Source organism: Quercus robur, chromosome 5 (genome assembly GCF_932294415.1).
Source record: "Quercus robur chromosome 5, dhQueRobu3.1, whole genome shotgun sequence".
Taxonomy (NCBI): domain Eukaryota; kingdom Viridiplantae; phylum Streptophyta; class Magnoliopsida; order Fagales; family Fagaceae; genus Quercus; species Quercus robur.
Genome location: NC_065538.1, coordinates 52,687,273 through 52,758,600, shown reverse-complemented (window position 1 = coordinate 52,758,600; position 71,328 = coordinate 52,687,273). Strand labels below are relative to the sequence as shown.

Sequence of the window (71,328 nt, the reverse complement as noted above, 5' to 3'; positions counted from 1 at the left end):
CTTTCAGGGAGACAGCACCAAAAGGAGAGAATTATGAGGAATAAGGAAAGGACCAGCCTTTTGAGTGACTTGCACAGCACAAGCTCTGATGCCTAGGGGAGCAAAAGAGAGAAATTTGTGGTACCTTGGAACCTTACCATGACACTATAAAAGGGGAAGATAGCCAGCATTGAAGGGGCACTGGGGCAGTAGGGAACGATAACAAAATCATTGAGAAAACTCTATCAAAATTTAGAGAAAGTAGTAAAAGAAAGAGAAATACTCCCCGGTATCCCAACACAGCCACTATAAAACATACTCAAATTTAAAGAGATTCAAACTTTGCAAGTCTTGGAGGCTTGAATAGCTATCTAAGTCTGTAATTTTTGAGCTTATTTGAACCTTGTAATACGTCTTAGTGAGCACATTGTAATCCATAATTAAGAAAATAATCAAATATTTCATATTGACTTGAGTATCCCTAACAGTCATTGTGTGTTTTAGATGAGACACATGACGCAAAATTAGATTTTAATTGAATTCCAATTTGAAATTTAATTGGATTTTCTCTTTACTTTACCTATTATTATATATTTTAGATTAACGAATTGTATGTCAATAATTGTGATATATATTATGACTCTAGTCTTATTTTATATATATGTATATAAAAGAAAATTACTTCTGCCATTAGGTTATGACAACTAACCATGTTATTGTTATTATTAATAGCCAGGCTAATGTTTAGATTATTGTAGAGGTTTTTGTTAACAAGTGCACAAATGCATTTATTAAGGAAGAATCTAATGAATCATACTATATTGAAAAGTAGCAAAAAGTAAATAAATAAACAAATATTCAATGCAAAAGAGGAATATTTAGATAAAGTTCATAAGTTTACACAAGTAGCAGTCCGACACTCCAAGAGTGCCTAGTTTAATACATCTCCCTTAAGTAGCTATCGTACGCAAAAGCTGGGCATGTGTTATATTCCAAAATTTTGCTTTGCTAGATGCTTTTCCTTTTAGCTAGTCCATCTATTTTGTTGTTTGCCTCACAAAACAGATGATGAGGATGGACAATCCATTCGCGAGCCTAGAGATTCTTGCAATCACATATCAAGGGAGCAATATCTATTATCTAGTGCATAAACACCATCTTTTGTTAGCTAATGTAAAACAAGACTTGAATAAATTTGAAGATTATTATATTTAAATCTCATATATATTCCATGCTAATCTGTGTCTTGCAAACCATATTTTAGTTATATTGTTGGTTGTAATACCAAATTGTAAAGAGAAACTTCTAATCTACTGTCCATTAGAATTTCTAAGCACACCCTCCCCTGCTTTACCTAAATTACTTGAAGAACTACCATCCGTATTTAAGGATGAGGTCACATATTACTTTATTGGGAGATTCACTTGATTAACTTTGGCTCTTTCATTTCCAAGTTTTATTTATTTATTTTTATAGGATATAAGATATAGTAAATTTCTTTAATTGAATGTTTTGCAATTCTCCAAATATAAGCTAATCGATTACAATTAAAAAAAAAAAAAAAAACTCAATCTTTTGCATGAAGGTAGTTAAAGTATTGTAAAATGTATGGTACATGATTTTAGTATTTAATTTGCTACTGCCAAATAACCCTTTCGAATCACTTGGAATGGACACTACATGCACACATGATTCTTTTGTTTTTGGGAGGATGTAAGGGACAGTCTGGTGACTCTGATCAGTCTGATCCAGCTACCAATGCGAAAATTAGTACAATTATTTTTACCATTTTTTTTTTTTTTTTGTGTGTAGAATCGAAATTAAACTTTATTAGGCTTGTTATTTAATATGTTAGGCTACAATTTGGTGCAAATGAGATTCAGCACAAGAAAAATATTTTGTTGGACTTCTTTGTATCCGATTATATGGTCCAAACCAACCCAAGCCAAACTTAACTTATTATATATAAGTAGCTTTAATTACTTGTGTCCAATCCACCATCCCTAAAAACAAATTTTGACCGTTTGATTTGATTTTAATTAGTAGTATTTTCAAACTTTTCTTGTGGGGGTGTGAAATTGACCGTTTGGAATTTTAGTGGTGTACAAAGAAATCTTCCTCTTGATTTTCCATTATGAGAAGACTAATCATAGCCTTATCCCTTTAATTTTTTTTCATGCAATTCCCCAAATTACCCTCCCCTCCCCTTTAAGGCTTTAACCACACCTTTACTCCCATCAAAAACGACGCCGTCTCGTCCCACATCATGCCACCCTCACTCTCTCTCTCTTTATAAAAAGCCTAAACACGTGTTAGTCCCGTGATTCCGGAACAAAAAGCCTGTTGTGTTGTAGTGGCACTCTCGTAAATTTAGCGAATATCCATGGGCCAATTACAATCATTCCCTCTTATTTAGCTCACCTGCCTCAAAACTCCCTATTTCTCTTTAGTCTTTATTTAACCACTCTCTCTGACCGGACTAAGGAAGAAAAAAAAAAAAAAAAAAAAAAAAAGAAAAAAGCGCCAACCTTGTTTTACTCTGATTTTCCGTTTGGTTCCCGAGAATCATTGGAATTTTCTCTGGGAAAATTTTTCATCAGTGTTATGTGAAGCAGGTTTGTTGGTTTTCTTCTTCATCTTCTTCAAGTTCGAGCTAGTTTAAAATCGTGGAGGAGGAGTGGAAAATGACGTCGGGGACGAGAATGCCGACGTGGAAGGAGAGAGAAAACAACAAGAGGAGAGAGAGGAGGAGGCGAGCGATCGCGGCGAAGATCTACGCAGGTCTGAGAATGTACGGTAACTACAAGCTCCCGAAGCACTGCGACAACAACGAGGTCCTCAAAGCTCTCTGCAACGAGGCCGGTTGGACCGTCGAAGAAGACGGCACCACATACCGAAAGGTACACAAGTTTCTTCTTCTTCCTCTACTTTTTTTTTCTCGGTATGTTTATGCGCGCACGTTAGCAAAGTACTGTAGAGCTCAGATAAACGAGCGCCAGCGTCGGTGGTGTCAGATTACTGATAATCCACCTGATCTAACGTGATCGACGGCTGTGATTGATTGTATGTATGTACTGGCGGTACGATACAGATCTGAGAGAGAGAGAGAGAGAGAGAGAGAGAGAGTCTGTTAGTTTTTCTTCTCTTTCTTTATCGCTAAGCGCAAGAATTTTAAGATTCGATGAACAAACAATACCCTGAGAATCTGAGACAGACCGGGCAGGAACTTTCTCTGAAGGACGAAAATGCCCCCCGGTCAAACAACCGAATATTCAGCGACTACTACTTTTCAAGGGTAGTTTCGTCAGTTTATGACCACAACTATCTCTGCTTTAATGCAACTGAATGTTTCCTCTTTTTTTTTTTTGTAACTTTCCTTTTTTTCCAGTGCCTGTGGCTGTGACTATGTTGGAAGGGTAGTCTCGTCATGTTTGTGTTTTTTTTTTTTTTTTTTCAGTCTGGTCCGGTTTTCCTTTTTCGGATATTAAGAGCTGTTTGGCATACAAATATATGATTTCAGTTTTTAAATAACATTACACACAATTTCACATATTTTTCAATCACAAATAATTTCACGCATTTTTATAAAACAACAAAATATATATTTTCAATCACATGTACCAAAATCCCCCCAGATATCCGAGCACTTTGTGCGGTTCTCGTGAAATTACTTTTCCCTCGGCTACATTAATTTACCGTTAACCTTCCGAATCTGCCACTGCAACTGGGCACGTGCGCAGGGGTATTGCTGTTATTTTAATGCGGTAATGGGTTTTCTCTGTGACCAATCAGGAACGAGGAAATTAGGGATCTAATCTAGCTTTTGTTTAGTGGGTAATTAATTATCCTAGATTCCCGGGGTAATATGTACGAGTAACACTTGATTGTGAGCATGGCATTTGATGGTGTGGGGGGGCCCAGATAGTGTTGTTAATGATAGATTATTAATGAAAAAAAGTTTGTTTACTCTCATTAATTATTGTTAATTAAAGTGAAATTTTCCTTGGATTCCCTTTTTTTTTTAATTAATGAATTGGTGGGTGTTTTTTTTATTTTATTTTTATTTTTATTATTAAGGTTGAGCAACAAGTTACTACAAGTCTACAAGCTAGCTAGCTAGCGTGTCTGATATAAACACACAATTGTGAATTGTTTGACATTAAGAAAAGGATTTGGTCTGGTTGCAATTACATAATTGCCATCGTGCCTTTACTTTTTTTAGGTAGTAAAAGCGTGTCGTGCAGTGGCTGGCGGGGGGTGTTTTTGATTAAGGAACATGGTGATGGATAGCTTGTCTGTTGTAAGCACACAATTGTTGACATTGAGGAAAGATATTTGGTATTGGTTGCAATCTACATTATTGCCATTATGCCTTTAAATACTATTGTTGCAGTTAATGCTCTCTATTCTAATCTTGGGTTGTTTTGACCCTTCTGAACTTGGACTAAACATAGCTTGGTGCAATGTACTGGGAGGAATAATGTTAAATGGTAGAACAATCAGGGTGTGTTAAAGGGTGGTTTAAGTGTTTGGAGAAAACCCCAGAAATTAATTTTTGATTGGAGGCATAGGATGAGCAGAATTATGCTTTTACTGTTTTGAGAGTGATGAAATGATGATACGAGGGTCTTGGTACCAAAATGAGACAGTAGGTGATCACAATGTGATCTTTAAATGTTTCTCTTATTAATATACTTTGTTCAATCACTTGGGGATCCTGCCCTTCTGAATCCTTTAGGCGCATTTTATTGAATAATCCCATTTTGGTTTGTTTTGCATTTTAAGGTGCAAGTCCAGTTTGAAAAAGGAAATTTTGGGTAGTTGGTCTCACCGTATTACTGAAAGTAGGAGTTCATTGTAAGGTGCATTATACTTTCAGTTCTATACTTATACTTTCGGTTCTATACTTAATTAATATAATTTCTTATATATAGAAAAATCTGCATTATACTTTTACTTCCAATTGTGTTGTTACCGTTCATTATAATAGTCCCTGCCCCTTCTGCTTGGAGTAAATAGCTTCAATTAGAAAGATAAGTTTAATCAAAGAAATATATAAAGCAAAGGGTTAATCGAAATTCTATGGGATGTTCAAATGCTTCTAGCCTTCATGATGGTTTAATTTTGACCCAGACAAAGGCTGAGTGATAATTTGATAGTGTTTTTGCCATTGACATGATCATTTCATTTGTAATTTGTTTTGTTGAGGATCAGAACTTTCAATCCATCAACATCTGTTACACAAGCATTAGAAAAGGAAGGGAGAGGGGCATTATTAGAAAATTCTTACACTCATGAGTGGCACAATCAAAGCTATCATGAACCATGTTCAAGTAACTCTCAGCTAAAAGAAAAATAAAAAATCGTGGTGCATAGAAAATATTTTGTTTTTAATTTGCAATTTAGAAGTCATGCTTGGATCTCTGCAACTTCATTTTCATGTCTTTGTGTGTGTGTGTGTGTGTGTGTTTTGTGTGTGTGTGTGTGTGTGTGCGTGTGTTGGGGGCTGGGGGTAAGTTATATTACCAAAATAAGGGAGAAGATTTACAACTAAGTTGAAAACAAGCATTAGGGAGCCCTATTCCTAATGCACCCAATACACCTTTTTATTTTTGATAATCCCCAATACACCTAATCCTTTTGTCAAGGGGTACATTTAAGAGGCAACAATACAGCTAACCTCACAATCTGAGAGGGTAAGAAAAGAACATGACATGCATTTAGGACACGTACACCACAAGACACAAGAGAATCTAGGTAATCTATCTCCAAGATTTTGGCTCTCAGCCTGAGAGCATAGGCAATCTTATACAGAAGGATCATGTGGTAGTATCAAAAGAACCCTTGGTAGGATCTTCTACCACACCCCTCTTCCTCTGTGGATTTGGATTTTTGGAGCTACTCTTCTTTGCTATTGTGGAAAGACAGTAAAGGCTTTCTCTAGAGCCATCTTGAGTGTACAGATTCTCTCATTCATACTTTTGTCCTCTGGACCAAGTCATTTTTCATGTTTTGTAGTTTTAGGTATTACTATTTGTCGTGTATCTTAATTCTCTTTAGCAGACTTTTAAACAATTTTGAATTATTTGCTTTGACAGTCATCAGCAACAATAAGACTTTTTGCTTTTGTGCAGGGATGCAAACCTGTTGATCGAATGGACATTATGGGTGGATCTACTTCTGCAAGTCCATGCTCATCCTACCAACCGAGCCCATGTGCATCTTACAATCCAAGTCCTGGCTCATCTTCCTTCCCAAGCCCAGTCTCTTCACGTTATGCTGCCAATGCCAAGGGTAATGCTGATGCCGATTCGCTCATCCCATGGCTGAAAAATCTTTCATCAAGCTCATCATCAGCATCATCCAAGCTCCCCTACCATCTTAATGTCCATGGAGGTTCCATAAGTGCTCCAGTCACCCCTCCATTGAGCTCCCCAACAGCCCGAACTCCCAGAACCAAAAATGACTGGGATGATCCAACTGTTGCCCCATCATGGGCTGGGCAACACTATTCTTTCCTGCCCTCGTCTACCCCTCCAAGTCCTGGCCGTCAGGGCCTGCCTGATTCACGGTGGCTTGCTGGTATCCAAATTCCCCAAAGCGGGCCATCATCTCCCACATTTAGTCTTGTATCACCAAACCCATTTGGATTTATGGAGGAGGCTTTCTCAGGTGGAGGGTCTCGGATGTGGACTCCTGGGCAGAGTGGCACATGCTCTCCTGCAATACCTGCAGGCATTGATCACACCTCAGACGTTCCAATGTCAGATGGGATTGCTGCTGAATTTGCATTTGGAAGTAATACAACTGGATTGGTGAAGCCCTGGGAAGGAGAAAGGATCCATGAGGAATGTGTATCTGATGATCTTGAACTTACACTTGGGAGCTCTAGAACTAGGTAACTTGGAATAGATTTGTGGCTAAATGGATACAGCTGTGGAATGATCCCTTGTTTACCTCCTTTTTTGTATATTAATGATTGTTTTGGTGGTGCAGGTAGAGAGGCTCAACAGAAGTTGGTAGTGCAAATTATCCATTGGTCTCTTGGTTTGGGTCTTCCTTCTTGTGCAAAATTCAAGTCCCATGTCCCTGGTTGTTTCCATTGGCAAGGCATGCCAGTTAGAAGTACAGTGAGTAGGAGCAGCTTCTTTTCTAGTTTTTCCATCCATTTTCTGTTCCCCCTTCATCCATAAAAATAGAGAACAAAAAATTAAATTATAAATAGTTCATGGTGGTGCTTTGCCCCTTCAGTTCAATTCTTTCTTCTAATTTTCTTTTTTCATTTTTTCTTAGAGAGGAAGTTTCGTTTATGGATTTCTTGTTGGTTGCTGGAGTGATTTCATGTTTGTGATTGAAAGGGATTTTGGATGTCAAGATTAACTGAATGATTATGGAGTTACTAACTACACTAGTGCAATTAATGGCGTGTCCTCTCTCTCTTTCTCTCTCTCTCTCTCTCTCAGCAATGTGAGAATGCTTTGTAATTTTTGTAAGTTGCTTTGATATTTCCTGTCTGTGTGACAGGCTTTGAAAACTGAATAGGACTTGTGAATTATAATCAAACATGACATGATACATCTTGCAATGAATGGAAAATTGTCAACTCTATTTTAGTGGAAAAGGAATCTTGAGGGAAGATAGGTGTTCCCAGATTATTTTGACTGCACTCAGCCAAAAAAAAAAAAAAAGAAATAAAAGAAAGATTAGTTTGACTGTAGTTTTCACTAGATATATAATAATGGAATTTAGTGCATGGATTCCCTTTTTGACATATGGGAGATGATGACTAAAATTGTCTTCGCACAACGGTAGTAACTTGTGAAGGGAACCGGTGGGTCTGCATTTCAGGTCTTTTCATTGACTGGAGGAAAAACTTTCATGAGGGGAATCTCTTTCGACTTGGGTATTGATTTGAAGAACACTTGGGTGATGGAGAGATTTCCTAATGAAATAAGTTAGTTAATCTCCATGAATACATTAAGGTGACTACCTACTCTGAAAAGTGTGTATATCCCAAATAAAATGACATGGATAAGGCAATCTTTCCTTAATTAGGAATATAAATAAAATTCCTTTAAGCTAACGATAACACAATAGAAGTAAAATAACAAAATTTAGGAACAATTTAACACAATAAACTTCTTAGACGTCTCCATTAGAAATACTACATTGTGTCATGCTTCTAGTATTTTGTGTCCTTTTAGCGTAACCAACACAAACGGTTTTTCTATAACACAGCCATGCAATTGCTGCATTTAAAGCTCTAAATCCATGTCAAGAACATTACCCTTGAAATCTATGCCAGACGCATTCCATAACAAGCTCTAAAGCTTCCCAGCCCAAAGACGAGGTCTCCAGTTCTCCTCCACGATCAAAAAGTAAAAGAACCAAGTGTAATTACTGCACCACCATAAAGAACAGGCTCATCATACTAATGGTAATAATTTTCAGGCGTAGAAGAAAGGGTTGGTTCACTTCCATATTCTTTTGTTAATGGGCTATACAAAAAGCCCTCCCTTGGTTCTCCTTGTCTGTGGAGGTGACACATCTTGGTCCAGTAACACACACGAGTAAAAAAGGCTGGGGGTTTAAAAACACTAGTAAAATGCAGAGAGTAAAGAAGCCAAGCCGAATCAAATCATTAAAAGTTTAAGATTGATCCTTTAGTTTTATTACGTACATGAGCTGAGCTTTAGCTCAAAATTACATATTCAAGTTTGATTTTTTTTTTTTTTTGGTCGAATAAACTCGAACTTGTTTACGAATTACTTGATTAATTTATTTTTTTCTCGTATATAGTATATATTATGATTTAATTTTTTTAACCGTTCACAAACATATGCTAATAATTATTAATTAAATTCTAATTAAAATTATATTATTCAAATTAATTAGATAGAAAGATTTTTGTTTATAAACTTGTATAGATTAGATTCACCAACTTTTAATTATTATAAATTATATATAATTTTTACTATAAAATGACCTATTTATATTATCAATAATTTGTTATATTTTGAACTTATTAACAAACTTGCACAATCCAATCTCAACTATTTATAAGTATCCTCTCTCTCTCTCTCTCTCTCTCTCTCTCTCTATATATATATATATATATATATACTATATATAGGTATATTTTAAACATTTATACATATAAAAATATAGCACTATATATAATTTAATCAATCCTCATACTCAAGTTTGTTCACGAGTACATTATTATTTTTGAGTTTGGTTTATTTAATTGTTAATCCTAAATTTAGAATTGAGTTTTCTCATTTGTTAAATAAACTAACATAAATAAGTTTAGTTTTGAATCAAACCCAAATTGTTGATTAATAACTTGATTCATTTACTGTCCTAGTAAAAGAGATTAAGAATATGAAAGTTAGGGTTGTAAATGAACCAAGTTGTTCATAAATAGCTTGGACTTGGTTTGATAAAAAACTCATTTATGTTTGTTTGTTTGTTTATAAACAAGTTAAACTTGAGTCTTAATTTTAGGTTTATTTAATAAACAAATCGAGCCTAAGCAAAAAAAAAAAAAAAAAATTGTTCATGAACATGCTCGTGAACAATAGGGCTTGATAAAAAATAAGCCTAACTTAGGTTGGTTTATGAGCTTGAAAAATAAACTGATATCTTACTAAACTTTTAATTAATTGGGAGTTAGGACCTTATGTCTAAATTAAATAGGCTTAATAATATGCTTAATATAAGTTTGATAATATACTTGTATTGTATCTCGAGCTCAAAAGCTTGATATTGAACTTGAGCTCTGTAACTAATGAATCAAGTTAAACCAAACTGAGTTCAAACTATTGAACTATTTAACAAGCTTAAGCTCAAACATAGTTTCTAGACTTAGTTCAACCTCAAGCCAAACTCAAACATTTTATATTTGTTGACAAATATCGGTTGGTTTACTGCCCTTAAAGTCAATATGGTTTAGCTGCCCTTACACAGTTTCAAGACAATCTTGAATATATTTTTTTAAATTTTATTTATGGAACAAAATAATCTTGAATTGGATCATCAAGAATATATTAAAAATGATGTCATTACGAAGGCTGGTAGGCTTTTCTTTGCGTAATCTATTTTATTTAAAAATGATGTCAAGTGGGGTAGGCTTTGCTGAAATAAATATAATTAAAAAAAAAAAGAAAAAAAAAAAGAAAGAAAGATAGAAAGAAGAAGAAAGTGGGGGCAGGCTTTGGCATCTTCTTAGCCTTTTTATTTCCTTATTATTCTATTTATTGCAGTGAAAATTTAAAATTGTCTGTTCCCTTGTTCCATTCAGTTGTACAAGATCTTCCTATATATGCACAATACCGTCCACAGGTTCAAATGCCGAAAACCCACAATATGGCAATATAGCTCGGTTCAATGGATATTCTTACCCCGATTTCGCGTGCTGCCTTCGTAAAATGAACTAGTAAAGTGCATAGATGCATGTTTTGTTTGCTTCATGGAAATGCTTACCCAAGTATTGTTTGGTAATACTTGGAAAGCTGTATTTTATTGAACATTATTACAGTCATATCAAAAATATACGCTAGATATGTTTCTTGAAAAATGTACCTATGTTTGGATAAAGCAAGATGGGAAAAGTAGAGAGGAAGAGAGAAACGTGTCCAAAATGTACTAAGGGTGTGTTTAGATACCACTTATTTGCTAAAAACTAAAAACTTATTACTGAAAACACTGTAGCAAAATAATTTTTAAATGTGTGAATAATGTTGTGGAACCCAAAAATGCATTGATATGCGCGTTTTTGTGTTTTTGGTTGGATCATGAATAATGCCGTGAGACCCAACCAAAAATGCAAACGCACACTGGCCGCTATGCAAATGCACACTAATTATATTTTGGTTTTCTTCCACTCTCCTTTCCTATTTTCAATTCACTTTAAAAATTAAAAATTAAAAAGGAGGAAGAACAAGGGGAGTGCATTCCCGCAGAAGGCCTCAAATTACCCTAATTATAGGGCGAGAGTTGGAGCCATGAGACACACTAGAACTTAACTAATTTTTATGTTCTTGTAATAAATCACAATCTGTTCAACAATTCAAGTAATTATATACAATTTTAGGCAGACATAAGTTGTTCCACCAAGTACTTGTCATTAATCATACATTGCATTGATGCATGGAACTAGTTTTTTCTCCTCTTTTTTGTAATTTTCACAAATTCTCCATAAACGTTCTATACATCACCTGATTATTGCTTTACATGCGCAAAGAATGGCAGCAAAGAACCTGTACAAACTAAAATGCTTCAGATTGATATTGATCACTGCTGAAAGTTGGTAAAGAAGTTTATCGCCAACTCCATCCAATCACCACTCAAATTTCTGATATATATCGGCAAGAGCATTATAGAGGATGGCAGCTGCAGGAGGCCTTGGCAGGGAGCCAAGAAGTATATCTAATGAGTTCAATGACTGGCTGCCATAGAAACGAGAATTCTCCTTTGTTCGTGTGGTGACAAGACTCCCTTCAAAGGAACAACCAACGAATGCACCTGCATGTTCAAAGACAATCAAATTCTGCAAGTACAAAGAAGGAACTACCTAAAAATATGAAAAGTGGAAACAAAGAGGAACTGTAATTAGCTTTCAACAGATGCATGCACAATTTAGAATGAAATGCACCTTTACTGCAGCTGTATGTATAACAAGCAGCATATCCGCCATCACCAGCTCGTAGATCAGCTTCAGCTGCCCTTCCTACATTTCCCACTGCTGCACTCAAACCAGCTCCAATTGAAAGATGGACATTACCGCTAAATGTCTTGACGGCATCAGTTGTTCTCAACACAATTATGAAGTCTGTCAACTCCCCTCCGGCCTATAAGAAAAAGAAAATGAGGTTTTCAAATTTTACAGAAGAAAAGAGAACTCATACATAATGAGATCAAGGCATAAGAAAGTTTTCCCGCAGATGCATATAGGTGAATGCATACGCGAACGCAGGCTTGAATTTTAAACATGAGATAAATATCTATTTTGGATAAATAGTCAATTGACATATGCACAGAACAAAATTTGAGGCTGTTCAAATTTTTTAATATTGTTTGCCTTGAAGAATCTGGTAAAAGAACATACAATGACAATTTTTTTTATAAGTGAAGAACATACAACGACTATTGCTTGTAACATGTTGATACAGTTTGCTTCCATTTCATATAACTTGGAACAGATAAAAAGAATTTATTTCAAAGTTATTATAGATGAATTAGCTCACCTGAGCCCCCCAACCCATACCAAATGTAGAAATGGCAGATGGAGGAGACCATGAACCATCTTCTCTACGAGCAACCACAAGTCCAGTTCCTATGTTGTAGGTAACCATCACTCCAACTTTCACAACAGTAATTATAGCAAGGCCTTTTGCTTGTCGTAGAATGGCATCTGGAATTTTCTTCTCAGGTACCTGAGCATTTATATAATTTTATGTTGCACCAATTAAAGCACTAAATAAGAACCCAAGAAATTTAGCCAGATAATTGCACTAGAAGCACATTCAGTATATAAAATTAACACAAGAAATTAAGTTTTTTTATATATTCAATAGTTACTTTGGGGGAGGGGGATTTGAACTCAGGATGTTTCCATTAGAAACACGAAGAGGTGTTAGCTAAGCTACAAGGTTTTTGGATAACACAAGAAATTAATGTAGAAACACATATACAAATTCTTCTCTCCATTCTCAGTAATGTGTGAAACTAGACACAAGTTTCATCTGCAGTAATTAAAAGAGAGAAAAACCTTAAAGCAGGTAAGACAGTTGCTTTACTAAAATGCCTTCTTTGAATAAAATACTAAGGAATATATCTAATTCTAAAAGCTAAACCCAAACCCATCAGAAAATTTGTTTCAAGACTTTTATTGAAGGTTTAGGCATCGGCAATTAATTTTTAACTGGTAACTCATACAAGCATCCAATCGGTCTTGAACCCACAACCTAACCCTCCACCTAGCACTTACAACGGAAGGAGGTGTCAGTTGAGTTAGAGTTCATTGGCAAATTACCTCCAAATGTAGCATTGTTTGTTTGGACAGCAACACTGGAGAAAACTTTAACAGTTGATAATCTTGTAAAGCGGAAGAGGATTATTATGGATTAGTGTTGTATGTGTAAATAAAACAGAGTTGTTGCATGTTGACCACATGCTAATTCGCTGCTTAGTGGCAATGGAATTATCAGTTTTTTTCCAAGTGCTATTTGGTGTGAGATGGGGTCAAGCCTAATAAGTCAGTTCTTGCTTCGTTTCAATCATGGCAAAGGAGACCTACCTGTTTCAGAAACAGAGCTCCGAATGTGGTGCCATCATGTTTCATGTGGACTATTTGAAGGGAAAGAAATAGGTGGATGGGACAAGAGCTTGTTATTGATAGAATAAAGTAATCTCGTCCAATCTCTACCTTTGGCTGTTGTTAGATAGTAGTAGTCTATGAACTTGATTTTTTGGACAAATTGCATACTTGATTATTATTTGGGGGATACTTTAGCATACAGCCTATCTACATAAGTTATTTCCTTTGTATTGTCTCTGTTTTAGGTTTTAAATAAAATTATTTCTACTTATAAAAAAAATTAAACTCAAACTCTTACCTTATTATACTTGCGAATTGTGTTTGCTGCCTTATAGATCTCATATTCCATGGACTGTCCCCAAGGAAAATTAACCCAGGATCTCAAAGTACTGAGGTCTGTCAGGTCATGGGTTGGCAACTGAGCAGCACGACTTACTTGGTCCATCAAGTATGGCTGGACAGACTCAATCCGAACACAGCATACATCACAGACCCGTTGGGGGTCTCCAACCCGGAATTTTGTAGGCAGTAAGCTCCTTCCTTTAGTGCATTCACCACAAAATATTCCTCCGCAAAACCGGCAGTGATGCCTGGAGCAGATGATTGGATGAAACCTCACACCACATAGCATACAAGCAGAAGCAGCACTGTCAGGCAACCATTTTGGCGGCTCTGCTTCAAGTATTTCCCTTACATTGCCAAAATTAGCCTCTGTAAGAGTCTGGGCGATCTCATTCCAAGCTTGCTCAAGTATATGGTTTGATACCAAAGAAAATGTACACCTGTGTATATCACCCGAAGCTAAAGCACTTACTTTCCCACGTGCCATGAGTAACATCTCCTCAATCACATCCCACATGGTCAACTGCTTTTCTTCCCCAAGGCACTGGCCCCACCCCATATCACCTTCAGGGAAGTAACCCCCATTCGAGTGAAAACCTTTGGCCCACTCTTCATGATCATTTTCCAACATTGGTGGAACGGAAACAGGTATCCAAACCCCAGTATCTTCAGATAGCGGTGAGTCGTAAAAGAAGTATTTTCCTTGTTTCTGATGGTCAGCTTTAGAGTCTCTTTTCTGATCATTCTCTTCTCTAGAGCCTAGAGGTGAGTCTGTTTCACATTCTCCAGATTCATTCAATCTTTGGCTCTCAGTAACAGCAGTGGACAGCAAATCATTGTGCTCTTTGTGATTGTTGAACTCCCCATCATTCTATTATCAGTATGAACAAAAAGCAAATCAACTATCACTCAACAACGCAGAGATGCAATTTAAAAAAAAAATTCAGCTTTCACAATCTACCTTATCGTATGGGACTCACAAAGCAGCAGTCAACCTAGCAATAATTAAGTGAACAAAAAAAACTAATTTCATTCAATGAAAACCTGATACTCATTGACCCACCAACCCAATATCACCTACAAGGCCCCGATTCTAAATTACCGAAAACCATAATCAGAAAATACAAACAAATCAAAACTATTTAATGAAACAGAAATATAGTCTTAATAATGACCACTAAGAGCTAAGAATCAGAATTCCAATGGGAAATCATAAAACATTAAAAACCCAGAAACCAAACTCAGTTTGAGTCCTAAAATTTAGATTCTTGACCTCCATTTTAGGAGAGAAAGCTAGCTAGGTTTGGCCATATCAAAATAGAAAGAACTAAAAAAAAAATCCAACAATCAGAAAATATTAGCGAACATGAATCATATGGATTATAATCTAAATTAACAGTAATAAATTTAGCAACAAATTACAATAAAAACTCAAAAGTTCAAGCAAATAATCTGTATCGATAATCTTCCCCAAAAACAAAAACCAAAAATTGACAAAATTAAACAAAGAAAAGTAATAGTACCGGCGGAGAATCGGAATCACTGCAATCTAAATCTTGTGCAGAAGATGAACTAGAAACCCTAGGGTACAAATTGTGGGTTTGTTTCTGGTGGGTTTGGAATTGAATCGTAGAAGAATCAAGGTTTTGGTTGTTGTGTTCCATGGTGGATTTAACTTAGGAGTTAGCGAAAATTCTCATCTACAACACACAAACTACATACATGTTTTGTTTTGCACTCCAAAACCCAAAAACACAAGAAAACGTTTGATTAAGGAACAACAATAAAAGAGTTGGCACTTTGGCCAAGCTCTCTCTGGAACGATTTTACGTTTAGCTTACGTGTTCTTCTTTTTGTTTTTGGTTTTTTTTTTTTAATCAATGAAATTGAATCGGTTGGAATTTGGATGGTTTATAGGGGCCGAAAGAGAAGGCCCAATGAAGGAATGGCAAGGCAACTGTTTTTATTATGGGCTGAATGCCCAAATGGATGATTTTCTCTTACTTTTATGGACAACAAAGTGGGCCCACCGTTGTGGTACGATTAAAAATTAAAATTATTTCACTCTTTAATTTATTTTTACTACTATTTATGAGGCTCAATGCACTTTTTGGCACTATTTATAAGTTTCATTATACTATTTCAACTAACTTTTACCTTTATTTACAGTACTTTCAGCAATAATTTTTCAGTCTCAGTAAAATAAGTGGTATTTAAACACATCCTTAATCTAGTCAGTCAATGATTTTGTTGTCTAATAAAAGACTTGGAATTCTCTTTTCATGTAAAACAAAAAACAAAAGAAAGAAAGACTTGGATTTATGGTCAGTTTTAGGTTGGAGCATTTTTCAAAATTTTGGAATAATTTAGCTTGGCCTTAAGTTGGTTTTCCTTTATTTTGGGCTAATTAAGAGTAACTTTACCCCATTGCACACCCTAATGCGATAGTCACTCTACTAATATAAGTGCTTATAGGATGTAAGGGGGTAATGACTGGAGTTCAAGTCTACTGGAAGGAGTTTCACCCACATATACACTTAGATTAAGTTAGAGTAGAATTTCTATCTTGTAAAAAAAAAGGGTAAATTACAAATTTAATACCTATCATTTTCACTAAATGTCAATTTGGTCCCTAATGTTTCAAATGTGTCAATTTAGTCATTAACATTTTGTTATTGGGTCAAATTAGTCCTTACTGTTAAGCGATAGATGGAAAATGTTAACATGGCTAATAGCTAAAATAAAAAATAATTTTATGCCAAATCATAATGTCACGTGTAAGCCTTACTAAGAGAATTTTTTTTTAAAAATAAAAATAAAAATCTAGCTTAATAAAGGTCTCATGTTGGATCAAAATCCCTAAATCAATCACGCCCTATGGCCCCATCCCCAATCTGCTACATGTTTTAGTCCAAAGAGGAGAATGTGAATCTTGAAAACATATTTAGCCAATATGCTCAAACAATGCCAAACAAGCTCACGCTTGGAGAGATCTGGGACATGAAAGAAGGGAATTAAGTTGCAGTTAACTTCTTTGGATGATTATTATCAAAGCCCTTCTATAAAACTCTTTTTATCTCCAACTTAAAATATTTGCTTTTATGAGATTTTTACTCTACAAGGCATAGTTACCTGTGGGTGTGGGTGGGGCTTGCAAGTTTGCAACTAAGCTGGAGTGGATAGCTTTGTATGTCTTGGCTCATGATGAGGATGGTATTGGTATGCTGAATCTATCATGCTCCCAAGCCCAATGAAAAAAACGACACTGTTCTCTACCTTGGTCGGTTGAATTCCTTTGTTAATGACATAAAGCATCCTTTAAACTCCTTTTGACGGGGCTTCCCTTTTGCCTACTTTTGAACTCCTTTTGCAAGGATTTCTCTTTTCTTAGGCATGTGGGATTTTTGAGGCCTCACTGTTTTCTTCTCTCTGGACCAAAACGTGAAACATATTGGGGTTAGGGGTGTGATTGATTTAGGGATTTTGATCCAAATTTGAGACCCCTTAGTTTTTATTTTTATTTTTTAAGTTTAATCCTAGTCAGCAGCACACTTGGTATCTGAGTTAGCATAAAAATTATTTTTTATTTTGGCTATTAGCCACTTCAATATTTCTCATCCATTTTTTAACGGTAAGGACTAATTTGATCCAATAACAAAAGGTTAGGAGCTAAATTGACACATTTGAAATATTGAGGACCAAATTAACATTTAACAAAAAGAATAGGGACTAAATTTGTAGTTTACCAAAAAAAAAAAAAAAAAAAAAAAACTTTTTCAAGTTTTTAGGTGTGAAAAACCTCAACACCTAATTCATATAATATATATTTAATACAAAATAACACACACACACATATATATATATATATATATATATATATTTGGCGTATCTAAGATTTAAATATCCATTCAGTCAACTATAATTAAAATAAAATATCTCATCAAAAAAATAAAATAAAATAAAATATATATCCCTAAAAAAAAAAAAAAAAAAATTAAAATCACGTATATATTTTAGGTGTTAGGTAAAAGGCTGAAAGCACAAACCGTACGTCGCCGTTTAACGTGTTGGACAAAAAGCTCCGTATCAATTCCATTTCCATAGTAATCTAGAAGCTGATAAAAAGGTGTTGGATAGGAGAATGAAAATGAGGATGATTCCTCTTAACTTACTACTTTTACTACACATGAAAAACCAGGTGCGGTAATTGCCTCTTCTTTTAGCCTTTTCACAGTAAAAAAAAAAAAAAAAAAAACATAAGGGAAGAGAAGGTTTCACTTTCGACCTTTCAGTTCCTGGGTGGAGCCAGCCACAATAAGTTGTGACTTGTGAGAATTGTCAGCGACTGAAGATGGGTTTTGGTCTTCGGATCTTGGTTTCAATCCTAGTTGTCTTCCTTCTCCTCCAAACTCTCAACGCCACATCTTCATCAAGCGGTCGAAGGCCACTAGCTCGGAACAAGAACCGTCAGATCCCACCCAACTGCACCCACTTAGTGTCGGAGTCTCAGTGCTCCCACAACCCGCAGTGCCGATGGTGCAAAAGCCAGTCTCTCGACGACTCCTGTTTCGCTAGATCCGAGGCTTGGCGCTTGCCCCTTCAGGTCTTCTCTTGTGACCAATGATTTTTCAAAATCCCAATTCAACGGATTTTTTTTTATAAGGAAAAGCTTTTCTTTTTCTTTTTCTTTTCATGTTAAAGATTGGGTTGGAAATGAAAAAAAAATTTGATCATTTCTTATACTAATTCTGTTTGGTTTGTGAGAGAATGTCACTAAACTCTGACAAAAGAAATTCATTTGGGTTTGGGTTTGGGTTTGGAATGGAATCTCTGATTTTTGTGTAATCCTTTTTTATTATTATTATTATTAATTGAGTCTATTAATCAAATTACTTAAATTTTGCATTTTGAGAACTTCATATTGCATAAAGTCCAGAGTTGTTGTTGTTGATGTGTTTTATGTAAATTGTGTGTTATGGAACCAACACTTCTGTCTATTGAGTGAGAAAAGCCGCATGATACTCCATATTTTTATCGCTGAAGAATTTGTTCAATAAGGTGAAAATGTAGACCGATACTGTTAGACGTAGTAGTGTCTATTGGCTCCGAGCTCTTCCTCACCAGTTGAAACTTGCCATTGCATTTGCTAAGGTCATGCCGTATTCATCTTTTATCAGAAAGAAGCAAAATTTAAACATTGAAGAGTCTAAGGCTGAAGTTGTATATGCCCTGTACTCTCATAAATTTGTGAACACTATATTATCTTGTGTTCGTGATCAGCATACATTCTGATTGGCGTCGACAACAGACAGTTATCACTTTCCCATTGATCATGGTATCACTTCGATTTCTAACCCACTGGATTTGGTTCATGACTACTGTATAAAAAAGTTATTTGAGGTGGAGGAAGATACTAATTTAACATTCACACCAATTCAGGCAATCTGGTTCTTTTTCCATAGGCAGCGGTTATCTGCAGGTGCGTGCTAGCCGATGCCCAAGACAAGGGTTGTACCGGTGGTACCGCAAGTGATGGTGAGTGAACTAGGATGGAACACATGAAAGTCATAATGTATTTCTCTATGATGTGGTTTCCCCATTATTGTAATGGGTACTTCTCATCTGTCTCTCTCTATCGTTGACCATCTAACTTTGAATTTACAGCCACCCTATTAATCATACTGGGAAGAAGAATCGCTTTTGTGCATTAAAGCCTTACTCCACTCCACATTTGTACTAGTCCATGATACTCCTATTTTGTGACTAGAGTATGGTATTACAAGCAACCAAACAGGTCCTTTAGAAATTAAGATCCTATCCAGAGCATCAGCCTCACTTTTCTGGCATAAATTTACCCCAGAATTTCCTCAGGTGTTTCTCATGGCTGAGCCATTCTAGCAGTCTGCTACCTTGTTCTTTGTCAAGTCACTGGTGATGCTACTTAATTCCAACTAAGTTAATTTTTTATACTTAATTTAATATCTTCCTACAAGTTAGAGACTTAAAGTCTTTATTTGGCATTCAAACTAAAAGGGGCAGCACAATTGTGGCTTGGAATCACACATCATGAAGTGTAGGTCACTAGTTAAGATCTCCCCTTCCCCATTCCTTTGGGGCCACAACTTAGGAAAAATAATTCTCCGTGTGGAATTCATCCAATTCCTTAAGTAATGACGAACTTAATCTGACTTCTGTTATACGCCCCTAGTTCTATGCCACAGGGCTAATTGTAGACAATTTCTTGGCATATGCTTTCTAATTCCACATTCTGGCTTTTCTTATGTTGTTTAATGCTACAAATCAGTCTTATATTGGGTTTGGATCTTGATATTTAGCCTCTTCAGGCTAAGGTGTAGCTCATATAGCACACTTACTCACCTTGTAAGAGCAAAGTAGAGGGTGAGGTTGTGGCTTCACAGCTCACAAAGTGATATTAAAATGATGCTATGCAAACAGTTCCATATTGTTAGGAAGTATATAAATTTGATGTTAAATCATCCAAAAATTACATATATAGGGTCAGGTCAGGGATTGTCAAGATTTTAGGCTTTAATGAGACATTACCAAAGTCTTGCCGTACTCAATTCTGCAATGTTCTGATTGGTCATTATCTGTATACAGCAACAATAAAGCAGAAGCACACTTGTGCTATGCTTTAGATAAGGCTTGCATCATAGAGGATTTATTTCATTTGAATCTGTATATAGGGTAAGAACAGTTCCTCAGGAAAGGTTCTCTGAAGTGGTGGAGAGAAGCAGAAAAGCTTCGCCATTATGAGGCTTAAGAGCACATTCCTTTTAGAAATTTGAAATCGTATTCCACCTTGGACTCTTCACAACCAGCATCAGCCGCCGCGGGGGGGGGGGGGGGGGGGGGGGGGGGGAGGGGGGGGGGTTGTTGGTGGGAAGAAGGTATAGAGCTTTATTAGTACAGTATGGAAACAGGAATTTGGTGGGGAGGCATTCACCTGAGAGAGCATTGCCTTTACCGGGCAAATTTCTTGCAGACTCACGTTGAGCGTTATATAAAGGCATCTGATTTCGTGAACTTTTAGTTGCAAAAGTCTCCATGAGGAACTTAGAGACATGGCAATCCAGCGCCTCGCAAAGCCTCTGTTCCTTCTTCTCTAGTGAACTAGGGAGCCCATGAAAAAGAAAACTTGTTACAAGTGCAACCTTACCAAAGTAAGCAAATAGTCGGCTACACTATCACTCTAATTTTCAATTCTGCAACATTGCAAATAGTGAGAGAGCTCAAAATGTTGTATTTTCAGTTTCACCCTCCAAGGAGCGCCATTTGACTAATATGACTAGGTCTATGTCTAATTGTCCACAGATTCCCCAGCCAGTAGCCACATTCATTCTTTCTTGTTAAGTATATCCAATACAAGTAATCATCAGTTTATTTTATTGAAATCTGCCACACTAAGAGAAAGCACAATGCAGCCCTCACTCGTATCTATCCTTATAAGCCAGCTGACAGTTAACTAGCCAAATCCTTGAGAGAGAGAGAGAGAGAGAGAGAGGCTAAATAAACTGATGATCACTAGTATTGGATACGCTTACAGGGAAAAATGAATGTGGCTACTGGCTGGTGAATCCATGGACAATTAGACATAAACCTAATCATACGGCACTCCTTGCAGGGTGACACTGAAAATACAACATTGAGCTCTCCCACTATTTGCAATGTTGCAGATTTGAAAATTAGAGTGAGTGTAACTAACAGTTTGCTTGGTTTGGTACTTCCGCAGGTTGCACTTGTAACAAGTTTTCTTTTTCATGGGCTCCCTAGTTCACTATAGAGAAGGAACAGAGGCTTTGTGAGGATCTGGATTATTGTCGACACAACCTTCTAGTGTTTGGGAATCTTGGATTCAATCAAAGTATCAATTTTTTCAGCAACCTGAGGCCCAAGAAAATAGAATAAGAGAAACAAAAAGCTGTGAAATGTTTTGGAAACATATTTATGTCAAATAGAGGGACATGTAAGTTAGCACTTAGCACAAAGCTTTAACCAAACAGGCAAAATACTTTCTTAGTCATTTGCAAAGAAAACTACATGTCAAATAAGTGCAAGCCCCACACTCACTTGGAAGCCTTATCATTGGGTCAATAGTGCTAATCCAAATTACATTTTTGAAGGATCTAATTATTCTCTCCTTAATTGACATTCAAATGAGAGTGAGAGACACAGATACAAGTGGGTACATTAATCATAAAATAAATGACTAGAGCTTCTTTTCTCATTTCAAATTGAACAACTCTTTGTTCAATAGTACACATAGTAGTATATCATCATTACAAGAAAAAAAGAAACTCAAAAATGAAATAATTAATAAAGAAAAAAAAGAGAAACATTACTTAAAAAGACTAGCAAACCATCAAAGTATTTCATCTCCATTAGCCATAAACTGCTTCACAGCATCCCTCATATCCTCATAGCAATCAGAACTCTCAAAGAACTCAATCAACCTCCCCAACTCCCGATCACCAAGATCATCTGTAAAGGGTCTAATCGGAATTGCATTCTCGGGCTGAAGCGCGGTGGCATTGGGGTTATCATCCACAATCACCACCCTCTTCAAATCCCTCCCCAAGTCAGACAAGTCCTTCACAAACTTCCCATCAACCTCCTTGCAAGAATCCCTGTAGAGCCTGTGAGAGATCACGCAATCCGGGTCAAGGTGATCGAGGACTAGAGAGGCATACTCCTTAAGCCCTGCGGTGAACACCACTACCTCGAACTTCTCAGACAATGCAGCCAATAATCGGTCCACACCAGGCCGTTTCAGCACGTAGAAATTCATGAATTCTCCCTCAATACTCGGCCTCACCACGAAATCGAAACGTTCCGGTGGTGGGTCCGCCTTGGAATGGATCAATGTCTCGTCTAAGTCAAGAAACACCGTTCTCTTAGGCAAGATCATCGGTGGGAGAATGCTGTTTTTCCTGTTGTTGCTGCTGTCGAAAATGAGGGTTCTTTGGACTGTGTTTTCGGTTTCGGGTTCGAAATCGGATTCGTCTTGTGGGATTTTCTTGAGGATCTTGAAACCCTTGTGGCGATTCGGGGTTCCGATGCGGGCTAACTTGGAGAAGAGCCTGATGAGGCGGCGGTGACACGTGAATATAGACTTGTTGATGGATGCTAAAACCGTGGCAGATGCCGCCGCTACATTCTTATTCTCAGGGGTTTTACGGCGGTGCCGCCGGGGAAGGATCCGGCAGTCTTTGATGCACTTTGTTGGTGGGGTCCTCTTGCAGATCTTGGACACCATTATTCTTTGCTTTCAAAGACAGAGACAGAGAGAAAGAGAAGGAGAGAGAGAGCGAGAGAGAGGGGTTGGTGCTTTGGTGGTGCTTTGTGCAAAATGAAGTAAAGGGGGTGGAGGGTTTTAAATTTTGGTTCGGTTGCAACGGTCATGAGTGTGGTTGGTTCGGAACCGAAGCTAGAGTGGTTTAAGATAATAAATAGGGTTGGTTTTCTACTTTGGATTTTGGAATGGTTTTACATGTATTTTTTCATACCTTGGCTTATTACGTTCCAATTATTTGAGGGTCCACCAGTGACTGGGTTCTACCTCTTTGTGAGAGGGTTGGAGTATAGTTCCAGATTATGCAATAACAACCCGAAAGTGAAAATGATTAGTTGGCGGCAATAGCAAGCAGGTTGTTTTATTTAATTTGTTTTTTAACACCATAAAATTATAAATCACTATAAATCATTATAATTACAAAACCTTAATTAAAAAAAAATAGTTTTAAAAACATTTCAAGCCATTTTAAATTTTAAGAATACAGTTGTAAAAGCAACTATTTGAAGTATATATGTAACCTTCTTTTTGGCTCTTTGGGGTAAAAATTTAAAGAGAAATGAGGGTGGAGAATGGAAGGAGGCGAAATTGTCAGGAGTACTAAGTGGTTAAGCAGAAAAGAAAGTGATTTTTGGTAGTTTAATTTAGGGTTGCAAACTAGTGAAAATTTGGTTGAGTGGTTTTTTATGTTAGAACTGGAGGGGAAATAGAGAAGAATGGTTATTATTATTATTATTATTTTGAATTTAGAAGATTGCTTATTTGTGTTAGATGACAAGTATATTTCAGTTGTATCCACCTCTTGTATGTTTCGCACATCACATTTATAGTAATGGTTCAATGTAAAATATGTGGATTGACAGCTCAATAATCATTAATCACTTAAATTTATAACTTAGTAAAATATAAAAAAAAGGCATCTTGAGCATGTTTTTTTAACCACTTTTATATATATATATATATATATATATATATATATATATATGAAATTCTCTATTTTACCCCAAAAAAAATGTTATATATATATATATATTTATTTATATATAAAATTAAAGAGAGGTTTGAAAGAATAACCACTATTGAAGGTATCTCCTACTCCCAATTGCCCACATATCAGTATGCAATGAGCGCATATGAAAATTTCACTACGAGTAGAGGGATTAGACCAATATCAATGTCAATGTGACCCATGGCTTTGACTAGACTAACATAGCTCAAGCGTAGAGAACACATGTGAGTGAACCTAACCATACCCGATTAAGGACAACAACAAAAAAAATGCCAGTAAACTTCCAAAAATATTACCAAAAGTAAGAGCTAAAGATATGGAATGGAGCTGAGACTTGTTTTGGGAAGTAGAAAGCAAGTTAGTACCAGTATTGGAGAGTAGGAAGAAGTGGCATTGATTCTACTATGTAAGTGAGTGTGAGCAATGACAACAACGATTAAGGCTGAGCGTAAACCCAATAAACCCCATCCGAAGAGTCTTGGGCGGGTTAGATGGATTTTCAAGTTTGGTCCAGGCCAAAATCTCAGGTGAACTTCGGGTCTCGAGTCAGAATCGAGTCCAACCCAACCCGCCCATAAAAAATGTTAGAAAGTAGAAACTAAAGTATGATATAATACAGATATTAAAAAATGGAATGTAGACTGTGTAGGAGAGTTCTAGTTAGTCCTATTGGATGATAGAGACTTTTGGTCAATCATATTGGATGTAGATGATCTATAGTCAATTATGTTGAATGGTGGGGATTTCTAGTTGATCCTATTGGATGTAGGAGACTTCTAGCTGATCCTATTGGATGATGGGGGCTTCTGGTAAACCCTATTGGATGTAAAAAGACTTCTAGTCAATCCTATTGAATGATGAACATATCTAGTTGATCTTATCGAGTGGAGAAAACTTAGAGTTGATCATAAACTTATAGTTGATCGTATGATGATGGAGACTTCTAGTCGATTTTTGGGTTCTTAAAAACATACCATTAAATGTAGATTGACGAATGCTAAAAAATTTTAAGGTAAAATTTTACTAAAATTTTATTTTTCATTCCTAAACTTTAAAAAGTTCTTTTTTTCAACCTTAAACTTTGTAAAGAGTTTTTTCGATAGTTTAGAAACAAAAACAGGGAAGAAATTTTTTTTTTTTTCAATAATTTAGGAATGAAAAGCAATTTTTAGTAAAGTTTAAGAACATAAATAAAACATTTTCAATAGTTGAAGGACAAAAAATGAACTTTTCAATAGTTTAGGGATGAAAAATGAACTTTTTAAAATTTAGAGAAGAAAAAAAAAAAAAAAAAAAACTTTCTATAAAGTTTAAGGACCAAAATAGTTTTTTACCCAAAAATTTACCATGTGAATGATTTTTGAAACACAATTTTTAATTATATTTGTGACGTCACAAATATAATTAAAAGGGTCGACCCTTTTAAATTTTTTTTCATATATATATTTTTTAAATCCATGGTGTTGCATAGCAATACCATTGTCTTTCACTAGAAATAATCGTTTATCATGAAATTTTTGCAATGACTTTGCATTCTTCTTTGAGCACATAAGGCACAATGCTAAATTGAATTTTGAAATTTCAACACTTGGGAAAACATAATTTCATGTGTAAAACATTGTTAATATATAAACAATATAACAAATATGCTATCTCATTTTTGGGTTTTCTTACATTAACATTTTTTTTTTCTCTCGATGATTGGATAGCTACCATAGTGTGGATGGATTTGAACTCTTTACGTCTCATATAATATACATGCATTGTCAAATTCTAGCCCCCCCCTGTCAGCAATCTCATTCAAAGAAAATCGAACTTACCAAACTTATTGCCCCTATATTTCAACGAGAAAGAGTATGGCTGAAGCAAAATCAAAACCTCAAATGCTTGCTGCTTCAAATGGCTTATGGGCACCACAAACTCAATGCTCTCCTCTAGTTTCTGCACATTCGTCTCTAGAGCAAGGAGCTTCAGATGTCTCTTCTGTTCTATTATATCGGTTCGGCTAAGCTCTCTTCCTCTCATCTGTAACTTTTTCTCCTTTTAAGTTCCTGGGCACACACTTCAACAGTGCACGTCTCCATGGCCTGTGTGCAAAATGCAAATCCTCAAAAAACTGAGGTCTTCTTTGCTGTTGTGCAGGATGGATTGAATGGACAGATTCTTGATCATCTTCTGAAATTTTAAGAAATACACTTCCTGTGAGTGTGAGATATCTTGGAGGAACGTAATTGGTTGAGTTTGGAGATTATGATAAGGCTTTGTGGGCTGCAGCTTCAAAAATCAGGAACCTATTCATGTGCTGAGACTTGGGAACCAGTTAAGATTCAAGGCTCCAGTTGTAGATAAGTTTGAGTGCAGTAGGAGTTCTTAAGTTTTGAGTGCTTGTAAGGGCTTTTTTTTTTCTTCCCTTGCCTGCTCTATCTTAAGAGCATTAAGAAAATAGTGTAGACGTACAGGCATTTATGGCAATATTATGATGTTACTTGTAATTTCGTGTTAGTGGGATTTGGATACAGGATGAGTTGCTTAGATCTGAATTTGTGAAAGTATTTTTTTTTTCAGTTCATCTCCATTTCTGGTAGAGTAGCAGAAGCCCTGCTGAAAAGGCTACAGCTACAAAGTTCTTGATAAGATTTGAGACATTATTCACATTCATTACCACAGAAGGATGGAAGCATATTTAGCACCTGAAGATTTTGTTAAGGTTAACATGAATAAATATTGCTAGCGTGCTACCTAGTGTTCTTCAATTAGTTCAAGCAATTTTGCGTTAGCTGCAGGCAATCTTATTTCTTAATGACATACAGGTAAATGCCATTCTATGATTGAAAAAGAAAGCCCATACCATCATTTCTACTCCAAATTAGTACATTTTCCATGTTTACCACCATCAATTCCAAATTTCTGATTCTCATATTGCCAGATGTTGTCTGTTTTCGCTTACATTGACAAACCGATAATATAATTGGAATACAGTAGCGAAAGCTAACGCAAACTTTCACCAAATACTATGTCCTCCTATTGGCGCTGATGAAGAAACTTATACCTTACCCATGAAGGCTCCCCCCCACCCCACAAGTTTTTGATTGTTCAAAATGGGTAAAAACCTTTAATTCATGTGTATGCAAGTTTTGGGTACACTAAAAAGTGAGCAGATTTTGCTTGATAGAATACTGAATAAGGATGTCAATTCTAAGCGTGCAAGTGGAAAGAGGGTCAATGGAATTACTAAGTTGATTGTCTATTCAAAATGATGTAACGAAAGTGGAGGAACTTTATTGTATTGGGGTATGTGGGGTTGGATTACTCAGAGAGAGAGAGAGAGAGATGTATTTTTTAAGAGGTCATCAAACATTGATCTTCTCAGAACACCATGATCATTGGTATGCACATATAACTTGTTTTGAGGAGGTATTGGTGCTTGCCCATAATTATGAAAAATGCAAAGGCGAGCCAGACATTGCATGCCCAATGGATTTCTTATCTGCATCACTGCATGTGCTGACATTGGAGCTTTGAGCAGGGGTGAGTGGCTTCATGCTTTTATTGCTAAAAGATAGGATCATAAACGATGGTTAATTTCCTTCAAACGTGTAAGCTTGCCAATGTCATGAAATATTACATCTCATGGCTCATGTTTATGAAGTTCAATCAACAAACCATGGAGACCATGGCTGTATGGTGGACACTTGTTGCATTGGACTATTGAAGGCCAAGGAGCTTGTGAGAGCAATGCTGCAAAGGGAAGCTACTGTGATTTGGTAGTCTATTTCAGCTACTTGTGAAAACCATGGTAAGACAGAATGATGTTATGAATGTGAGGAGAAAATGAAGGCACTTAAGAGTAAAAGAGAAGCCTGAATGTAGCACAATTCAAGTGGTTGTCAAGGTTCATGAGTGCTTAATTGGTGAAGAAATGACATCTTGAGAAAAAGTAGACATAAGTAATAGATACGATAAATTACAGCTTTTAACTCTTCATAGCAAAGCTAAGATATTAAGAATTTTAGATTGGGTACCAGTTTCTGTTGCATTACTGCCTAGCTGATAGAAAAATGGACTGTTGTAGCAGACACAACAGCTTAGAACTAAAATTACAAGCAGAAGGAATCTGAAAATTTTGTGGTTAAGGTTAGATAAAATTACTTGAATCAGTCCTGCTAAATGCTAATGGAAGTTAAAGCTGGATGTATGAAAGTGAGTAACAGCAAAATCCATGGACTTACTATGGGAAATGGCACCAGTCCGTCAATAGTACAAATGGAATGGAGAGGAGTGTCTTGTTGGTTACAATAAATCGTTAGTTCCATCCTATACTAAGTTTAGGCCCTTCTCACCTAAGAAATTTCCACCACATTTCATCCAGTTGTCTACCAGAATGACAACAGTGAACATTTATTAACAAGCATATAACTTCAACTAAAACACAAAACCTCACCTTTCAAATTTCATCCACATATCACATGTGTATGCATGCAAACAAAAGTGCAATATAGAAATTATTGCTTGGAGTTGCTTCCACCCACAATTTCTGATGCTACCTATTCTTTTAATAAATGTATGCAATTGATATGAAGTAAGATCTGCAACCTTGTGCAAATTAGAAACATAATGTTAAAACATTAACAGTGTTAACTATTTACAAAATGATAAGTGTTTTTCTATCATTAGCTAAGCAATAGTTAATTATAGCAACAATCTTCACTATGTAACTCACTACTAAAACAGGCCTTGTTCAAGTCGAACCACACCTGCCGGAATACCTTGATGATGAGGTCATGGTATTCGTCAGAATTCAAGGTTAGATAACAAGCCAAGAGTTCTTCAAGCTCTTCTGGCCGGCTGATCCTTTTCTCGGTGATCATCTCAAGCATTGAATCTCTGAAGTCCTGCTGTGGATCAAATGAGCATTTTGCAACAGCGAAGCTCTCCAAGCATGTTGTTTCCTCTACAATTTTCTTCTTTTCCTTCTTTTTCATCTTCAGTTTTGATTTCCTCATGTCTTCCAGCGCTTTTATTCTGCAGATTTCAACCTTGGAAGCCGTTCTTGGAGAATAAACTCTAGCTTTTGAATTCTTCGTTGTTCTTCTCCTCTGTGGGTCCTTGCTTACATGAAGAGATTTCCTCTCTTTCTCACTCTTTGACTTCAGCTCTTCAATTTTCGTTCCTTTCAACTTCTGCCACTCTGAACAAAACTGTTCTGCCGAGAGTCCTGCAGTTTCCTCCAAGTTCTTAGTAGCAAAAACACCATCTTCTGCAGTATCTCTTAGGCTAGAATTCTTAGAATTCAAGGAAGGGGAAGAACAATGTTTCTTTGAGCCAGAAGCTATCAGTTTGTGCTTATCCCTCTTAGGCGTCCAAATTGTCCTTGGAGATTCCCATTCCAATGATTCTTTGTCCACAGATTTCGCAGACTTCCATTCTCTTTCCAATTCCAACACCTTCTCTTCCAAAACTTGCGGATTCATTTGACTTAATTTCCATTCTTTCTCAATCCTTTTCCATGGTGATCCGTCTCCATAACGAGCATCAACTTCCGGGGAAATCTCCTCATCTTTGTGCAATCCTCTCACTTCCCTTAAACCCGAAAGCATCCCATTGAGCTTCTTAGCCTCTTCTCTTTCCCTCACTTCACCACAATTCGATCTAGAGCCCCTGCACCTAGAAGATGGGACATGAACCTCATCATCAGATTCATACCAAACTGATTTCAAGACCCCTCTATTCTGATTCCCATTAACAGCCTCTTCTCTAAATGACAGTCTCCAAAAAGCATCATCATCATCATTCCCACCATAAAACCGACCACCATTCTCACCACCACCACCACACTGTGATGAACTCATGGAAGCAGTATTCAGCTTACCTTTTTGCCTTACCTTTCCGGGTTTCGGTTTAGAGTTGATGCCCATGTGTTTGAACTTGGAAAGCCATGAAATGGGAAAGACATTAGACAAGAAAGAAGGCTGAGACAAGGAGGAAGGTGAAGAAGGAAGTTTCTTTCTTCCCCACTTCATGGTTTCCTTAAAAAAAAAAAAAAAAAAAAAAAATTCTTTGTGTCTGGATGAGAATTCTTTGATTTTGTTAAGGTTTTTGGAGATTCCCACAAGAAGTGAAAATGGATGGTAATGGAGTTCAGTTAGAGAGGGAGGAGGGACAGTTAAGCTGTTATAAATGGGAACGTGGGTTTCTTATTGGATTTCTGCTGTTTTTTTCAAAAGAAAGGCCCGCCCATCTTGTGACCACTTACCCACCTTTTCCTACTTTATGATTTATGGTTTGTAATCTATGCTTGTAAAAGATTGGCAAAGCAAGGGGACCTCTTACCTAGTGCACAATTTTTTTTTTAGTTTTTAAAACTTAATAGTACAAATCAAATAAAATCCTTGAGAGAAAAAGTTAAGGAATCTCTTGGATGTTCTATGTGAAGGAATAAGTAACAAAGCAAATTCACTCATGGTGGCCTTAATTAGAGCAAGTGGTCCACATGTTTATATAATTAAGCACTGTAATTAAACAGTAGCCCACATTGTGTGATGTGATTGCTCAAACAGCTACTTGGTTAATTGGTTTTAAGATGAGAGGAAGCCTTGAAAAATTATTATTATTAGCACACAAATTTGAAATTTCCATTTTGGGTAGTTTTGAAGAGAACGAGAAGAACTAATAATTTCTGGGTTCTAGTGTATTGGGAGAGTTTTTCTCTTTGGCCATCTTCCTTTTATGCATAAAATTGGGTAGGTTCCTTCTTTTGCTTTTTTTTTTTCTCGACTTTATTTTTCGTTATAGATTATGTAACTTTTTTTTTTTTTTCCTTTTTTTAGTCAAAGGTTAGCAGTGGGCCAGTGACCAAGTTGGTTGAATGGAATAGGGCATTTGGGCAATTGGGCTACGTTGGATCTTAATTCAGCCAAGCCGAAAGGCTTTATGGAGCAAATAGAGGCGCTAGTTTTTTTATAAATTCCATAGTTAGGAAATAGGAGATTTGAATATTACACTTTAAATATGAAAAAGAAAAGAGAGAAGAACTCAAACTCCTTAAGTTCTGGGCCAAAGCTCTTGCTACATAAAACATCCACCACTGTTAATTTATTTTATTTTATTATTTTTGTTTTTTGAGTTCGTATTTTCTATCATTTTCAAATTCGAAGAAAAACATAATGCATGTTAGAATTATCATTAAATAATTAAATTAGTTACAGTTTAATCTTTTGGAACAATTAGTAATTTATCAATACCTAATGCAAGAATCCTTTAGTAATGTTAAGAGACACAATCTTTTATAACTTTTTCTTTAATAAGATTTGTTGTGATTTGAGTAACATCATTTGTATCTAAGTCTACCACGGCACCAATTTTATTATGAATCAAACCACACTTAGCCATATCAGCAACTGTAAATACTTTTGTGAAAAATAGTGGTCCTATGGCTATTCTCATCCACACTGGGCTCTCAATCTTTCACTATAAAAAGTGAACAAAAAAAAAAAAAAAAACTATTTGCCCAATTATTTTTTCATCTTCAATGAAAATATATTGGCCATTGCGTGCTGCAACTAAATTTTGAAACGTCGCTATGACGAAAGAAAAGAAAACAAAGTAAAAAACATGGAACCATGACATTGATGAATGATGAGAACTGAGAGGACAAAGATTTATGGTCTTGTCACTTGTGTCTGGACTCTGGAGAAAGCTCTGCACAAGTCCATCTCAGGATCCAATAAAATAAGCACAGGCCCAAATCGTAATCAGATCCCCCCAAGTACTAAAAAGACAACCATCAGGCCCACATGCTTTTGGTAAACAACCATCTGGAAGAATTGCACTCTGAGGACAGAATCACATACTTCTGACATGATTGATGGGCATCACTTTAATTAAAAGCATACCTTCCCCCTTCCTCTTCTTATACCCTTTTTTATATCTGTGTGCTGTCTGTTGTCTGTTAATGCTTTTCTCTTGAAACAAGGGAAATACAAAATAACTAATACATATTTAAAATAAAGACTTTAAGCAAGAAAATAAGAAGTGAATTTTAATGAGTTTAATTGATAAAATTTTTTATTTTAAAAAATAAATGTAGAGTTCAAATCTACCTACATAAAAAATTAATTGGTATTTTTGATGTGATAATAAAGATAAATTATCATGAAGTGAACACTATATATTGAATTTCTATCTTAATACAATAAAAGGAAGGCATGTGTCTTTTATAATAATTGAAATATTCTTTTCTTAAAAAATATATTAAGAAATCTAGAGTTTAAACCTCTCCCACACCAAAATTTGATTGGAGCATTTGGCTTGATGATAAAGATTAATCATCAAATTCTTCCCACCCTAATTATGAATTAACAATCAGAAAAAATTAAAAAATAAAAGGTTTATTAAGAAAATAGTATTTTAATTATTATAAAAGGCATATGCCATGTACTCGTTCCTTTTTTTTCTTTGGATAGATAACATAGAAATTCAACTTATGATGTCCTTCATGATGATTAATCTTTATCATCAAGTCAAATGCTCCAATCAAATTTTGGTGTAAGAAGGGTTTAAACTCTAGATCTCTTAATAGGTTTTTAAAAAAAAGAATATTTCAATTATAATAAAAGACATATGCCATATATACTCCTTCCTTTTTGTTGTTTTAAAATATAAATTTAACTTATGGTGTTCACTCCATGATAATTTTTCTTTATTATCAGGCTAAAAACATTAATTGATTTTTTAGTGTATGAGAGTTTAAACTCTAAATCTCTTATTCAAAAGACAAAAATTTTTATCTGTTAAGCTAGCTAAAATTCATTTCTTATCTTCTTACTTTTAGTCTTTATTTTAAAAATGTATCCCTATTCCCCAACCTCCCCCCCCCCCCCCCCCCCACCCCCCAAAAAAAAAAAAAAAAAAAAACTATTATTGTTATTGATTTAGATATATCAACTAGGGTCATTACTTATACTACCCATACATAGTTTGCTAGTGGGTAGGGCAGCAGGCAGCATATTGCACTCGAGGTCCCTTGGTAGGCAAGCCGTAAGTTTCCCAAGGTGTAGCCCAACCTATGAGTATGCATGCCGAGTCATGACTCGATGGGCTAAGGGGTCCATTTTCAGTTTCATTCTTGAAGGTGTAAAACAAAGGAAACAGATCCTCCTAACTGGATGTTGCTCTTCCTCCTTCTTGACTAAACCTTGGTCAACAAGTTAACTCACATAATTAGTTATTGACCAAAATGAACAGCAACATAGTTAACCCATATCAGTCATATTAGCAGTAAGACTGTTGCATGCATGTGCATTTTGATACCAACCTAATTTGATATGCATGACTGATCGATGCCGACGCATGTGTTTCTTTTTTTCTTTTTTTAAAAAAGTAGTAAGACTTCTTCACTAATCTACCTGTATGACTGTATCTATGTGCGTGTGGATATAAAAGATAACAAGAATAACTTTATAAGAAGTTAAAGCCATCTCATTGATTACCCAAAAAAAAAAAAAGTCATCACATTAACCAAATTTTTGTTTTAAGACTTTCAACCTATGGCATCTCTTTCTGATGGTTGCTTCTTTGTCTCTTTATTATCAGACTAATAGACGAGAATTAAATCTCAGATCTCTTATTCAAACATAAAATTTTTTAACAATTGAGTTAACTGGAATTCACGTTAACCAACTTAATTTCATAAAATGTTTATAATATTAAATAAAAATACAAATGTTTATAAAAATCTATACATAAAGGTACAATCCAAAATTTTGCCAATACAGTCCAAACTAGCTGAAATTATGTCAAAATGATCGGTACAACCTGAATTTTTTTTTTTTTTTTTTTTTGAGATGAAATAAATAGATTGGTTGTACCAATTGATGTGTAATGGCCATTCCAGAATGAATGAAATAGATATCAAAACTTTGAATAAATGATTCAAATTAGATTTTAATTGCACTCTAATTTTTGTGTGTCATTCTAATTAGATTTCATATACTCTAATTTTGTGAAAAGTGTCCATTCACTTTAAAATTACTTATAATCCATTTAGAACTACTTCCATTCAATTTGAAACTTAATTAGTCCAATTTTTCTTATCAAAACTTATCATTAAATTTGAATGAAAATTTATACTATGTTCTAAAAATTGATTGTTTATTTTCAACATTTTCATAATAAATAATTTTCTATAACTTATTTGATAAATATAAACTTTAAATAAATTCATTACATCACAATAACAAAAATTACATTAAGAAATAACTAATTACCTTGCCTTCCTCTTCCCTAAAATAGAGTAATAAAAATAAGTACAATTTGTATACTTTATCAAATAATATACCCGATCACAAAGGATTTTTTCAAGAGTTGACAAAAATTTTAAAAACAAGCCTAGGTAGTGTCTAGGAATAGTTTTTGCATGTAGCTACGTGTCTCCTACTGGAAGTGTGACTTTACTAAGTCCAAATTTGTTTTAAGGAGTTCAACCCGGAACTCGACATTGGGCCGCATAGACCAATGGCTTCCGGTGTATTTTTAAGCCTACAAAATAGATGAAACCGAAAGTCTTAGAATCATGATAATGGTTGAAATAAATAAATAATATGCTTAGCATGATAGCTTTGATTAAATGGTGAGTTGATACATTATTATTATGTATATTAAGTGATGTCCAATATTAGAAAATAATTAATTAGGTGTCAAATGTCCAACAATGGGATGAGTCTAATAGTCCATGTTTAGTTGCGGTTCATGGTTCATGTTCAACATAATAAGGTATGTCCGGCAATGGTAGTTCATTTCCAAAAAATATGTGTCCAATGGTGGTTCATGTCCAAATAATATATGTACAACGATGGTAAACCAATTTATTAATATGTATGTTCATTGATGAAGTATAAGTGAGATCATGTTCATTAAATAGTGAGATGATATTAAAATAACTTGTATCCAGCGGTAAAATAATAATGAATTAACATATATTTAATGATGTAATTTCAAAGATGGAGAAAGATTGACTTATCTTCACAGTTTGTAGCTTCAGCTGTAGAACAGCAGTGGACTTAACATTTCAGTAACATGATGAAATGAGTCCAGCGGTATAATAACATTAGTCGAGTGGTATAATGATAATGAATAAAATATACTTAATAATATAAATTTGAAGACAAAAGTATAATGACATATCTTCATATTTTGTAGCTCCAGCTGTATCACATCACTTCATATTTTGTAGCTCCAGCCGTATCACATCAATGGACTTAACATTTCAATAGCATGATGAAGTGAATCCTTTCATGGTGACTTCATGTTTGAAAGGGAAAAATGGGTGCAGCTGGAGGGAGAGAGAGCATGTCCAGCCGTGTGTATCGGTTGGTTAAGTTTGTCCCCTTGATCATGCACTTAAATGATTTTCTCCATGTAATACTCTTTTAGTTTTTAGTCAAGTATGAGTGATTTTGTCTTTCATAAGAAGGGTTTTTAATTTCATAAGTTTGTGTCTTTCATAAAAATAGCTTTCAGTATTAGAAATGTATGTCCTCAATGAGAATGATTTTAATATGAAGTCTTTGTGCCTTTTAAGAGAAAGATATTAGTATTGATATTCATATGTCTTCCATGAGAAAGGGTTTTTTTAATGTGTTCTTGGAAGAGTGTTTGATATATTTTAAGATGTGTGGAGATGGTAAGAAAAAGTGTTTGATATGTTTTAAGATGTGTGGAGATGGTAAGAAGCATATATATTTTGTGAGATATAGTGTTTGTAATATGTATAGGAATTATATGTAGATACTTTGTTGGACATGGATCTTGTATATGTATACTATGTGAGACATGAAGTTTAAAGATATATAAGGACTATATATGGGTATTTTGTGAGGAATGTGTTTATAAAATATATGGAAGTGTGAGATAGATGATATGAAGGTTAAATATAGTAAATAGATGAGATTATAGCTGCTGCTGGAGTGGTTTTTTGTGCTATGTCATGGGTTATGTTGCTTTTTAAGAAGGGAGATTTTGTATGAGAAATAAAGAATGAGGTGGAGATGTGTTTTTGGGTAGCAAAATGATGAAGTTTCAGAATATTAAAGTGTGGGAGAGATGGATAGTGTGTAATGGTGTGGTGTAATAGGTGTGATGTAATGGTGTCATCTAAGAAGAGATATTTTTGTAAGGGAGATGGAGAAGTATGGAAGAGTTTAGAGATATATGCAGCAAAGTGAAGTTTCAGAATATTGGGGATGAGAGAGGGGATCCTCCCTGGTGTGTGGCTTGGTTCTCTTTATATAGAGTCAAGCATGTAACTAGATTAGAACTAGTTGAAGGGAAATTTAGCAAATAAGGAAAAATCTTTGACAAAGTAAGTGATTTCATTAGTGGGATTTTATTTTTTAGCCAAAAGAAGCAAAATTAGAGACTTAATGGTGCTATCATAGCTATTACAGCTGTTAGTTGTCAAATGATGCCATCTGAAGTGAGATCTTTTGCTTGGAGGGAAAATATTTGGCATTAAATTCATGGTTTGGCTAAAAATGGTAAGATAATCTTTATGAGATCCTTCTATTTCTAATACCACAGCTAGAGGTGTTGGAGCTGTTGTAGCTTTTGCAGAAGCTATTTTTGCAAAAGCTGTTTCTACTTCTACTGGAGCTGTTTGCAGCTTCTGTTGGAGCTGTTGTTGGTATTTTTGGCTAAATTTCTTCCCTTTGGAAAATTATATGCTTAGTCCATATATAATTTTAGTAAGTAATAGACTAGTTGGTTGATATTTGATGAAGTTTTAGAGATGTAATTATGATCTTTTTGTATTTTAACCAAATCTTGGAAAGTAAGGAGAGCATTTTAATGCTAGATATGAGATATTAATATATATTTAGCCATGTGTTTGGAATTGATTTAGATGATAATAATATAATTTACATGAAATACTATAATTACATTTTTTTTACTTATATTATATGATGAACATTAATTTTTATGTAAAGAGCATGAGAGTTTTATCATCTTAAGTGTTATGTGATATGAAAGGCTTATCAAATGTTACCTATTGCACACTGACCTGTCAAAATTTAGAGAATTGGGGAAGACATGCCAAGTAACATGCTTTCCTTTATCAATTTTGAACCACTAGAGTTTTACTGAACATACTTTTTGACCCTCCAAACCACGACTCCCAAAATTCCCCCGATGAGACTCATGAGCTTGGATCATGAGCTAAAAAATGAGATGATGTGCTATGAGCTTGAACCATGGGCTTTGACGCCTTTTTGTGTAAATATGGGCTCTTTTGGGTTTTAGAAGAGATTTTCCCAAAATCCATGATAATGTTGACGTGGTGCGGGTCGCCAGTGAAATGAAGTCATGTGGTGTGGAAAATTTGTCCTCCACAAGTAGTATTCAACTTAGATACAAAATTTAGTTATACCTGGTATAACTTTAAATAATGTTGCACCACCCAGTATCTTAGGGTTGTTCACAAGTCGATCCAGGTCAGTTTTGGGCTTAACCTGACCAAGTCGGGTGGTAGATCAAAGGACTCGTCGCCGACTGAGAGGATGAACAAGTCGGATTGAGCTGGATTGGCCACAGGTTGAGTTAGATTTAGTCAAAACTAAGAGATTCGACAAAGATTAAAAAAAGCTAGTGGTTCTTTGATGGAATCTCCAATCTACACTAGATCTAGAGGAGATATCAGCTGGATCGGCTGAGATCTCCTCATATCTGAAAAATTTAAGGTCATCGTTGATGGTGGAGAGGAGATCGAAAAGGAGATTAAAGCAGAGGAATCTGGGATCATCGGGTGGGTCGTGTTCTTCGGTTTCTCAGACCGCTAAACCAAAAATTGAATCGATCTTATCAGTTTCTGTGTCCAGCAACCCACTATCGACCAACCCATTGCTCGGATCGGGTAGTTTTCGGGTCAGATGTCTTTGAATCGGGCAGTTTGGCTGGTCTGGATGGGTGGTGGATAGCCCTACAATAACTTTTTATAAAATTCATATTTTGAAAATCCCACAATTGAATTACATGTTCTATATGTTCTTAACATTCATGCCAATTTTCATGTCAACTGGAAGTTATTTACCATTCAATCCATAAACTCATCTTTTATGCATTATTTTAAACTACAAAAACTTGAATATAAACAATTGCTCGGTGACATGGCTCTTAATTTTTGATCAACTTGAAATTTTGCAAGTATGAAGAATATATGAAGATAATGTATATATATATAGAGAGAGAGAAATGAGTTCATGTTATACTTGGTGTAACTTCAAATAATATTACACCACTCAATATTTTTTTTATTTAGATGGGAATTTTGATAAATCCACTGTTGGATTATATTATCTTCTTATATTTTTCATACTTGCAAAATTTCAAGATGATCAAATATCAATAGTCATATTATCAATCAATTATTTAAATTCAAGTTTATATTGTTTAAAATAATGCATAAAAAGATGAGTTTTGAATTGAATGGTAAATAACATCTAATTGACATGATTTGAAAATCTAACCGTTGAATTATATGTTCTATATGTTCTTAACATGCATGCCAAATTTCATGCCAATTAGATATAATTTACCATTCGATCCATAAACTAATCTTTTATGCATTATTTCAAATTACAAAAACTTGAATTTAAACAATTGATCGATGACATGACTATTGATCTTTGATCACCTTGAAATTTTGCAAGCATGGAGAATATACTAAGATAATGTAATCTAATGGTGGATTTGTCAAAATTTGCATTCAATTAAAAACTATTGGCTGGTGTAACACTACTTAAAGTTACACTAGGTGTAACTTAAACTCAACCCTATATATATATATATATATAGGGTCTAGTACTTTTTAACTAGAATCTCCTGTTATTTTAATGAAAAATTGTCATATCACTCATTAACTAAATAAAATGTAGGGATTAAAACTCACTACCACTTGCTATTGTTATTTAAAACAAAATGAGATGTCCAGTTAAAAAAAGTATTAGAAGTAAGCCAAATCCATGTATATATGATTTTGGCCACAGTTGTATTAATGTACCAAATCGTGGTTTTTCTTGAATTCTAAATGTCGGTATTTGCCTATATATAACCTTGTAATCTAGTGATTAAGAGGGTGCTTGTGGTACCTTAAGTAAGAAGTTCCTTAAGCAGCCAAATTCCATTCCACAGCATAACCATAACATTGTGTGATGTGTCTAAATAATTATTGCGCTTTCTTTTCATCCTCTACAAGTTTATACAAAATTAAAGCACCTTTTTCTTTCAAGACCATTGCAAGGAAACTTCAGTTTTGTCATTTTCTTTTCTGGTAGGAAAGTGAGTTTAACGGAAGTGAAATTTATAAAAGTACCCACCGACTCAACCTGAAACAGAATGTACACCAAACAATTATACGGTTAGATAAGAATATTTTTGGATATTTAAATGACATAATGCTGTGCTGCAATGCACCCCTTACCCCTTAATATCATCACAAAAGTTGGCATATAATAACAAATTACTTTTTGTTTTTAATATAATAATAAAATACGTTACATGCAATATTGGGAAAGTATAAAATTATGTACAAAGCAATTTCTTTTAAAAAAAAAACAGAGTAACATAAAATATTAAATATTAAAAAAAAAAAAACTTTATCTTTCATAATTCCAATACTCATGCTTATATAGCAAACTAAGGCAAGGAAGCATTATGTATCAAGCTTTTATCATCAATGGCTAATAAGCACACGAAAAACCCATGTGCTTTTCCTTTTGCTTTCACTCTGGTTGTGGTTTTCTTTACGTGTGTTTTGTTTGTGAATGGTTCTGAAAGTGAGTATGTATCGGCTGTGGGTGATCCTGGAATGAAAAGGGATGGCCTAAGGTTGGCGATAGAGTCATGGAACCAATGCAATGAAGTTGGTGAAGAAGCTCCTCACATGGGCAGTCCAAGGGCTGCTGATTGTTTTGACATATACACGGCTTCTCCACCGGCAAAAGGTAAGCTTGGCCTTGTTCTGTTTTTGTTTTTCCCTCTTCATCTCCTTCTGGATGAAACACAATTGTCTAATCTATTTTTCTTTCTTTCCAACACAGTAAAAGTTCATGGTTTTTTTTTTTTTCTCTTTTCTTTTCTTTTCTTTTTTCTTTGTTGGTCTATGAAGAAAAAAGTGTCTTTCCTATCTTATTTTTATTTCTGTAATAGTGTACACTTACATTGGTAATGTATAGTTTCATATTCATTTCTTTATGTCTTGGCCAATGGCTCTTTTTTATTATTCTTCTTAGTGTAAAAAGTTATGTTGTGTTAAGATTTTGGTATGATAGCATCAATAAAATACTGGTTGATTATTGCTGGTACTGGTTTTGCACTTGGGCTTTCTGATTTTTGTGTTCGAGATAATTTTAGACTAACCATATTCAGTTCAAATTCACCTTTTTTTTTCCAAACCCAGAAGATGCAATTATTTATAAATTATATATAGTTGAGATTTTTAGTTAATTTTTGTTTATCCCTGCAGAACAAAACTGCTCCCTCTGCAATTTGATACCCTACATATTGGTCCACAGAGTCACGGATAAAGACAACAACCTAGGGGTTGGAGACCCTTTTCTTGGAGTGGATCCAAATGCCCTTTCAAATGTAGACGTTTACGCTGCTGAGAAAGAACTCTATTTGGGATCTAAATGTGAGGTTGAAGACACCCCAAATCCATGGCAGTTTTGGATGATCATGCTAAAGAGTGGCAACATGGACACTTTTGCTGCCAAATGCCCCAAGAATGGCCATAAAGTTGGCCCTTTCGGCCCTGATAAAGGGTTCCCTTGCTTTGGAAAAGGGTGCATGAACCAACCGACCATTTATCATGACTATACCACATTGCAAGGGCTTAATATGAATACTCTTAAGGGAAGGTTTTATGGGTCATGGGACTTGGATGCAGATTTGAGTAAAGGTTTGGTGGGGAATATATCTTACCATTCAGTAACTTGGGAGAAGGAACTTGGAAAGGGAAGTAGTTGGGTTTTCCATAATGTCTTGAGGACTTCAACAAAGTATCCTTGGTTGATGCTTTACTTGAGATCAGATGCCACTCATGGATTATCTGGTGGGTACCATTATCCTACCAGAGGAATGTCTAAAATTGTAAGTAACTCTTTCTTTAACTTCTAGACAATCTAATCAATTGGAGTGTCCCCTTTCAATTACTCATTGCTAGGTAGGTTAATAATTATTTCAGTTCTGTTACTATGTTCTATCGAGCTCTTAGGTCATTCGTTGAATGATGATTAGTTAATTACTAAGTTTTGTGATTAGCAGAAAAGTTGAAAATATGGCATGCCCAAGAATTAATATGGTTTACCTAAAGTTGGTAGGAATATAAGTTTGACTAATAGACGTCTTGTGTAGGTCTTTTCAAAAGCTCTCTATATCATGCCCCTCTGTCGGCTTTCTTTGTAAGCGAAACATTAATGCGGATGTGTATTTGGTTAATGTGAAATAGGATCCTCTTTGTTGAATATAAGGTAAAAGAAAGGAGAGGGACGGAATGTGTATTATATATTCTTTGTTGATCAAGTACAAGAGACGGCCTTTATAGATGCAGAATATGTGTGCAAGACAAGTAAAGTACGTAGGAGCCTAAGCCTGTTGGGCCTATGCATACACTAACCCTTTCTATTTTATTTGAAATAGAGATAATCCATTACACAGTTAAGATTTTATTTCTTGGATTTGATAATATATAAAATGTCATGTTATTTAAATAACATGAAATTGGATTTACTTTTAAATATATAACATTTAATCTAAGTTCATAAAATATATTTATTTCAAATGGATAACATCTTAATACTGTACTTAATATATTAACTATGCAGATTCCAGAATCACCTAATTTTAAGGTGAGGTTCACCTTAAATGTGATTAAAGGTGGTGGTCCAAGTAGCCAATTCTACCTATTAGACATTGGAAGTTGTTGGAAGAACAATGGCAAGCCATGTGATGGCGATGTGACTTCAGATGTCACTCGATACAGTGAAATGATCATAAATCCAAATGCAAGCGCATGGTGCCAAGCAAACAACCTCAATGCATGCCCACCTTACCACACATTCCCTAATGGGACATGCATTCATCGAAATGATACTACCAACTTTCCTTATGCAGCTTATCACTTGCATTGCTCACCAGGAAATGCAGAGCATCTTGAGGCACCTTACAGTTTGTGTGATCCATATAGCAATCCTCAACCTCAAGAGATATTGCAGATTTTGCCACACCCAGTTTGGGGTGAGTATGGGTACCCTACTAAGCAAGGGGAGGGTTGGATTGGGGATCCAAGGACATGGGAACTTGATGTTGGGAGGTTGTCACAATCACTTTTCTTTTACCAGGTTTGATTTTCTCCTTGTTCACCCTTTTCTTTTTTTTAAAAAAATTCTTTTTTCATTCATGAACTTTGTAGTTTTTTCAATAGTTTAGAGATAAAAATAGTGGTTAAAAAAAGAACTTTTTCAATAGTTTAGGGATTAAAAAAAAATTTAAAGTTTTATGACATAAATAAAACATTTTATTAGTTTAGGATGAAGACAAAATTTTCAATAGTTTAGGGATAAAAAAATAAAATTTTAAATTTTAGGAATGTGAAACAAACTTTTAGTAAAATTTAAAAGCTAAAATAGTATTTTACCCCCTTTTTTTTACAAGGGAATGAAGAAATTACTTTAGAGCAATTACAAAATAAAAATATCTATAACTTGTATTTTTTTTTCTCCTATGCAAATTCATTTAGGTAGATAGAAATGCACATTAATGAATTGGCTCCAAAAGTTTTCCTAATGTTCTGAGTGGTACTAGCTAGATTGTTATCATATATATATAGAAGAGATTGTTATCAAATATTAATTGGTCCATTTGCTTTTGGAGGAAACAGAGGTGAATAACAGAATAATATTAGAATGTCATACATTCTCCATATGGTTATGATTCTTGAGGATTAAATGCTAACCATAGTTATAAAAACTTCATTTGCAGGATCCTGGTACTCCTCCAGCTAGGAGGCAATGGATGTCTGTTGATTTGGGAACTGAAATATTTAAAGACCCAGATCAAGTTGCTGAATGGACTGTTAGTGACTTCGACATCCTTGTACCTAAGAGATAAAGGTATTGAAGCAAAACGATGAGACAATGAAGATTATTAGAGACTTGAATAGACTTTACCCGAAGGGTAGAATTTATAGAAGACTCTGCAAAAATCTTTTGAATTGTCATTTTTCTGGCAAGTCATATCTTCTTTTTCAATTGGAAGGAGCTCTGGCTAATCCAGTAGAAATAATTTTGTCTTGCCTTTAGCAATGGACCTTCTTTGTACTTAATTTTAATTTTGAGCATTGATTTGATCATAGGCTAAGTTAATTAAGCCTTTGATTTCATGATTTAACTTTCTTCCTAAGAGCTTATGGCTCCATCTTGCGTCAACAAAGAGGCCTTTTTTCTTGTATGAAAGGTGATTCCTTCGTATCGATGGTTACTGCGTCAGCTACACTATGTCGATTACCGAGCTAAGTACCAAATAACAACTAAATTGATGGAGTTAATATCTCAAGTTAACTGGGCTAATGTGAGATATTATTCAAGCAAAAAGTAAAGATTACAACCTGAATCCTGATATGATTAAACTATTGATGCTATTAACTTTCAAAATAATATTTTTAAGTTAGAAAAAAAAAATTTTAGTTCTTTATGATGCATAATTACTATTGAATTTTTTTTGTATAACATCTCTTTTTAAATTTGTAATATGTAGAGTTAGGTTTTATTTTTTTTATTTTTATTATATATTAAAGGGAATGTTAGTAAAATACTAAAATTCCAGGTTTTTTTGACCATATCTCCCATTCTAATTTTATCCATACTTTATTTTAAAATAAAATAACATTTATCTAATGAAATCAAATAGAATTAATACTTTTAAAAATAATAGAACAAAACCTAAAACAAACATAGCATTTGCTCCTTCTTTTGACTCTTCTTTTACTTAGAAAATAATAATAATAATAATAATAATAATAATAATAATAATAATAATAATAATAATAATCTAGAACTAGAACACTACACTACTAGCCTAGTACAGTAAGTGAACTCTACAAGGCTACAAAGGGAGATAAAGGGAGATTTTCATATTAGGAAATGAAAAATCTAAGTACATATATCTTGTCATTATTTGCATACGTGTTAAATGGTGAATGAATTACTTTTTACCAAATACCAATGGTGAATTCATGTTTGAGTAATGTAATCGGATCACAAGTTAACATATGTGCAAGTTATGACAAAGTTTGTGGTATAGAAAAATTGTCTCAAATTTCATTACTTTGTTAAAATAAAAAGGCAACATAACCAATATTAAACAACAAATACTTAACACTCCATAGGTAGGAATTGAGTATGAAGAAGAGAAAAATGAAAATCACTCCACAAGCTGATACCACTTACAGTAACATAGAGAAAATTTGTAAAAGAAAAAAAAAATTGCTTTACTTGTGCAATGAGTTGCCGTGAGGGTTGCAACTTGCAAGGAGAAAATATTTCTAGTAATTAATTTCAAATTTGGAATTTTTTTTTTTTTTTTTTGTTGGTGAGAGAAATAGAGACAGAGAGCTTCTTCGATTTTTTTTAGTTCGTAGGACTCATAGATTAGAGACTTAGAGTCTAAAACTCATACAAATATGAAAGAGAGAGTCAGACAAAGTGCACACGATAGAGATTTTTATCTACAGCCTAAATTTCGGGGCTTAGTTTTTTTTTTGTGAGAAAAAGGGCTTAGTTACTACTTCTACAAGGTAATTTATAGCCCAAAACTTTCATCTACTATTTTAAATATTTTACTGAGTAATATTTGGAATTTAACCAAAAAAAGAAAAGAAAAGATTTTGTTGAGTAATAATTGTGGTTTTCTTTCTTCTTCATTACTTTCTCAATTAGTTCCATTATAAGCGTTTTTTTTTTCCTCTTTGGACTGCCGACTTGCAAAGGTAGACGGTAGAACAAGCTATTGGATATTGGAATATGCAATTTTCAACCCCATCATTGCTGCCAAACCAGATTTAATGTGTGGCCTAACATTCTTGTGGAAAAGAATATTAGACTTGACTCTTGAGGTGCGTAATTTATTTTTTCCCTGACCAAGCTGCTTAAGTTTTGAACTTGTAAAGTACCCATGACTCCTGAACAAGAACCAATTAGAAATACAAGAATTGGACAATTCATTTTATATCCTTCATACCAAATCCATACCCAACCCAAATCTACTTAAACAGCTCAAACAAAACTACAGACCCAATAACTTCAACTCAAATAGCCCAACCAAGTCATAGACCCACGTAGCACCCTGGACTCAAGCCCATGCCCAACTTCTTGACCCATCCATGTCCAAAACCCATCTCCTTAAACCCATGCCTAAACTTATCAAAACATCTCATTTTTTTTTTTTTTGAGAAATCAAAACATCTCATTTGGTTATGAAATTTGACAACTTGTTTTATAAAATAACTAACATTGCATTTTACAAATAACAAATTGGAAATCACAAGCAGCGGCATAAATAAAAACCATGGTGTACAAACCCTATTTGGTTATTTTATTGCTCAATTATGATGCATACCATTTTACATGTGCCTCATCCCAATAATAAATTTATTGAACTATGCCCATAAACCCTCAAATCTATCTATTATTTATTGTATTAACTTTGCTTTTAATTTTACTTTTATTCATAATTTTATTTTTTATTTTATCATTCAATCTTTCTTCACCTCTACTTTTATCAAACTCTCAATTTCAAAAAATATGCAGAAATCTTCATTTTATTTCTTGTCCTCTCAAAAGAACGTTTGACTCTTTTGTTCTCTTGGAAACAAGTTATATGCCTTTTTACTAAAAGTTTTTTTTTTTCTTTAAAAGTACAAAAGCTAAAAGATAAATAAAATAAGTAAATTGAAACTTTTTTTTTTTTTGGAGAAACAAACACAAACACAAAGGTGAGGGAAAAAATTACTTTATCTAACTTCTTGACCCCAAAAAAAAAATTATAGTGAACCAGCTTATAATTATTTCCTCATTCTCAAAAAAAAAAGGAAGAGCTTATTATTATTTCCCAAAAAAACAGAAGATAAAAAAAATAATGAAAAAAGTTAGCATTGTACTGTGAAGCGTGCACTGTTGCGGTTACATTTGCAGTGTACTGTTGCCCTGCTGCGTCAAACAAAAAAACATCTCTCTTTCAAATGGTACTGTTGGCGTTGTGGGGAGAGAGTATCAGAAGTCTACAGACCATTCTACACCATTGGCTTGATAATGGGTTGGGTTCTGTTTAGGCTAGTTATGTAGGTTAGGTTTTGTTTGAAATAGTTGCTCCTTGACTTCTTTTTTAGGCCCACGAACTAATTTGAATCACATGCTATTTTTGTGACAGTGATTAAAGCCCAAATATTGGTTCTAAATAACTAATAAATCTAACTCCAAATAACTATTTAGAGATACTTCTAGTAAAAAATTAATTTCATTGTTGCATTATTTCTATTATTTCTCAATTTAGTTTTAGGCTACCATGCTAAAACATTTACTACTCGCTTGATTTGATGAAATAAATTTGATCAATTTAGTGTTTATTGAATAATTAATTAAACGTTATACAGCCTTTACTGACTTAGTAGAGACCGGTGGATAATCCTAACATGTGTGGGTGCCTTACACCTTCTCACAACGGAATCTAATAAGTAATACACAATTCTGTTGGAGGGTTGGGGTTAAGAACAAAATTTATTGAGGTGAATGAGGTTTATAGGGAGATGAGAGATGAAGGGTTTGAACTTGATGTCATGACATATGGTATAATTATCAATGCACATTGTAAGGCAAGGAAATATGATGAAGCACTTGAGTTATTCCGTCAAATGGAAGCAAAGAATTGTAAGCCAACTCCACAACCTATTAAAACTGTTCTCATTAGATCACTCACTAGTGATTCTCTCAGCACACTCAAAGATCAAACTTTCCTCCAAAATTCAAAACCTCACATTGAAACTCAACATGGGTCTTTACCAAAATATTGTCTTGGTTTTTACAGACTGTTATATGATGGTGTAGGCCAAGTGTTTGATGTAATAAATGACAAGGTCCCAGATGTTATTTTAAGCAATAGAGTCACATGAAGACGTTGAAAAAGTTTGTAAATTACTAACAAAAGGCTCTAATTCTTCTATAAAGTCTATTCTTGACGGTGCTAAGTTTGAAGTATAATGCTTTGATTGAGGCTTTGGGTAAGATCAAACAGTTCAAGGTCGTTTGGAATTTAGTTAGTGATACGAAGCATAAAGGGTTGTTGAGTAAAGAGACGTTTGCATTGATTTCACAGAAATATGCTAGAGCAAGGAAGGTTAAAGAGGCTGCAGATGCCTTTGAAAAGATAGAGAAGTTTGGAATGAAGTTGGAAGTATCGGATTATAATAGATTGATTGATACTTTGAGCAAATCAAGAAATGTGGAGAAAGCACAAGAGATGTTTGATACAGTGAAGAAGAGAAGGTTTGTACCAGATATTAAGTCATACATAATTTTGTAGGAGGGTTGGGGTCAAGAACAAAATTTAATATTTAAGGTTTGTATCGAATATGTACTTACACTAGTTTAATATTTAAAAGAAGTTAAACATATTCAGGATTGTACACCAACATCTATTTAGATTCAAAATTGAAAAAAGAAAGAAGGAATCAAATCCAAAGAGTTGAGGGAATTACCTCTAAGAGAAGCAAACACCTAGAGAGAGAAACCACTAAGAGAGATCAAAGGCAATGTTGGAAATGGAGACGATACCTGTGAGAGTGTTAGGGGTTCATGAGAGTGTTATGAAATTAGTAACCCTAGAAAGCTTAGGAAACGGAGATAATACCTCTGAGAGTGTGCAAACACCCAGAGAGAGAAACCATTGAGAGAGATTAGAGGGAATGTTGGAAGTAGAGATGATACCTGTGAGAGTGTTAGGGGTTCATGAGAGTGTTATGGAATTAGTAACCCTAGCGAGCTTAGGAAATGGAGATTATACTTGCGAGAGAGCCAAAACCGAGAGAGAGAGAAATCGTACAGAAATTAGTGAGCTGAAATTTTCAACCACCACAGTTCTGTGTTTACAGTTGAAATTTTAACATTTTTGGTAAATTTTTAGCTATAAAATAATGGGTATATGTAGAAAGTGGAAACTTTATTTGTTTAAAAAATATATTCATATACTTTGCTACTACCTTAAAAAAAAGGTACTTTTGTTAGCAATAAAATTTACAATAATAAATAACTTTTTAGTAATCAAAATTGCAGTCAAAATGTACCAAGATTCTAATAATTATGTAATATTAAAGGTTTATGAAAAAAATTGTTGCAATAACATCAAAGTCATTGCAATAGCTTATGCAAAGTGTTGCAATAAAATTTGAGGTAATAGGTTTGTACTACAAAAAATCTTGTTGCAATGAACTTTAAATATTGTAATAACAATTTTGATGCAATATTATATTTGCTATTGCAATAAACAATTTACTATTTCGAATATTTTGTAGCAATAGACTATTATTTCACAAATTTTATTACAATAGATTGCAAATAATTGACAAAAATAATTTTGGTCAAGTTATTGCAACAATAATTTTTAGCTATAAAATAATGGGTATATGTAGAAAGTGGAAACTTTATTTTGTTTAATAAATATATTCAAATACTTTGCTACTACCTTAAAAGAAAGGTACTTTTGTTAGCCATAAAACTTGCAATAATAAATAACTTTTTAGTAATCAAAATTGCAGTCAAAATGTACCAAGATTCTAATAATTATATAATATTAAAGGTTTATCACATGTCACTGCAGAAAAATAAAATGTTTATTGAAACGAAAAAAATTGTTGCAATAACATTAAAGTCATTGCAATAGTTTATGCAAAATGTTGCAATAAAAATTGAGGTAATAGGTTTGTGCTACAAAAAATCTTGTTGCAATAAACTTTAAATATTGTAATGAGAATTTTGATGCAATATTATATTTGCTATTGCAATAAACAATTTACTACTTCGAATATTTCGTAACAATAGACTATTATTTCACAAATTTTATTGCAATAGATTGCAAATAGTTGACAAAAATAATTTTGGTCAAGTTATTGCAACGATATATTTATTGTAATAGATAAATGTTTCAATATTTCCAAATGTAAAACTCCAATACTAGGTATCACTAAATTTGCTGTAATGGATAGACTCATCAAAAATGTGATATCCACGATCCAAGAAAATTCCCATATGAAGCTTCCTAACCATTCCTTGAGGCCCCACAAGCTATACCAATCACTAAAAACAGGTGCATCATCCTCCTGCTTCTGTACATTTTCCATGGGAACTGTGCACTTTCCAATAATTACACTTCTCTCCCCCATTAGTATTAGGTTGTACCTTCACTGTCAAAACCAATGATCCATCAAAGGGCTCAACCACAACAAATAGGATAAGCTCATCCCACTTAGGATTCACATTATTTAACACCTTAGTTTTCTTGGCCACATCTCCAAGTGTGGCATTCTCATAAATTTTCGCCCTATTCTCAATGCTACCTCTAAGCACTACTTCATTCACACTAACTCTAAGATAACAAAGAATTGGTAAATGGTATTGTTTTGAACGGGTAAAAGGAATGCAACACGTATTAACAGCTGAATCCGAATGCCAAGAATTAGCAAATTCTGCATCGGCTTAAGTCCCCATCCAGTAGGTTAGATTAACCTCCATATTTATGTTCTTATTATTTCTATCCTTTAATGCATACCAATAGGGTGCATATGAAATACCAACTGAATCATGTCAAAGAGCATAGAAGATCAGCAAAGAAACTTTGCCAATGATGATGGCAGCCCTATCCTTTAGAAGTATCTCAACTTTTTCATCATTGTTAACCTGTTCTTCCTTGAAAGCAAAAGTTTCATTACCATCTAAGCTTGACTTGAGATATTTGGTGGCAACCTTGTATCTCCTAATCTTCACTACCACATAAAGAATTCCTATACTTTACCAAAAGTATAGGAATTGAGAAAGGAAAAAAAAAAAAAAAAAAACACATGGCGTTGTTGAAGATTGTTGAGAATTTTAGATAACTGCTCCTATTTGAAGTTTTCTGAGTACGTGAGAAGAGGTGCTTCATTTGCCTCATTCTTATTGTTACCTTTAAGCACTACTTCATTCACACTAACTCTAAGATAACAAAGAATTGGTGAGTCATATTGTTTTGAACGGGTAAAAGGAATGCAACATGTATCAATAGCTAAATCCAAATGCCAAGAACTAGCAAATTCTGCATTGGCTTGAGTCTCCATCCACTAGGTCAGACTAAAATCCATATTTATGTTCCTATTATTTCCATCCTTTAATGCATACCAATAAGGTGCATATGAAGTACCAATTGAATCATGCCAAAGAGCAAAAATTTCATTACAATCTGAGCTTGACTTGAGATATTTGGTGGCAACCTTGTATCTCCTAACCTTCACTATTACATAAGGAATTCATATACTTTACCAAAAGTATAGGAATTGAGAAATAAAAAAGAAAAAGAAAAAGCACATAGATGGCATGGTTGAAGTTTGCTAGAAATTTTAGATAACTGCTTCTATTTGAAGTTTTCTGAGAACGTGAGAAGAGGTGCTTCATTCGCCCCATTTTCATTGTTATCTCTAAGCATTACTTCATTCACACTAACTCTAAGATAACAAAGAATTGGTGAATGGTATTGTTTTGAACGGGTCAAAGGAATGCAACACATATCAATAGCTGAATCTGAATGCCAAGAACTAGCAAATTCTACATCGGCTTGAGTCCCCATCTAGTAGGTCAGATTAACCTCCATATTTATGTTCCTATTATTTCTATCCTTTAATGCATACCAATAGAGTGCAGATGAAGTACCAACTGAATCATGTCAAAGAGCATCGGAGATCAGCAAAGAAACTTTGCCAATGGTGACGGCAACCCATCCTTTAGAAGTATCTCAACTTCTTCATTACTGTTAATCTGTTCTTCCTTGAAAGCAAAAGTTTCATTACAATCTAAATTTGACTTGAGATATTTGGTGGTAACCTTGTATCTTCTAGCCTTTACTACCATATAAGGAATTCCTAAAGTATAGGAATTGAGAAAGAAAAAAAGAAAAAAACACATAGATGGCGTTGTTGAAATTTGCTGGGAATTTTAAATAACTGCTCCTATTTGAAGTTTTTTGAGTACGTGAGAAAAGGTGCTTCATTCGTCTTGTAGAAAATATATTCTGTTGGTTGTAGTAGTTAATGGCACCCAATGAACATGATTGGTTGCATTTTATCCATTATTGCTTATGTCTATTGGAATTTGAAATTTGAAATTTGGATTCAAATACGGTGAGTAAAAATTTGTGTGCCTGTAATTAAGGCTTCGTTTGTTTCGAAGTAAAATATTTTACATTGAAAATATTTTTAGTGTAAAATGTTTTCATTTTACAATGTTTGGTTGCATACTTGACAAATGTTATGAAAATCATTTTCAGTGTTTGGAACTTTTGTAATGGATGTGTACTTAATGGTCACATTTTAAGATTAAGTGGCTACCTTTAGGATTAAAAAAGAAAACTTGATAAAAATCTCATTAATTTTTTTTTTTTAACAATCGTTAGTTTTTCCTATACTATTTATTTGTTTTGTTTTTTTAGGCATTTGAAACTTTTGTTATGGATGTATACTAATGGGCTACATTTTAGGACTAACAAAACTTGACAACATAAGAGGCTTTCCCATAAATTATTAAAAAAAAAAAAAAAAAAAAAAAAAAAAACTAGCATCATGTGAGGCTTTTATTTATTTTTTTCTTTTAAAGATTAATAATTTTCAATTTGTAAAGTAATCACATATACTAGCCTTTAAGCATTCACGTGAGCCTTTTCTTTTCTTTTTTTTTTCTTTTTTATGGGGTAAAGGTTAATAAATTCCATTTATTATAATTCAGGATTATTATATTTTCTAATAACAAAAATACTTAGAGGTGTGATAAGTGTTCTGCGTTTATGAGTGAAATAATTTTTTATATATGAACACTCACAAACGCAAAACACTTATAAACAAAATACTTATTTCACTCACAAACACATAATACTCATCACATCCCTATATTTCAATCACAAACGCATGACACTAATCACAATTCAAAGTATTTTTGTGATTGGAAAATTTAGTAATCCTAAATTATAATAGATGCAAATTATTAACTTTTATCCAAAAAAAATAGAAGAGCTTCTGAGCACGCGCATGAGCGTTGTGGGCGTCAACTGTTTTCTCCCTCTTTGGGAGGATAGGGTAGTTTTCCTCGGTTGAGTGGACCAAGGCGGAGAAAAGATGGAGTTTTCACCTAAATTAGGTTTAGAAACCATTTACATAGCGCCCTTATGTGGAAGGACTGATCTTACTACCAAAGTATAGGCTCGAAGTTTAGGTATGATTTTGGGAAGATGTTAGGCACCCAAAACCACCCAACCCATGGATTGGCTTCTACTCATTTTTTCTTACGTCTTAATCTTATTAAAGACATATTCAACATTGCATTCTATACTCACACACACTAGCATACATCTAAGCATACAACGTGACATTTCATCCCAAACTCTAAAATACCTCTATCATGCTTCTAATATCATCATAAACCCTAGCATACACCTATCATGCATATCATTCAAGGGAGCAAACAAATGATGGTAGAATCAAAGAATCACTGGAGAGCATTAAGAACACAAACATATTCCAAGCTCACATGTCACATTCATCAAATTTAAACAAGATTATATCCCAATCAAATGCATGTACATGTGAATGCATGCCTTATCTTACTTACCTTACTACATCTCAGCATCTATACATTAATGCATGATCATATCATATGCCTATTCATAATAAAACAAAGAAAACATTGAAGAGAAACCCTAATCTAGCACGTTAAAGGCAAACAAACAATCAAACAGGGGAACAAGGACTCAAAAACATAAAAGAGGGTCAAAACAGAAACATATTATGTGAAAGGAATAAAGAAACAGAAGTAGAAAACTTAGATTAGATTTTCTTGGCACTAGAAAACTTAGATTAGATTTTCTTGGCACCAGCACACAGAGTACAGAGTCATAGACTACAAACATTAGCTTTGGTACAAACGTGTGGCTAACTAAGCCTATAGCCTATAAGTTGAGTAATTGAACACGAGTTACTACCGCAAGACTAGAATGTCGAAACTACCCCTCTCAAGTTGCAAATAGAGACTAAAGAGACGTAGATCTATAAAATTATCAACGTAATGCTTCAAATTGTGACAAAGTAAAATGAATAATTTGCATAGCTAAGGGTGTGATGAAAAATTATTTCACCTGCTAATGCATAATACTCATCAAACCCTTAGGTTTTTTTTGTAATTGGAAAATGTAGTAATCCTAAATTATAATAGATGCAAATTATTAACTTTTACCCAAAAAAATAGAAGAACATCTGAGCATGCACTTGAATGTGTGCTTAGAGGCTAGTATAATTTAACAAAGTACATTTTGTTTTATAAAAAAGATGCCTCCTTGTGTTTTCCCAATTCTATCAAATATGAATATCGTATATTTCAAGAATTCATTTATTATTTAATTCAGTTTTGATTCCCAAACAATCATGTTCATTTCACGTCGTCAATAAAACTTTCTTTAGCATGTTTTTCCTTCCTTAACATAGGTATATAATTTAACAAAGTACATTTTGTTTTATAAAAAGATGCCTACTCACGTTCCCCAAATTCTATCAAACATGAATACCCTACATTTCAAGAATTCATTTAATTGTTAATTGAGTTTTAATTCCCAAAAAAATATATTCATTTCGCTTTGTCAATAGAACTTTCTTTAGCATTTTTTTTCCTTCTTTAACACATAGGCTCAACGAAACAAAATGGTATAAAAAATCAAATTCTTGGAATAAACCTTTAATAATCTTTTGCATTTATCTAAAAGTTTTCATATTTCATTGTATTATAATGTGTAGATGCTTTTTTTTTAATTAATAATAAAAATTATAATATTTTAAACTATAACTGCAAATAATTAAAGTATAGAACGTGTATCCTATTTCTGGAATTTGTATTTTTTTACCGTCACTTTTTAAATCTTTTTTCTTTTTTACTTAATTTAAAGAATTTGAAAGATTATGTACATAAATTTGTAAATTGTAAGTGGGATTAGAAACTTATAAACAATTTTAAATTTCTAAATTTATCCTTTGGGTTTGTCTTATTATTAAATCACTCTTTTCAATAAAATAAATGTATTTTTAAAATTATAAAAAATTAAACAATCCAAAAAGGAAGAAAAAAAAAAACTCCTTATTGTTCTCATTTAATTAAAAAGCATCATCAAGACTAATTTAGGTTTCAATTTAAACAGTTTGACTTCAGTTCCTTTAAAAATTCTAGCAATTTTTTTAATATCAAAGGAAATACATAAGACATTAGCATACAAAATACTACTTTATAGTTTACATGGAACTTAAGTCCAAATAAGTAACATATAAACAAAGAAGCTTGTTTTGCCAATTCCCTTTGTTCCTCTGTTAGATAAGAAGGAACACAAAAAAGCTTGATACATTATTCTTCTATATTTTCCTAAGTGTTTCACCACCATCATGTGTTTCTGTTTCCATCTTGGTCTTGTATGCTCTGGAGTTAGATTGGCTACCTCTTTGCTAGTGGTCATAAATATAATACCATTTCTTCTCATGTCAAAAAGCCAGGTAGATAGAACTCTCACAGATAACAATAAAGTAGTAGTCTTCCTCTGCACTCTTCATTTCTTTGACGTCTCATGAAAATATTGCAACCACGGCTATTCCTACATTAAAATGAAACATCAAAATATTTGCCTTTCTTATACTTTGTAGCTTCAATTAGGAATAAATTTTGCCAGAAAATAGTTTTAAAAAAAGTATCCTTCTCTCTTGAAAGACACCTAATGGCGCTTTTATCCTGATTCATTTCCAAATTTAACATCAAAATAATCTATGCATCCACTTCAATAAGTCAATTATACACCAAACTAAATGATTAATAAAATCTATTGGGTTTCATATAATTGGTTGTGCCCCTAATAATTACCGATTATAAAATACAAAAAACAAAACCAAAAAAAAAAAAAAAAAACAATAAAGGAGTACCATACAATACAATACTATTAAATCTGCACCAACAAAAAGACGATGACCTTAATTGCACAATATTTTAAAAAATCTTTTAAAGTTTGTTTGTTTGTTTTGTTTTGTTTTTTTTTTTTTTTTTTGAGTAAATTTTTTGAAGTTAAGTCCCACATTCTTTTTGGCTAAATCATAAAAAAGTGACACACAATTTAAGCATTGAATTTTAAGATGACCTGTTTAGATTTGAAGATGTTAATTCCATTTTAATGGACAAACTACACAAAAGATAAATATTATTAAAAAAGAAGGGGGGGGGGGGGGGGGGGGCATAAAGTGTAAACTGTTTTATGCTTGAAATTTATGAATAAAACTTATCAAGTTTTGATGGGAAGGATTCTTCTCTACTTTATACTGTAGAATGTGAAAGAAAGGGTTTTGTATTTTCTTTTTCTTTTTCTTCAACAACAGTATAATAAAGCTTTTAAATTTTTTAAATTTTCAAATTGAACATACTATTGGAGGGGAAACAAATGTGTTGTAAATTTGCATGACCGTGGCAGTGCCTCACTAGGACTTCTTTTCTATAGAGCCATCGACTACTGAGTTGTCAATGGAGCCGACAAAGACGCTAGAGCTTTGGTACATTGGTATGAAATCCAGATCGCCTCCGTCGACTCCTGTTTCAAAAAGCATGTGTCTTCAAAGTTGTAAATAAAAAATAAAAATAAAAACGAAAAAACCTAAACAATGGGAGACATAGAAGAAAAGGATTCACCATTGGCTCTGCGTATTTGGAAGCCATTTGTGTAACCAAAAATGTAATGTTAGCCTTTTTGTAATACAAAAGAAAAAAAAAAAATCTATTTTTGTAGTGGGCGGGATATGCGATTTTGGGGTTAGTTGGGAAGTTGATGGGGGGAAGAAAATAAGTGAAGAGGCAGTTCTCGATTCATTTGATGCTAGAAAATAGGAGAGAGAAATTTTAAAATGAAACAACCACTTCAAATAAGAAATTTCGACGTGAGGAATTTAAAAGAGAGGTGAAAGTGCCTAATATTAAGGAATGTGGATAACATGAGATAAAGAGAGGGAAAAAAAATATTTTATTATTATTTACAAAAAAATGTAAAGGTGGAGGAAAACTGTTTTATTTTATTTTTTTATTTAGCAAAAATTTAGGAGTTTTTAAATTACTAATTTTACATGTCTAACTCTATTGTTTTAGTTTTACAAACAAATGAATTTGAAAATATTTTGAACATCTAAATTGAGGATCCTAAATATGGAAAGTCTCTTAAATAGTAGTATAGACTAGCCTCTAAGCACGCGCTTAGGTAAAGATTAATAATTTGCATTTATTATAATTTGAGATTTCTATTTTTTCCAATTACCAAAAAAAAACGTGGGCCTTTTTTTTCTTCTATTTTTTGGGTAAAAAAAAATAATAAATACGTGAGGTGAGTTTTGTAGATTTGAGGAGTTTTAAAACCAACAAAAGAGTGATCCTATTTTGTAGGGAATTAACGAGTAAAAGTAGGAATTTAAATTAACGTAAGGGAGATTCTAAGTCTACAACATTTTTACAACAAATCACAGGTGGTTACTTGTTATTGGTTCAAATTTGAAACTAATACTAAAATTACTTTTTTACCCCAACAAAAACAACCAGTAACAACCTGTCACTTAGGATTTGTTGTAAAAATATTGTAGACATATCATTTCTCTTTACGTAAAAGTAAGAGTTTATTAGAAGTAGGAAAACATTTCAACGTAGAAGTAGGAATTTATTATTTTTGTCAATTTACTATTTTAACCTCATTTTTAAGTTTTAGGTAGAGGTATTTTTGACAGTAAAAAAAAGCAATAACTGACTTTTTTTGGCAATTTACTATTTTAACCTCATTTTTAAGTTGTTGGTTAATTAATTTAAGGGTATTTTTTACAGGAAAAAAAAAAAGCAATAACTAACTTTCTGAATCCTCTTAATATATACAGTCAATTTACTATTTTAACCCCATTTTTAAGTTTTAGGTAGGGGTATTTTTGATAGTAAAAAAAGAAATAACTGACTTTTTTTGGCAATTTACTATTTTTACCCCATTTTTAAGTTGTTGGTTAATTAATTTAAGGATATTTTTGACAGAAAAAAGAAGAAGCAATAACTAACTTTCTGAATCCTCTTAATATATACAGATAATGGCTAAAGTAATTGTATTGTTAATATGAGGTCTTAGGATAATGATTGAGAATTATAGATCAAGGAATACTAATATTTCAATTATAGGATATAATTTACAATTGTTTAAAAAACTACCAATGATTTAGTGGTTGCAGACCTTTTTTGCATTAATAAATTCAAGGTTATCTATTTTACATAACCACTTTAACAACAAAAGTTACACCTTTTTTTTTTAGAACAAAACATTTTACGTCCAATTCTTTATCTTGCAGTTCATGTCATTAATATAATACCATAGGGGGGAGAGAGAAGGCTAAAGAGTTGGATAGTAGAGGAGAGAAAGAATAAACGGGATTAAAAAAAAAAAATTATTACAAGTTGGTACATTGATTCACCATGCTACTATATACGTTGACCTTGACTTGACAGATTCATCCAATTAAACCCACACTCAAAGGAGGACTGCAAACCCATGACTCGAAGAAACAAAAAGTATCAACATTAAGAAATTTCTTGGGGTTAGCCGTTAAAGAAAGAACCTGACATTCATTTCTTCATTCATATTCATAAGTTTAATCTATTAAAAGAGGGATTGGCCTCATTGTGGTAATTAAGGGCATCTCTGGTCATTCACCTCTAATGTGACTCGTTCCCTCCCAATTATATGATCAACAGGATCCGTCAATTAGTCTTTTTTGTTTTCTAATTGTACAACTTTTTTAAAAAACATATTATTCTAGTTATAGTATAGAATAGTCATGCTCTTTGATTTTTTATTTTATTTAGGAAAATTTTTTATTTATAAAAATAATTAGATATAAGAGTTTGACTTGAACATATAAAGCAAGATGCAAATTTTTCTTTGAACATATAAAGCAAGATGGAACAATATAGTTAGGACAAATATTAGTTTTTAAGTGACATATGGCAAGATGGGCCAGGCCTATAAGAGCACAGAGATCTCTCTATAATGTTCATAACTACTGCAAAGGATCGAAGCCCACAGAAAAGGAAGCCCAGATTCGCACCAACTCATTAAAAGGTGACATGAGAGAAACATGTGATAATTCAGGTAAAAAACACACTTGGGAAGCATATGATAGTTAATGGACAAGGGAATATTAGAACAAGGTTGCCTTCACAGTTAATGAAAGTTTACTAAATATTATAAAAAAAAAAATGAAAGTTTACTAAGTGCTAACTCGTGGAACACTTGGCAGAAAGAGTGAAATAGAGAGGGACACATGGCATCAAAGAAGAAAATAACTGTCATACTCTCAAAGTATAATTAGATTTGGCTCAATTCTCATGAATGGAGCCACGAACAACACTTACAAACTAGAGAATTTATTTTAAGATTAAAAAAAAAAAAGGCACTTTTCGATGATCATTTTAGAATAGGTTATTAGGAGCTAGTCTCTTAGGCCACTAGACTTGTAAGTTAATTATCATCTTATGCATGTTAGTTTATGTCATAGTATTTAATTATTTATATATGTGATTATTCTGAAATTTGACGTGATCTTTACATTTTTGTGACAATTTGATCTGTATGAATGTTCATTTCAATGCAATTTAGTGTTATTAGGATTGAATATTTTAATATCTTAAGATGTAGCTTTAATTGAGGTGATTTTTCTTAACTTAATTTCAATCAAGACGATTTATTTCGAGCTCTTTAATTTAGAGATAATGCAGTTTGACATGGTCAATTTCAAGTAGGCATATAGTTTAACTTACTTTAGGAACTAAGGGAAAATGATGATTTTTCTGCATGCTTCAACAGCTCGAACTCCACTAGTTTTTCCATTACAACTTGTTCAGATAGCTTGAGGGATGATCTCAAATGTGAGGGATGATCATGGTTGACTGTTGTTGTATGTGTAAGAAGAGTGGTGATCTTCAGTGTTTGGTGTGTGATGGCTAAATATGTATACATGATGCTTAAAGGTCCAAAAAGGAAACCAAGCTCCTTCAGGCTTGGAATTTAGTACCATCGTGCTCATAGAGCCTGAGGAAGAACTTTCGAGGGGCATGAATTGTCAATTTTGAGGGTTAAATCGATGTTTGTCAGCTCCTTACTTCATTGGCTTTCAGTAGATGCTGGTAAACCAAAGAATATTGCAGAAGTCATAGACTCTGTATTATTGTACTCTTTATTTTAAATATTAATACAAATTCTTACTACCAATCTAAAATAAATAAATATTTGAGAATAATAAACCAGATCAAGATCCTTTCATCATCTTCTTCTTCTTTCTCTCTCTCTCTCTCTCTCACATACACACACACACAACAAACCAGATTGTCTAACTAATACACTCAATCCCAAACTGAGGAAAAGGAACCCAGAAGAAAAACATTTCTTTGACGCACTATCAAATCTGCGAATCAAACAGGAACAAATTCTAAGTTGGTTGTGGCTACAAAGAGTAGACCAGATTCTGATTTAACCACCAGCTTAATGAGTAAAATGAACTATAAGGTTTGAACTAAAATACATACATCATCTATCCTGTACTGTGGAAGTCCTTTTATTCTTGCATAAAGCTCAAGATGCTCTCAAACAATCAAAAATTCTAATAGAGCATCAAATTAGGGGCAATACCCAATCTGAAATTATATAATAAAAGAAAACAAGCTAGCTAAGTTCCACTAGTATATTACAAATAGTGAGTCTAAATTCAAGGGGGGAAAAAAAAGAAAGGAAAAGGAATGAAATAAATCAATATATACATGCCGACGAGCAGCCCTGGGATTAGAACATATATCTGTGCCAAAAATAAAAGTAGTTCCATCAGTGGGGGATTTCTTCTCCTCAATGGCAAATATATGATAAAAAACAGACCTCACTAAATATTTCAAAATTCAGATACATGCTAATGTAATTAAAAACAGATAGAGATGCAAGTACTTAATTATTAATTATAGAAAAATCAGAACTCTTGACACTGGTAAAAGTTTCTAACATTATCAAATTCTTATGAAGCTCATCAAGTTGGGGACCACATAAAACCACAGGAATGTAAATACAAATAAAAGACAATCATACAAAACAGCAAAGTGGGAGAACAGACACTATATATATTTGAGTTCTCAATTATCACAGAAATGTAGTAATTTCTTATGAAGTTGACTCCTCCAAAAAATTAATTGAATTAGAAACTATTCATGGCAGCCTATGATATACTTAAATGTTCCACAGATAGCCCATGTATCGTTACAGAATTTTTACATACCAGACAGCTTTGAAAGTGTTGTGATTTTCCCAGCTCCATTTGTTCCTAAAAATCCAAAACATTCTCCTGCTTGAACTGAGAAAGTCAATAATTGTACTGCGACCTTAGTGCAGTGATGCATTCCTCCCGGATACACTGAAAAGTGGTATAATAGAATCATGAAAGGTTGTAGTATTGGCATTACAAAATTACACCTTAAGAACCGGTAATTTTTGTACCTTCTGAAGATTACCCAAGTAGATGATGGCATTATCAATTTAGCCTGAAAGTACCCTATGTCTTCAGCAGGATCAAGAGCAACAGTTTCTGAGGAGGGTCTCAAGAGAGGAGTCAATTTGTGAGAAGGCAACAGTTCAAGGCCAAGTGTTTAAAGGAAGTAACCAATGCTCTGCCACAGGTAAGAAAATTGAATGGAATCAAACGAAGTCCAATTTCAAAATTAATTTTCTTGTTCAATTTCAAAAGCATATTTAAAAAGAAATCATGTGGCCCTAATCTAATCAGCCAATAAACCATAGCCGACCCCAAATTTTGGGACTAAGGTTTTGTTGTATTTAAAAAGAATACAAAAACAATAAGATTTCTAATGAGGACATCAGGATTTTAAGTAGGGGACATTATAATACCTTGGTGGATTATACTAGATAAGTGTGTGTCGTGCAAGCATGTGTTAAGCCCCCACATCAGGTCTTTACTTGGTTGAACTTGGCTACATAAGTGATTAAGATGGGCCTCAATCGTAACTTTACTAGTATTTTCGGGGTATAGCATAAATGTGACTAGCAATCCCTTGAATCATTACAACCTTTAGTAACAAAAATGATATGGGGGAACTTCTATTTTTGCCATGTTTTAATGTCAAGAAAACTAAGAATGCATGTCAAACACTTACAACCTCAACATAGTGCAAATGTGGCTAGTTTCCTCGGGCTACATAAGAGTGCATGTTTTAATGTCCTGCCTTTTTCAAATTGCAACTGGTATCCCAAAGCCATTATAGATTTTACCTGATATTTGACACTCAATCCATTGCATCCTTGGAATGTTGCAGCAGGAAATGAAGAGAGAATAAATGAATCAATGAAAGATAACTTTTCTTTGGCTAGCCACCACTCAGAAAATATTGGTAAGGATATGCCACCTACACAAACTCAAATGGTAAGTAGAAAATAGCAAAATAGACAAAATAGGAGTCAAAAAATGATTACATTGACCATCAACTTAGAGAACCTAACATAAATGAAATTATATTCATAACATAATTTATTCCTTTTATCTTCTTCTTTTTTTATTTATTTATTTTTTAATTTAAGAAAAGAGAGGGTTGCACTCACCATTCTCCAAAGTAATATTGTATAGAGATCTTTGCATTATCAAAAATTGATACTAACCTCCCATGTTAGAGTTTTTTTTCATAAATAACTAAAGCGCTAAAGATAAGTGACAAATGCCTACAGATTAAAAAAGTTTAAGTTGATAACAAATGATTGAGTTTAATAATTTAACCCTTATTCTAACACTACCCCTCAAGTGTGGGTTTAAACTTTCCTTTAATACGTAGGGCCAAAATATTTAATATAATGGGAGGTTTAGAGTGGGACATGGTTCAAAATCAAGACTACTCACTTTACTACCATAATAGATTACCCTTTTCCACTAGTTTAAGCTTTGAGGACAACTGGGATTTCAAATTGACAGTTGGTTTAGGTAATGGTTTTGGTGTTGCAAATTCTGTAGCAGGTACTAGAAATGGTGATGGCAATGATCTTCATAATATTGATATCTATTCAAATTTAAAATTATTTTTTGATACAAATGAATTAGATAATGAGTAAGAAGATATGAATTATAGTGAGCAGCTGCTAATAATTTGGACATGTCTTCATTCCGATCTAGAGGGTTTTTAGTATCTCACCTAACCCAGGGGAGCCCCGTGGCAGGGGGAGGGGGTTGGAAGGGGATAGGAATTGGTCTTATGGGAACCCAGTAAGTATTTTAGTTTCAGCATGTTGCCATAAATATAGAAGAACCATACAAATACTGTGTGAAAGTGGATCAAGTTAAGCTGTAGTATGCTAAACCAGTATTGACTACCAACAACAAATAATCTTTTGAAAATAAAGCACATGCAAAATGAAAATGTCAAGAGTTTAACATATCAGGAAAGCATTCAAAAACAGAACTAAGAGCATCAAAGCATAGTTTGCATTGAAACAAAAGAATAGAAGGTTTGGAAAGAAAAATATATGAAATCTGAAAGTAGTAGTAGTGGTGATTACATTGATAATTAAAAGTAATGTAATATCATTAGCTTTGTGAAAATGACAAGCCAGAAGCTTTTAAAGGCTTCCAATTCATACTCCCAAGGAAACAAAAAATATAAAAGGAAAAAAAAATTATCAACAGCAAAATAAAGAACATAAATCAACATATGCAACACCTACCATGTCGAACAAACTGCTCAAATAACAGATCACCAAAAGTCCCAAGTGTTTTTGTTCGGTCTTGATGTAGGGAATGTGATGGGCTATTTGTGTATGGTTTAGAAGCGGTGAAAGGGCTGAGTTATTTAGAACACATTGATAGGTGGATAAGTACCTTTGCAAGAACACTTAGTTCCAAATAACACACAAAGGCTAACAATTCATTCAATTACCAAAACTGATTAACAAAGAGCTTACATTTTACTACTTATACTAGTTGTTTGGCATTGGTAGCCTCTAGTTGGTTGACAAGTGTCTAAATCTTATCAGCTAATGCTTAAGAAATCATCTAACTAACTAAACAATGTTCGCACCAAAGATGACTAGATCACCCATTTAGTTCAAGTATTATTTTCATATTGTAATCTTTTTATATATATACTAAAGGATACTTGTCAAGTATGGTCAATTAAAACTAAAAAACGTTCACAAGGACCCACGGATAACCATTCCAACTACCATGGAATCACACAGCATATTAAGAAACACAAGAAGAAAATAGAGAAGACAAAAACAAACAAAGGAAGATAAAACGGTTATAAGTTGTATAGAACTAACTAGTAAGAAACACTGTGAGAGCAAATGAGAGGAATTTACCTATATGACAACAAAAGGTTTCAGAGGAAATTACCTGCGCAGGATTCCATGACCAAAAATTCTGCATAAAAGAAAGTCACCAAAAACTTTCATTATGTAAAGAATAGAATAAGAAGACCGACTTTGAGGGAAAGCAACTATAAGTTTCATTATTATTTTCACAAAAAATACCACATGGAGGTTTTGTAAAATATTCAAAAGTCTAGTAGGTTAAGTGTCACACAATCAACTAGTTAACACATAAAACAATACCACATGGGGTTAAGATTGATTTTTATTTTGTTAAGGAAAGGGTATTTTTATGGTGGCATTATGATGCTATGTACCCCACGAGTTAGCCCATATTTTTACCAAAGGGCTTCTTTTTGCTAAATTCTAGAAGATCAAGTTCAAGCTAAACCTTCTTTCAAATTGTGCTTAGGTTATTAAGCAAAAAAAAAAAAAAAAAAAGTGCTCAACTTATTACCAGCAAACATTTGTGTAATTGAATTTGTCGGTCCTTCATACAGTTGGTACTAAAACAATACCACATGGGGTTAAGATTGATTTTTATTTTGTTAAGGAAATGGTATTTTTATGGTGGCATTATGGTGCTATGTACCCCATGAGTTAGCCCATATTTTTACCAAAGGGCTTCTTTTTGCTAAATTCTAGAAGATCAAGTTCAAGCTAAACCTTCTTTCAAATTGTGCTTAGGTTATTAAGCAAAAAAAAAAAAAAAAAAAGTGCTCAACTTATTACCAGCAAACATTTGTGTAATTGAATTCGTCGGTCCTTCATACAGTTGGTACTAATGCCCTTCTTATAGTTGCTACAAGCACATACAACCACATGCATATCTTTATTCAATAATTTAAAAGCTTGGCATATTAACTACAAATACTAATAACTTGAGATAATTTTGACTGATTTTGGTCCCGAGTAACATACTACTTGTAAAGCTTATAAAATTAGATGACATACCAAACTAGGGTAACAAAATTACCCCTTGAAAAAAAACTTGAGCAATAGTGTAAATATCAGACACCCCTATTTCTGTTTCCAAGTAGTGCCAATTTGATTTTGTTAACCTTGGCCACCACGTCCTTGATTTTAGGTCTTTCATCTGGTAATTCTTCAGAACACCTCAAGCCTAATTCCAAGATAGATGAAAGGATAGTTTGCATGACAGTTACATCTCTTCCATCTTCAATACTAAGCAAACCATCGTCCACAACTTCCATTCTGTCAAGAAGTGAAGCAATCCATTGCCTCATACCTAGTTCTCCAACAAACATTTCATCGGTAGGTTTTTTTCTTGTGATCATCTCCAACAATATTATCCCATAGCTATAAATGTCACATTTGGTGGATACTCTCCCTTCAGAACCATACTCTGTTATGCTCATATATGTCAACAAAATTTTAAGTTAATGATCCACATGTTTGTCCAAACAAAGTAAAAACTCTACAAATAAAAACTTTTAGTGGGTACACACACCCACACTCCATTCATAAAAGAATTAAAAAAAAAAAGAAAAAGATTTTAACTGTATCCATTCATCCATCAATTGATATATATGTGTATGCTAGATTTTTCTATTTATTTATTTTTGGTTCAATTGTACCTTAACCAATTCTTTATGTGTCCATTTGCTATTATGTCCTTATGGTTTAACTTTGTTATTAGGAATGATAGTCTGGCTTAATGCATAATATAGTGTACTTTTTTCAGAATCATTAATGTGGCAGGTTGTGACTTGTAAATAATAAAATTGGTATTAGTGGCAGGTCTATGTAAAACTTTTATTGACAATTTATGAAGAAATTTGTGTCCTTAATATTGTTTATATACTTTTGGAATTATGTTTAGCTCCCAAGCCAAATATGAACAATCCTTCATATCTACATATTCATTTGTGTCTTCATTTAAGTTAGACTTCAAAATGGGCCTTGGAGATTGATCACCATAACTAAACTTTTATAGTCAATTTAGGAAAACTAATCTATTGAGCTCATTACCTTTGTATATTGTTTTTTTTTTTTTTTGGGAGTAATACCTTTGTATATTGTTGATGGCTATAAACAGGGAGAACATTTGCATTAGCTTGTTCAAAAGTTTTCTATTTTAGTGTATGAACCTTTTTTTTTTTTTTTCTTATAGTACATACTCACTTTTCAAAACACCCAACATTAAATTATCTATTTTACATTACTTTTCATTAAACTACTAATTCTTTACTAATTTTTTTATTATTAGTTTAATTCATATCTTTCTCTTCCTCATGGGGTGAAGTAAAGAATTATTAAAATATGCATTTGCAAAGCTACAGAACTATGTATATTTACACTGTAGCAAAAGTAGAATTTTGCACAATTTTACATTGGTTGATGTAGGAGGTTTTTGAGATTTATTAGGTAAAATGTGAGGCTTTTTTTTTTTTTTACATAGACTAAGCAATAAGCCATATCAATACCATGGATGCATTTACGAGACTAGTATTGAAGTACTATTGGATTAAATTGTATTTGCCTAGATAAAACAAATTATTAATCTAATGCAACTAGATTACGAGCTGGTTTGAACTACCATGCAACATTCTTATTCCTAAAATTAGCCACTACTAATGTTATTCACGAAATTAGCCAAGAAATTAAATGAATTGAGGTGATTTCATGTATACCTGGTGCGATGTAGCCAATTGTACCAATGGTTCTAGTTTGGGTTGCATCCTTGTTTTCAGCTAAAATCTTTGCAATGCCAAAGTCTCCAACATGTGCAACCATGTCCTCATCCAAAAGAATATTGCTAGGCTTCAAATCACAATGCACCACGGATTCTAATTGACCATTATGGAGATAATCTAATGCCGATGCAACATCAACCATAATGCCTACTCTTTGAACAAGATTCAAGCAGTAGTTGTGAGAGTATATCCACTTTTCAAGGCTATAATTTGACATGTACTGCAACACCAAAGCTTTAAACTGGGGATTGGAGCATACACTAATGACTTTAACCAGATTCCTATGTCGTAATGCCCTTAACACCTTGCATTCAGCATCAAAACTTTTAAAAGCATCCTCCAAATGTAGGTTTAGAACTTTTACAGCAACAGTAATCCCATCAGACAGTATCCCTTTGTACACAGTACCAAACCCTCCAATTCCAAGCAAGTTGCTTTCACAAAAGTTGTTTGTCCCACGACAAAGTTCTTGATATGATATCATTCTCCAATCCACTGTAGGTAATGTGAAAAGTGAACTTGGAATTTGCATGTTATATTGTGGATGTCTTCTTAGCATAATGACAAGCATTGCAAAGATTATAATTGATGCAATGCTGGGAATGATATATTTGAGCAAAAGTTGTTTCATCCTTGCTCCTTTAGAACTGGGACTCGTGCAAGGTGGAACTCCAAAAATTGAATTCCCACAAAGTGCTTCATTACCTAAAAATGATTTTGCCTTGAAGTTTGCAAAAGGTCCACCAAATGGTATCTCTCCTGATAACTTATTGAATGACAAATTCAAATACTTGAGAAACCGAAGTGCCTCCAGAGACTTAGGAATTGCACCTGAGAGATTATTGTTAGAGAGATCTAGCAGATCCATTCCTTTCAATTGCCCAAAAGAATCTGGAATGTCTCCTTGAAATGAATTCTTTGACAAATCAAGATTACTAAGACTTTCAAAAGCACCAATGATACTTGGAACTTTTCCAGTAATTTGGTTATGAGATAAATTCAAGTACACAATAGCTCTGAGTGTTTTCATGTTTGGAGATAAAGATCCGTAAAGGGAATTTGATGATAAATCCAAGAACAACATATTTTCAAGATTCCACACATTCAATGGGATTGATGATGTCAGTTTGTTATAACTCAAGTTTAATCTCTGCAAAAGATTGAGGTTTCCAATGCAATTCGGGATGGATCCAGAAATTTTGTTATTTGAGAGAAGTAGTTCTCCCAGCTTGTTTAGCTGACAAAGCTCTTCTGGAATCTTTCCTCCAATATTATTGTCACTAAGATGCAATCTTTGCAATTCCTCCAATCCCCCTAACGTTGACGGTAAATTTCCAGACAAATTGTTATAGCTCAAATCAAGCTCAGTCAAATTTTTCAAAGAACCGATTCCCATTGGAATTTGACCCTTTATTTGGCTTTGACTTGCACCAATGAATTTAAGCGAAGCTGAAAAATTTCCAATGGTTTCCGGAATTATAATATTCAAGGGATTGAGGGAAATATCTAGCTCCTCTAAAGATGTGCAACTGGTTAAAGATGTAAGAAAACTATGCTCTTGATGCCCAGACTCCTCTGTTAGTTGATTATAACCTAGATAAAAGGTTTTGAGATATTTTAAGTTTCCAAGACTTCTAGGTATAGGCCCAGAGAGTAAATTTCCAGATAAATCTACATCGACGAGGTTGGAACAATTTGAAAGATATGACGGGATACGACCGCTAATGTAGTTGCGACCAAGATACAAGATTCCAAGATTACGGCAAGGGATCCTAGTATCAAATGAAATTCCAGACAAGGAATTCCCCATCAAGTTGAGTATTTGTAGAGAGGTAATGTTGAAAATATTTTGGGGTATTGTCCCAGTGAGATTGTTATGACGAATACCCAATTCCTTCAGATTGTGGAGACGCCATAAATCACTTGGCACGCTTCCTTTAATGTTGTTTTCGTCAGCATAAAATTCTTGTAACATCGATAAATTGCTTATGATAGGAGGAATGTTTCCAATTAAGTTGTTAACTCCAAGATAGAGGAGTTCAACCTTTTTTAAACTCCCAAAACCTTTTGAAATACTTCCATCAAACATATTGTATGATAGAGATAATACTAAAAGCTCTCTGCAGTTATTAAACTGTGAGGGGAGCTTACCGCTGAATTTGTTGTAGGAAATATACAGTCCTTGAAGATTAGGACAATGGCTACAAAGATCCACTGGGAGGGTTCCTGAGAGGTTATTTCCTGTAATAGCAATAATCTTTAGAGAAGACAAGTTAAAGATGACAAGAGGAAATGCACCGGTGAGGCTATTGAATTGCAAATCCAAGGACTCTAATGACGACATATTGCCGAGGGACGACGGAATTGTACCCATAAGTTTGTTTTGACTAAGGTGTATTACGCGAACCCTTGGTAACATGCCTAAATCTTTAGGTATGCTACCATTTAAGTTGTTTTCATAAAGACTTAAAACTTCAAGCTTCTGGCAATTATGTAGAGTCGGAGGAATACTACCTTCCAATAGGTTGTTTGACAACCGAAGTTCCCTCAAGCGGTGTAGATTACCAATCTCATGTGGCAGAAAACCAGAGAAGCTGTTGTTATGAAGATCAAGTGAGACCAGGAAGGAGAGGTTGCCAATATGAGGGGAAATGGTGCCGTGTAGATCCACATAGGAAAGGTTCAAGGCTCTGACTCTTTGTCTGCGTCGGCTGCAAGAGACCCCAAACCACTCACAGAAGTTTGTTGTTGTGGACCAGTTACCAGCAGAGAAGATAGTATCATTTGGATGAAAACTGATTTCAGATTTGAAGGCAATGAGAGCTGATTGATCTGTAAAGTTGTTGGAAGAGTGAGACAAGTGAAGTATGCATGGTTGCACTAACAGAAAAGCCAAGAGCAGGAGAATGGATCGCCTTTTAGTTAGCATCATGAGTGTGAAGGGAGACATAGAAGGCTCTCTGGAGTTTGGAGTATCAGAGGCTATTACAACTCACAAGAGACTTCTACAGTATATGTTTATGGAGAATGTTAACAAGCACCGGAGGGTGCTTGTTTGTTGAGGTTCTCCTTGGTGGGTCCTACATAAATAAAAAGTAAATTAAAGAAAAAGCATTACATGACTTGTAAGGAAGAATTGGACAAATTTACCCTCTTTATATGGGACACGACTAGCGCCGACTGAGGGCTCTTTATTCTTTGCACAAAATTTCACTCTTAACACATTTCTCTCCCTTCCACTTTTATTTCCCACCAAATCTTATTTTATCAATATTTTACTATCTATTTTCTTTCACTTTACCAATATCAAACTAAACTTCTTCCCCTTTACCAATATCAAAGAAAAGAAGAGATGAAGAAATGTTAATAAAAGATTGAGGAATAATTAAACAAGGTATCACTATTATATTTTAGTTGATTCATAGTTATTTTTAAAAAATAGGTTAAAATTAATATGTTGTTAATTTTTATTTTTGATACATGTATATTGTAGCACTAATGGATGGAGATGTAGTTGCAAAAGATTGCTTTAACTTCAAAGAACCACTTCATGAAGGTTTTGTAATTTTATTTTAGTTGTGATTTACATTTCATTTATCATAGAATATTTTTAAACTCTTGTTTTTATATAGCACCAAAATTAATATGATGTTAATTTTTATTTCTAATACATGTATTATAGCATCAATTGATGAGAATGTAGTTGCAAGTGAGAGCCACTACTTTATTCCAAAATATTATTTTGACTTAAATGAACCCCTTCAAGAAGGTATTATAATTTTATTTTATTTATAAATTTACATTTCATTTATCATAGAATATGATGTTTATATTTTAATATCTTGTTTTAATATAGCACCAATGTATGACAATGTAGATGCAAGTGAGGCTTATCAATTTGTTCCAATGGATTATTTTGACTTAAATGAATTGTCTCAAGAATGTATTATTATTTTCATTTTATTTGTAATATATAATTCATATATCACATAATATGATGTTGATTGTTTTTTTAATTTTTGTTTTAATATAGCACAAGTTGATGATGATTTGATTGCAAGTGAGGTTCATGAAAGTGTTTCAAAGAATTGTGTTGAATTAAATGAGCTTCCAAATGATGGAAAAATTAATAATAATTATGGTGTACCTGTAGCATAAACAATTCAATCAAAATTAATATTTTTCTTCGGGTTGAGGAGTATTTTCAATTCTACCCACCCTCAGGTTGAAAAAAGATTTAACCCAACCTAGCCCACCTAGATCGGGTTGGAATTAAAAAAGAAAAGAAATGATTAAGCATTCAAACAATACCAATACAAACAACACCGATACAAATAAGAGAAAATTTATAACCTAATAAGCCTGAGCTTACTACCAAACTAACACAAACAATTTTATTAGTGCTTCAAAGTTAGTAGGATATCATACATCTCTATCCTAACTCGGTTGATAAATAAAAGAATAAATAATAAAATTACGTAATATTTTTTAAAAATATATATTAAATATAGGTGGATCGGGTTGGGCAAATTTACTGACTCATCAACTTCTAAAAACTGGCCCAAACCAATAGGTTAGGTTGAATTAGTTTGGTTTTGGTGGATCAACGACTTGGTTGACACCCCTAGCCTCTTATAGTAGAATAAGTAAAGGGTAAAGAGTTGAAAAAGATAATTTAAAATTTGAGTTCCCTTTAATGCGCTTGTGAATTTATGTTCTCTTATCCTTCCTTATTTGTTTAGTTACAAATCTTCGTCTTCTTTTTTCGTCTTTTAATTTTGTAATTGATCTTCCTATATTTTTTTCATTAGTTTTTCTTTTTCATTAATGGTAGATAAAAAAAATATTAATGTCACTAGTAGATTCAGATAAAAAC

General features: G+C 33.8%; 7 protein-coding genes and 1 long non-coding RNA gene across 10 annotated transcripts; 4 read left to right on the top strand and 4 right to left on the bottom strand.

Annotated features, from left to right (window-relative positions):
* The first annotated feature begins 2,422 nt into the window (after positions 1-2,422).
* On the top strand, positions 2,423-7,400 carry LOC126726314 (BES1/BZR1 homolog protein 4-like). Of its 3 annotated transcripts, XR_007655791.1 has the most exons (4): positions 2,424-2,879; positions 6,114-6,877; positions 6,976-7,109; positions 7,273-7,400. XR_007655791.1 is itself a non-coding variant. In XM_050431546.1 (3 exons), exons 1-3 carry the CDS (start codon positions 2,664-2,666, stop codon positions 6,977-6,979), a joined length of 984 nt encoding a protein of 327 aa, XP_050287503.1. In that variant the 5' UTR covers positions 2,424-2,663; the 3' UTR covers positions 6,980-7,400. The 3 variants fall into 3 exon arrangements, 2 of the variants coding, with proteins under 2 accessions (XP_050287504.1, XP_050287503.1); XM_050431546.1 differs by having other exon boundaries at positions 6,976-7,400; XM_050431547.1 differs by lacking the exons at positions 6,976-7,109; positions 7,273-7,400 and having other exon boundaries at positions 2,423-2,879; positions 6,114-6,881.
* A 3,602-nt stretch (positions 7,401-11,002) lies between these two features.
* Positions 11,003-15,520, bottom strand: LOC126726313 (uncharacterized). Its single transcript, XM_050431545.1, has 5 exons — positions 15,166-15,520; positions 13,599-14,513; positions 12,228-12,416; positions 11,636-11,831; positions 11,003-11,505 (listed from the first exon to the last, which is right to left on the bottom strand). Exons 1-5 carry the CDS (start codon positions 15,304-15,306, stop codon positions 11,321-11,323), a joined length of 1,626 nt encoding a protein of 541 aa, XP_050287502.1. The 5' UTR covers positions 15,307-15,520; the 3' UTR covers positions 11,003-11,320.
* A 2,197-nt stretch (positions 15,521-17,717) lies between these two features.
* On the top strand, positions 17,718-19,634 carry LOC126726312 (uncharacterized). The gene is made up of 3 exons (XR_007655790.1): positions 17,718-18,977; positions 19,082-19,177; positions 19,307-19,634. It is a non-coding gene; the product is annotated as an uncharacterized LOC126726312 (long non-coding RNA).
* Positions 19,635-21,777: 2,143 nt separating this feature from the next.
* On the bottom strand, positions 21,778-23,017 carry LOC126726311 (uncharacterized). The gene has a single exon (XM_050431544.1). It carries the CDS (start codon positions 22,917-22,919, stop codon positions 22,026-22,028), a length of 894 nt encoding a protein of 297 aa, XP_050287501.1. The 5' UTR covers positions 22,920-23,017; the 3' UTR covers positions 21,778-22,025.
* A 5,541-nt stretch (positions 23,018-28,558) lies between these two features.
* Positions 28,559-30,237, bottom strand: LOC126726310 (transcription repressor OFP5). The gene has a single exon (XM_050431543.1). The coding sequence runs from the start codon at positions 29,982-29,984 to the stop codon at positions 28,650-28,652; it is 1,335 nt and encodes a 444-aa protein (XP_050287500.1). The 5' UTR covers positions 29,985-30,237; the 3' UTR covers positions 28,559-28,649.
* A 9,408-nt stretch (positions 30,238-39,645) lies between these two features.
* LOC126726309 (uncharacterized) lies at positions 39,646-43,469 on the top strand. Its single transcript, XM_050431542.1, has 4 exons — positions 39,646-39,959; positions 40,481-41,106; positions 41,841-42,356; positions 42,997-43,469. The coding sequence occupies exons 1-4, from the start codon at positions 39,692-39,694 to the stop codon at positions 43,123-43,125; spliced, it is 1,539 nt and encodes a 512-aa protein (XP_050287499.1). The 5' UTR covers positions 39,646-39,691; the 3' UTR covers positions 43,126-43,469.
* Positions 43,470-46,816: 3,347 nt separating this feature from the next.
* LOC126728347 (pentatricopeptide repeat-containing protein At1g71060, mitochondrial-like) lies at positions 46,817-47,589 on the top strand. The gene is made up of 2 exons (XM_050434190.1): positions 46,817-47,143; positions 47,263-47,589. Exons 1-2 carry the CDS (start codon positions 46,817-46,819, stop codon positions 47,587-47,589), a joined length of 654 nt encoding a protein of 217 aa, XP_050290147.1.
* A 14,334-nt stretch (positions 47,590-61,923) lies between these two features.
* On the bottom strand, positions 61,924-69,487 carry LOC126728346 (probable LRR receptor-like serine/threonine-protein kinase At3g47570). Its single transcript, XM_050434189.1, has 4 exons — positions 68,967-69,487; positions 66,390-68,693; positions 64,468-65,101; positions 61,924-63,787 (listed from the first exon to the last, which is right to left on the bottom strand). Exons 1-3 carry the CDS (start codon positions 69,400-69,402, stop codon positions 64,746-64,748), a joined length of 3,096 nt encoding a protein of 1,031 aa, XP_050290146.1. The 5' UTR covers positions 69,403-69,487; the 3' UTR covers positions 61,924-63,787; positions 64,468-64,745.
* Between the last annotated feature and the right edge of the window lie 1,841 nt (positions 69,488-71,328).

Excerpts from the sequence above, each read along its gene's own strand:
- LOC126726314 (XM_050431546.1), top strand. The coding sequence starts at position 2,664 with ATGACGTCGGGGACGAGAATGCCGACGTGGAAGGAGAGAGAAAACAAC. Across the intron at positions 2,880-6,113 it reads ACGGCACCACATACCGAAAG|GGATGCAAACCTGTTGATCG; the intron begins GTACACAAGTTT and ends GCTTTTGTGCAG.
- LOC126726313 (XM_050431545.1), bottom strand. The coding sequence starts at position 15,306 with ATGGAACACAACAACCAAAACCTTGATTCTTCTACGATTCAATTCCAA. Across the intron at positions 14,514-15,165 it reads GTGATTCCGATTCTCCGCCG|AATGATGGGGAGTTCAACAA; the intron begins GTACTATTACTT and ends TACTGATAATAG. Across the intron at positions 12,417-13,598 it reads CAATTCGCAAGTATAATAAG|GTACCTGAGAAGAAAATTCC; the intron begins GTAAGAGTTTGA and ends ATAAATGCTCAG.
- LOC126726311 (XM_050431544.1), bottom strand. The coding sequence starts at position 22,919 with ATGGTGTCCAAGATCTGCAAGAGGACCCCACCAACAAAGTGCATCAAA.
- LOC126726310 (XM_050431543.1), bottom strand. The coding sequence starts at position 29,984 with ATGAAGTGGGGAAGAAAGAAACTTCCTTCTTCACCTTCCTCCTTGTCT.
- LOC126726309 (XM_050431542.1), top strand. The coding sequence starts at position 39,692 with ATGGCTAATAAGCACACGAAAAACCCATGTGCTTTTCCTTTTGCTTTC. Across the intron at positions 39,960-40,480 it reads GGCTTCTCCACCGGCAAAAG|AACAAAACTGCTCCCTCTGC; the intron begins GTAAGCTTGGCC and ends TTATCCCTGCAG. Across the intron at positions 41,107-41,840 it reads CCAGAGGAATGTCTAAAATT|ATTCCAGAATCACCTAATTT; the intron begins GTAAGTAACTCT and ends TTAACTATGCAG.
- LOC126728347 (XM_050434190.1), top strand. The coding sequence starts at position 46,817 with ATGAGAGATGAAGGGTTTGAACTTGATGTCATGACATATGGTATAATT. Across the intron at positions 47,144-47,262 it reads TTGATGTAATAAATGACAAG|TATAATGCTTTGATTGAGGC; the intron begins GTCCCAGATGTT and ends CTAAGTTTGAAG.
- LOC126728346 (XM_050434189.1), bottom strand. The coding sequence starts at position 69,402 with ATGTCTCCCTTCACACTCATGATGCTAACTAAAAGGCGATCCATTCTC. Across the intron at positions 68,694-68,966 it reads GTCAAACAACCTATTGGAAG|GAAATAACCTCTCAGGAACC; the intron begins GTAGTATTCCTC and ends TTGCTATTACAG. Across the intron at positions 65,102-66,389 it reads AATTGGCTACATCGCACCAG|AGTATGGTTCTGAAGGGAGA; the intron begins GTATACATGAAA and ends TGAGCATAACAG.